Raw genomic sequence first — 57864 nt, forward strand, 5'->3', positions numbered from 1 at the left:
ATCTTGATATTTCAGAATTTCTTTATTTAGATATCATGTCACAGAGACTCTCTCCAAAGCATAAAGACTCTCGTTGTTAACTTTCCAAGTCTGCTGCTGTAATTGATCCTGTATGTTTGGCATTTATAGATGTATTCTTTCCAAAAGTAATGAGGACTCATGCTTCACTTATCTATTCTTTACCACCTCAACGTGATCTTTGGAATGTTTTGATTGCTTTACAGTGGTACCTCGGGTTAAGTACTTAATTCGTTCCAGAGGGCCATTCTTAACCTGAAACTGTTCTTAACCTGAAGCACCACTTTAGCTAATGGGGCCTCCCGCTGCTGCCGTGCCGCCGGAGCACGATTTCTGTTCTCATCCTGAAGCAAAGTTCTTAACCTGAAGCATTATTTCTGGGTTAGCGGAGTCTGTAACCTGAAGCGTATGTAACCCAAGGTACCACTGTATATTGGTTTGCTTGTTTCAATCATTTGTCTTTAATAAAAATGGTGTGGTTGGGGAGGGGGTTTAATAAAAAAGAACCCTGTTAACTTTCACTACCTTAATAAGCAGAAGGTCCTTCCTTAGACTAGAAGATTGTTGATGCCTTCTGGTTTTAAGGGTATTTCAGACATGACGAGAACAGTGAAAGAGAGGAAGCACAGGACTTGCACTTCCTCTCCCATCAGAAATTGATCCTGCATGTTTTTCTCAACATGGCCTCTACATTCTTCCAAAGGGAGAAGTTTGCATATGTCAGGAGTGAGGATTCTTATCTGTCTTCAGGTGTTGCTGGACTACAACTCCCTAAGTTTTGGAGATGCTATCTAAGACTGATGGGACTTGGAGTACAACAGCCACAACCACTACCAGCAGGGCAGAGGTTCGCCATCATAGATGTACACAATTCTCCTTTCATTTTCCCACGTCTGAGATGTTTCCTAGTCCAAATTCACTCTTCAGATTAATGCTTCGGTCCTCCTCCTAAGCAAAGTGGCTTAAACCTTGTCTTGCCCAGGCATCCACAAAAATCTATTTGCCAGGGCCAAGTGCCTCAGACCAAAAGGTGAGAAGGCTGGCCAGTGGTGGCCATTCCCTCTCCCAAGCTCTCCCTTCCACACACTTTGCAGAAGATAAGAGGCAGCTTGAGCATAGGTGATAGACTCATGCTGTTCCCTACCTTGTACAAATCTCAAAGGAAGTGAGAGAAATCTTTGGCGTTCCCTCAATCCTCCTATCCATGCTAGAGGGCTTGAAACAGAAGCCAGATCTCATCTCACTTTCACAGGGGTCTGGATAAAATAAAGTAACAGCAGGAATCTCTCAAGAAATCTCTGCATTTTCCCCTGAGCCCTCTGCACATGCCCAGAAAAGTTGGAAGAGAGCCGGTGACGAGCACAGAGGCTAACTAGATAAATTTGATTTGATTCACATTTAAAGGCAAATTTGCCTAATTTGCACTTTCAGGAACAACAGGCAAACTGAAACCCAGCTATCCTTTGAAATGCACACTTCTTAAAAATCTGTAGTGCAGTTATGCAGCCAAATAATGTGTACAGAAATGCATACACCAGGGTAAAGTGTGCTTGTAAATGTATGTATTAGTGAAAATAACAGATAATAATGCATTATATTAGGGAACATTCCTTTGCATGTGATGTATATTCACAAAGTTGCATACCAAAAAATATTGTACATCAGGATAAATTCATACTAAAATGCTGATGGATATTCAGGTGGACTTTAAAAACTCCCAAATTGATGTCGAGAACATATCTACTAGCATCTAAGCAAATATTTATCAATTCTCAAAACCACCAGAAACTGGGATCCAAGAAACTGCCCTCCAGCTCTGAGTGGACCTAAACTGATTCAGAAATGTGACTAAGGGACCTTAAACCAAGAAAAATGAGACACTGAAATTGATAGATTTGTCCATCCCTATTTTGGACTGGGCTACAAAAAAACAGTCAAACAATAACCAAGCCACATTCTTTCCAAATAGGCTGCAGATATCTCTAGCTGAAAGTGTCACAAGTCCGTCTTCTCAAATATATGACACTTCTCATTTTGGAAGAGGACAGAGAGTTCTTGAAGCCGGTGTTTGTCCTCAGAAAGCCTTCAGGGCCTGCTCTCCGTGTCGGACACAATGTCTCAAATGCAGATGATGCAACACTCGGGCACCCAAAATAGGAACGAGTCCCTGCGACCAGATGCTATTCTTCGGGAAGCTGAAAGGATTTCCAAAACAGAGCGCTTGTGGCAAATTTGTACTCCAGAGCATCCTTTGACCTCTGCTGAATTGGGATGAAGGCAGCCATGTATAACAATTAAACCTAATTAGGCCGGAGCACATTAGCTGTGTGAAATGTAAAATGCTTTATGTTGCTGAGTGCGGGCATCATCCGCCGGTCACTGCTGGTATCAAAGACCCGTGGAAACAAACGGGAAAATTGCACAAAAGGCATCGTTTGGAGGGTAGGCAGTGAAAGCTTCCATTGAAGTTATTCCAATCTGTCCCAGCTAGCGACTGCCAGTGAAGGCTTGTATAATTAATAAAAGGATTAAAATTACCATAAGTTCAGGAAAGGATGTCACACGAAAGCTGTGATTTTCAGCATGCCACCCCAACCTCACTGTCTGTTCCATTCTAGGTTGTGAAGGGATACAGGGTGCCCCCTTTTATTTCCCCCCATATGAATGAATGGCTATTGGGGAACCTGTAGCTGGGGAACAATACTGCACTAGGAACAAAATATGTCTACCACTCCAATGCCAAAAGGGACCACATGGACTACCATGCCTCTCCTACACACACACACATGCTTGGCTTTGATTTGTCTCCCTTTTTGAAATTTTGAATTAATTCTGACTTTACTAATCCATGAAATGGAGAGAAATGACCTTAAAATGTTTATCCCAAAGCTGAGAGGATGAAAACGAAAACAAGCCCTCAGCTATCTGTTCTACATCCCTTGTCAGACCACCTCAGAGGTCCAGTGAGGCCCAGTCCACCTCCAGCTTCTGAGGCTCCTAAGACCAAGTAAAAGTTAAAATGACCACACCTCTGAAACAAACGGAAGCACTAAAAATAGAGTGAGGCATAATTTGAATTTTGTGTTTCTTTAACAAATGCTTTCCTGGACTTTCCTGAGAGCCTGTGACACATTTTGGTGAGGTGCCTAAAGCTGCAAGACTTTATCAACTGCAGATTTCTTGCACACACACACACACACACACACACACACACACACACAATGTAGTGCAGGACAAGAGGGAGTCCTCCTTTATTGAGAGGACTTGCAGCTCCTTCTGCCTCTCAGCTGCGAGTCCAGGTGTAGCTGGACTGCTGTGGCCACAGGTACGTGTTCTGAGTTGGATGGTGCTGAGTGTTTCTAAAGTATGAGAAACAAAAGCGGGTTTTGTGCGTTTTTAGCCCACTCATAAGTTTTATACATTGTATGTACTGGCTTCTTGAGTTTTGTATGTGTGTGAGAGTGAGTGTTCAGGGTGCTGAATATATCTGCATGTACTGCAGTTTGCGATCTTAAGCAAAGCAGAGCAGCATGGGATAGGAACCGGTTCTCTTCCTCCTGAGGCTGCAGAGCAGGCCCTTGGATTCGTTCTGCAGCAGGTGGGTCTGGGCCTAAGAGTGAAGCAAGATGCCCAGTCCCTGTAGCCCTTCAATAGCAGAGCTCAGCTGGGTTAACCCAAGCGTTTGAACTGATTGTCACATGCATCCGAGCCTCCTTTTGAGCTTGAGGCCCTTCTGAGCCCTCTCTGACAGGCCCTGCACCTTACTCCCTGGATTCAAGAGGAAAGAGACGATATACAGGGTTGCAGCTTTACCTACTGTTATCCTGAACAGGCAGTTGAAAACTGCAAGTGGGATCCGCAACAAAATGTTGCAGTACAGAGCGTTTCTGTTCAGTGCCATCCTCCAAGCTATTCCATTCCCCCATTCACCTGCTTTCGTATCTATCCCTCTCAAACAACAGTCAGTGTCCACCTATTCGTTTTTCAGATTCCCCTACGGCAAGCCTGCTGATATCCAATTCTTGTGTAATAATAATAATTAATTATAATTGTCTTATTATTTCAGCCTGACCATCTGGATGGCTGCAGCTGCTTTAGAGGAAATGATCCCTTGCCCTGTCAAACCTTCTCTCAGGGAACTGAAGCAAGACCAAATGTGGAAAAAACAGGCATAGCTGAATTTCTTCCTCTGCCTTTGGCAATACATTTAATGATGAATGAGAGGAGTGAGAGGAGACAGGGCTGAATTTCTGACTAGTTGGGACTCTCATATTTGCAGGCAGGGCTCCAAAGAAATGAATGGGAAAATCAGTGTACAGTACAGCCTTTCCATTGTACTTGATTGTCTTTACAGTAATATATTTTTTAAAGCAGTTTTGATTCTTTTACTACTTTTTCATCTGATTACTGCAAGCTTGTTTGAAATGAATAATAGAAAAAAAAATATAATATATATATGCATTCTAAAATATAAAATAACCTGAAATACTCTCTTGAAAAAAAAATCAAGTTTCCATTCTTTAACAGGAAACTGTCGTGCCGCAAGATTTAAAATAGTTAGGTGTGGCACTGTACTCATTCAGAAAGCCTCCTATGACAACTAAACTGGCTGCAATCCTATGTACACTTATTTGTGTTCCTTTTTCTTTTTGGTTGTTGTTTAGTCGTTTAGTCATGTCCGCCTCTTCGTGACCCCATGGACCAGAGCACGCCAGGCACTCCTGTCTTCCACTGCCTCCCGCAGTTTGATCAGACTCATGCTGGTAGCTTCGAGAACACTGTCCAACCATCTTGTCTTCTGTCGTCCCCTTCCCCTTGTGCCCTCCATCTTTCCCAGCATCAGGGTCTTTTCTAGGTAGTCTTCTCTTCTCATGAGGTGGCCAAAGTATTGGAGCCTCAGCTTCACGATCTGTCCTTCCAGTGAACACTCAGGGCTGATTTCCTTAAGAACGGATACATTTGTTGAAAATAAAACCCCACGGTGGTTGTCACCAATGGAAGCGAAGGCTCAGAAAAAGCTCAATATGGAGGCCAATTGGAACAATTTTGGAACAAGAGGGAGACAGATTAAAACTGCAGAGTTTTGAAAAGCTAAAAAATAGAGTGCGAGACTGGCTCCATTATTATCAGATAATGGAGGCATATAATTTGGACAAAAAAATTGGCTTCCAGGTGGAAAAATCAAAATTGGAAACAGAACTGCTAGATCCTAAAATTAAGAATTTGTCAAGAATGTATAACTTGCTGTTGAAATGGAACACTCAGGATGAAACGGTGAAATCAGCTATGATTAAATGGGCACAAGATGTTGGACATAATCTTATGATGGCTGACTGGGAACAGTTATGGACCACAGGTATGAAGTTCACCGCATGTAATGCCTTAAGAGAGAATATAATGAAAATGATCTACAGGTGGTACATGACACCAGTCAAGCTTGCAAGAATTTATCATTTGCCCGAAAATAAATGTTGGAAATGCAAAGAGACCGAAAGTACATTCTTTCACCTTTGGTGGACATGCCCAAGGATTAAGACTTTCTGGGAGATGATCTATAATGAAATGAAAAAGGTATTTAAATATACCTTTCTGAAGAAACCAGAGGCCTTTCTCCTGGGCATGGTTGGCCAGTTGGTGTCAAAGAAGGATAGAACTTTCTTTATGTATGCTACAACAGCAGCAAGAATACTTATTGCAAAGTACTGGAAGACACAAGATCTACCCACCCGGGAAGAATGGCAGATGAAGGTGATGGACTACATGGAACTGGCGGAAATGACTGGCAGAATCCGAGACCAGGGAGAAGAGTCGGTGGAGGAAGATGGGAAGAAATTTAAAGACTATTTACAGAAACATTGTAAAATTAATGAATGTTAGAAGGATGTTGGAATGAAGTTATGTGGTTTTAGCAGAAATGTTATAAGGGTTTAGGAAAAAATAGACTGTTAATTGGTGAAAGGAGGGAAAGTAAAGTTACATCATATTGAGATAAATTACAGAACAAAAATTGGAAAAGATGGAAAGGATTTGCTGAAATAGTTAACCGAATTAGAATACAAAAAAGGGAGGTGTGAGGAGGTCAAGGAAACAAGCAAATGAAAGATAAGTTATGGGAAGATTAGTTGTGGTTTTTTTTTTCTTTTCTTCTTTTTTCCTTATTGTGATGTGTTGTTTTGTTTTTGTTTAATATGGTGTTATTACTTTTACTTTTGCTTTTTGTAACCCTTAAAATTTTTAATAAGTATTATTTAAAAAGAAAGAAAGAATGGATACGTTTGATCTTCTTGCAGTCCATGGGACTCTCAAGAGTCTCCTCCAGCACCATAGTTCAAAAGCATCAATTCTTCGGCGATCAGCCTTCTTTATGGTCCAGCTCTCACTTCCATACATCACTACTGGGAAAACCATGGCTTTAACTATACGGACTTTTGTTGGTAAGGTGATGTCTCTACTTTTTAAGATGCTGTCTAGGTTTGCCATTGCCTTTTTCCCAAGGAGCAGGCGTCTTTTAATTTCGTGACTGCTGTCACCATCTTCAGTGATCATGGAGCCCAAGAAAGTAAAATCTCTCACTGCCTCCATTTCCCCCCCTTCTATTTGCCAGGAGGTGATGGGACCAGTGGCCATGATCTTCGTTTTTTTGATGTTGAGCTTCAAACCATATTTTGCACTCTCCTCTTTCACCCTCATTAAAAGATTCTTTAATTCCTCCTCACTTTCGGCCATCAATGTTGTGTCATCTGCATATCTGAGGTTGTTGATATTTCTTCCGGCAATCTTAATTCCGTCTTGTGATTCATCCAGCCCAGCCTTTCGCATGATGAATTCTGCATATAAGTTAAATAAGCAGGGGGACAATATACAGCCTTGCCGTACTCCTTTCCCAATTTTGAACCAATCAGTTGTTCCATATCCAGTTCTAACTGTAGCTTCTTGTCCCACATAGAGATTTCTCAAGAGACAGATGAGGTGATCAGGCACTCCCATTTCTTTAAGAACTTGCCATAGTTTGCTGTGGTCGACACAGTCAAAGGATTTTGCATAGTCAATGAAGCAGAAGTAGATGTCTTTCTGGAACTCTCTAGCTTTCTCCATAATCCAGTGCATGTTTGCAATTTGGTCTCTGGTTCCTCTGCCTCTTCTAAATCCAGCTTGCACTTCTGGAAGTTCTCAGTCCACGTACTGCTTAAGCCTGCCTTGTAGAATTTTAAGCATAACCTTGCTAGTGTGTGAAATGAGTGCAATTGTGCGGTAGTTGGAGCATTCTTTGGCACTGCCCTTCTTTGGGATTGGGATGTAGACTGATCTTCTCCAATCCTCTGGCCACTGCTGAGTTTTCCAAATTTGCTGGCATATTGAGTGTAGCACCTTAACAGCATCATCTTTTAAAATTTTAAATAGTTCAGCTGGAATATCATCACTTCCACTGGCCTTGTTATTAGCAATGCTTTCTAAGGCCCATTTGACTTCACTCTCCAGGATGTCTGGCTCAAGGTCAGCAACCACACTACCTGGGGTATACGAGACATCCATTTCTTTCTGGTATAGTTCCTTTGTGTATTCTTGCCATCTCTTCTTGATGTCTTCAGCTTCTGTTAGGTCCTTTCCACTTTTGTCTTTTATTATGGAAATCTTTGTACGAAATGTTTCTTTCATATCTCCAATTTTCTTGAACAGATCTCTGGTTTTCCCCATTCTATTGTTTTCCTCTATTTCTTTGCATTGCTCATTTAAGAAGGCCTTCTTGTCTCTCCTTGCTATTTTTTGGAAATCTGCATTCAATTTCCTGTATCTTTCACTATCACCCTCGCATTTTGCTTGCCTTCTCTCCCCCGCTATTTGTAAGGCCTCGTTGGACAGCCACTTTGCTTTCTTGCATTTCCTTTTCATTGGGATGGTTTTAGTTGCTGCCTCTTGTATAATGTTACGAGCCTCCATCCATAGTTCTTCAGGCACTCTGTCCACCAAATCTAGATCCTTAAACCTGTTCCTCACTTCCACTGTGTATTCATAAGGGATTTGACTTAGATTGTATCTTACCGGCCCAGTGGTTTTTCCTACTTTCTTCAGTCTAAGCTTGAATTTTGCTATAAGAAGCTGATGATCTGAGCCACAGTCAGCTCCAGGTCTTGGTTTTGCTGACTGTATAGAGCTTCTCCATCTTTGGCTGCAGAGAATATAATCAATCTGATTCCGATGCTGCCCATCTGGTGATGTCCATGTGTAGAGTCGTCTCTTGTGTTGTTGGAAAAGAGTGTTTGTGATGACCAGCTTGTTCTCTTGGCAGAACTCTATTAGCCTCTGCCCTGCTTCGTTTTGAACTCCAAGGCCAAACTTGCCAGTTGTTCCTTTTATCTCTTGACTCCCTACCTTAGCATTCCAATCCCCTATAATGAGTAGAACATCCTTCTTTGGTGTCATATCTATAAGGTGTTGTAAGTCTTCATAGAATTGGTCAATTTCAGTTTCTTCAGCACCAGTGGTTGGTGCATAAACTTGGATTACTGTGATGTTGAAAGGTCTGCCTTGGATTCGTATCGAGATCATTCTATCATTTTTGAGATTCCATCCCAGTACAGCTTTTGCCACTCTTTTGTTGACTATGAGGGCCACTCCATTTCTTTTACGGGTTTCTTGCCCACAGTAGTAGATATGATGGTCGTCCGAACTGAATTCGCCCATTCCCGTCCATTTTAGTTCACTGATGCCAATATTTATTCTTGCCATCTCATTTTTGACCACATCCAACTTACCAAGGTTCATGGTTCTTACATTCCAGGTTCCTATGCAATATTTTTCTTTACAGCATTGGACTTTCCTTTCGCTTCCAGGCATATCCGCAACTGAGCGTCCTTTCGGCTTTGGCCCAGCCGCTTAATCAGCTCTGAATCTACTTGTACTTGTCATCCGCTCTTCCTCAGTATCATGTTAGACGCCTTCCGACCTGAGGGGCTCATCTTCCAGCGTCATAACTTTTATATGCCTGTTGTCTTTGTCCATGGAGTTTTCTTGGCAGGGATACTTGAGTGGCTTGCCGGTTCCTGCTCCAGGTGGATCATGTTTGGTCAAAACTCTCCACTATGACCTGTCCATCTTGGGTGGCCCTGCACGGTATAGCTCATAGCTTCTCTGAGTTATTCAAGCCCCTTCGCCACGGCAAGGCAGTGATCTATGAAGGGGCCTTTTCCTTTAAAGCAATTTTAAAAACCCTATTACAGTGGTACCTCGGGTTAAGTACTTAATTCATTCCGGAGGTCCGTTCTTAACCTGAAACTGTTCTTAACCTGAAGCACAACTTTAGCTAATGGGGCCTCCTGCTGCCGCCACACCGCCGGAGCCCGATTTCTGTTCTTATCCTGAAGCAAAGTTCTTAACCTGAAGCACTATTTCTGGGTTAGCAGAGTGTGTAACCTGAAGCATATGTATCCTGAAGAGTACGTAACCCGAGGTAACACTGTATATTGCTCATTAGTCTCCTATATGTTGCTGATCTGCAACTCCCATCAGCCCTAACAAGCATGGCCAATGGCCAGGAATGATGGGAATTGTAGTTCAGCAGTATCTGGTGAGACAAACGTTTCCCATGCCTGATATAGCATGTACTTTGGTCAGAGATTTTTCAAACAGAGAAACAGAAGAACTGAGATTGCAATGCATCAGTCTATTAGACAATATATTCAATTTGCTAATTAGTGTAAGTTTAGATTATTAAATTATTATCTGGCAACAGTTTATATGGCAGTACAATGTTATATTAGGACTCAATTGTCCACCTCTTTTCTTTTTATCACTTAGTACCAACATTTTCATTCTAGTTCTGTCTCCTGCCCCCAATTCCTGATCAATTTCAGAAAGAGTTGCTGCCATCTGTTAAGCTACTGGACCAAAAATTTAATAGTGAGAAAGTGAAATGGAAGTTTGTCTTAGGCATCAGTGTAATTTAAACTAGAGTAATTCTCTGTCAAAGAGTGATGGATATACCTGTAATTTTCCTACTACTTAATTAATAACACGCATTATTTAACTAATGAATCATAATTATTCCTATATATTTCTGTATAGATCATTCAGCTTCCTTGTTGGATTTATCCCTAAATGTCTTGTTGGTTTGTCTTCCAAGGATATTTAAGTTTTTCATTATTAAAAATAGATTCTTTGTTGTATTGATTCCTATAGTAATTTATGGGGTTTTTTTTCTTTAATTCATTTGAATCATAAAATTCACAGAATTGTAGAGTTGGAAGGGATCCTGGGAAGAGGTTCCCAAACCTATTTGGCCTTTTCCCCCCTTTTCAGAAAAAAAGAAAACTCAGCGCTCCCCTGGAAATCCACCTTCTTTAAGAGAACAAGTCTGCTGGCTCAGTCAGATCTTCCCCAGGGGCGGGCCCAGTGCTGCAGCCCACCTGCCATTGGCCATATAGGCAGGCAAGTTGCGATCCACTTCCCAATCCCAGTTGAAGGCAAAAAGGGTCGACCCAAGCTTGGAGAAAACCCCTCACCTTCAGCACAACTGCCAGATCCAGGGAAGGCATTGTCACCATCTCGCCATGGTGCCTTACATGGCGGTAAGCATCATTACACAACAGATGAGACATGTACAAACATGTGTCCCCCCCCATTCTCTTCTTTCTTAATGCTTCCACCACCCTCTTATTTTTTATTCAATTGCACTCAAGGCTACTACCTCCCCCCCCCCAGATCATTCCAGCACCGTCCAGGGGGCAGTATCACCCACTTTGGGAAACGCTGATCTTCTGCAACTCCCTGCAATGAAGAAAGCTTCACTAGATCACACATGACAGGTGGCCATTCAGCTTCTGCTTTGTTAAAACCAGGAATACGGAGGCAGGTAAGTGACTTCCAAAATCCCAAGTCCCCATCACAGCCTCTAACTAAGGCCAGGACAACGACCATTGACACAGGCACCATGCATACACAACAGCAAAGAGGCTCAGAAAAACAGTCTATAAAATTGTAGCAATAAGCGGATACCATGTATCCTACTGTTTCCTTTGAATACCAATACAGTGGTACCTCAGGTTAAGAACTTAATTCGTCTTGGAGGTCTGTTCTTAACCTGAAACTGTTCTTAACCTGAAGCACCACTGTAGCTAATGGGGGCCTCCTGCTGCCGCTGCGCTACCGCCATGCGATTTCTGTTCTCATCCTGAAGCAAAGTTCTTAAGCCGAGGTACTATTTCTGGGTTAGCGGAGTCTGTAACCTGAAGCGTATGTAACCTGAAGCGTATGTAACCCAAGGTACCACTGTATACAGTAATGCCTCATGTTACGTTTGCTTCATGTTACGTTTTTTCAGCTTGCGTCCCATGGCGACCCGGAAGTACCAGAAAGGGTTACTTCTGGGTTTCACCACTTGCGCATGTGCAGAAGCACTAAATCGCACTTCGTGCATGTGCACAAGTGCCAAATCACACTGCGCATCTGCACAGTTACGGCGTTTCAGGTTGTGGGCTTTTCAGGTTGCAAACAGGCCTCCAGAACGGATCCCGTTCGCAACCAGAATCACTGTAGAATCAAATAACCACCAACATTCAACGGTTTGACGGATTTCCTTGGTTCCAACGGCTAATGACTCCTCTGGAAGAGGGGAATAAAGGGCTCCCCATGTCTCCATAATCCCTTAAGCATAAGGTCACATACTCCTTCCCCCTCCACAAGGTGTGAACTTAGCCAAACAAATAGAGGCGGAGCTAGCCTCTCCAGCACCTGGGGGCGGGGCAGGGTGAGCTGCCCACGGGGGCAGGCCAGAGAGCATCCCACGGGGTGGTGGGGTGAGTGTTGAGCATCCCAGGGGGGCACTGCAGCAAGCAGTGAGCGTCCTAGTGGGGCGCCGCTCACGGCAATGTCACCACCCTCAGGGATGACACCCAGGGTGAGCCACATCCCCTGCACCCCCCTTCCTCTGCCAGTGCACACAATAGGAGGCAGGAGGCAATCAAGGGCAGCACATATCCCAGACAGAAACCCATCAGGATGGTGGATTGAATCCTGATACTTTCAAAGGAGAAGCACAGGAAAGCCTTGCAGCTAGAGGGATGTGTAAATACTCTTACTGTTTTGGAAGGAAGTGGGTAGTTAAAAGGTATCGTGAACTGGGGTTACTGACAGGGGTGAGTGATGGACTCATGTTTCTACATGCCAAACACTCCTACTTTGTGACATATTTGTGATGTATCAATGATACTGTTGAAAAATGTATTATGGAAAATGGGGAGAGGTCTTAAAAGTTCACGCAACCCCATGCTCAGGGTTCCTACTCTTTGTGCATTTGAACCTTGTTGCAACAAACAAAGATCAGGTCTACTGACCGCTGTTTGCTTCTTTAACTTGGCTGGAGACTCCTCCTTTTGCTGACCGGAGAGAACCACAGGGAGTGGCACCCCGACGAGCTGGGCAGTGAAGTAAATCCACACCCCAGGATTTTTCCTTATCATCTTAAAAACCAGATTATTGTTGACTTGCAAGGGACTTTGTAACTGTTAAAGTTAAACCCCCTCCCCGCCATTATATTGTCATTTCCCCATTAATCCAAATATGCAGTATTGTTTTTCATGTTAATATGTAACACTCAGTATTCAACATAAATCCTCACTTGACTGCACTGGCTACCACTTAGTTTCCAGCTTCCATTAAAATCGATGGTTTTGTACCTCAAGGACCACCTCTCCCCGTGGATACTGTGTGCTCTAACCACTACATTATTTTACACTGGCTTGTATTTCATCTGCTGCTGTTTCAGAAGCAATTAAGATTCTTGCCTATCCCGTTGCCACATCCCATTTTAGATTTAGGAGTGAATTTTAAACGGATGCGATAGAATGCTGTCCCAACAATAGAGAAGAAATGTTTGCGTACCTGTGATGCCTTAGGAATCACAGTGTATCTCCACAATGAATAGACACTATCCAGCCAAAAGTCGCATTGATGGGAGAGTTGATGACATGCTTTAGGGAACAATCCTAAAACTGGCTGAAACTGGCATAATTGCCACTTTGCCAATGAAGAGGAAGGTCAACCTGAGGGATGGCACTTATAGCACCAGAGTACACACAACACCAGTATGCCCAGAGAGAGCTTTGCAGCCATAGAAGTCCCACCAGCAGTGGGGGCCAGAATTGTGTCCCCTGCCATCTCCCAAAAAGGGATTCCCTTCTGTCTACAGTAAGCCAGAAGGGCTTTGGTTATGGCAATTGCTCCATTATGGAATCTCACCAACTATATGGACTCATCTCATGGTCTTTCACAATTACATCAATGGGACTTCCAAGTACTTTACTTTTCCTGGATGCTGCAATGTGATAATGTACTAGTTAGCTGATAGGTATCTACTTCAAATGGTGAGTCAGTCTCATAAGCCAGTTCCTGGTGGAATTCATCCTACTGCCATAATTATTCAAATTTCTTATAAAGATTCACAATTAATAAATAAAAAGGAAGAACAGGGGCAAACAGAATGCTTGCTGGTTTCCTCAAACCATTTTGCATGAATTAACATGTTCTCTTGGCAAAATATAAGAGCAAATGGTGTGTCCGGCCTGCCATGGAATGTGTCGCCATTGGTTACTTTGCTGTGATGTCACAAAGACCATAATAAGTGCTAAGGCGGCAGAGAGATAAGCAAAGTTGGGAATTCAAGAGAGGGAACAAGAACTGAAAGCTGTTCCAGATTCACTGGAAGGCATTTTTGAATTCATGCATTGTGTATTTTATTTTGAAAAACTCATTTGTGTATTGCATTTTAGATGCCTCACAGTATTTTTATTCCATACTTGATATACTTTAATGTAGCTTTTCTGCATGTTTATGAGAATGACTCAAACATATGCATTAAATAAATAAAAAAAACAGCTAGAAAATTAAAGGAAGTTCTTGGACCTAGCATCTGAGAGATCTTTCTCACATGTAATATTTGAGATCATTGGGAATCTGTTTTCATGCGACCAAGAACAAATATTAGCAGCCTTCTTTCTGATAAACTTTCTTGTTCCTTTCATCATGAATACTTCTCATATTTGCTCAGTTGCAGAGTAACAGTAACAGAAGACTACTACTCCATACACACTCAGAAGACATATTAACTGTGTTGTTGCCTGGCCTTCGGGACTGGGTCCCATAACAACAATCTCCTTTCGCCAAAATGGATTTGCATGTGTGAATTATATTTAATTTCTCCAGCACAGGCACCCTTGACCTAAAGGAAATAGGTGCTATCAAATCCAATGGAACCAGTAGCATCTTATACAGCAGAAAGTCCTGTTGTACTTTCATTTCTTTGGACAAGTCCATTATCTCTTCAAAATGTCTGATGGAGCTGGAATCTAGAAATGAGAGTGGGAAACATAATGTTAGGAAATGCTGGCCAAGCATTTGAATATCAGTTGCTGGGGGACGACAGTGGAACCCATGAGCATCTGTAGAGGCACTGTAAGAAACAGAAAGCTAGAATAGGTGGGCCTTTGATCTGATCGAGAAGGGCTCTTCTTGTGATTTCCATAAATGCATTGACCATTAATTAAGCTGCTTGGCTTTGGTTTGGTTATAAAAGCTCACAAAAACTTCATAGAGGATTTGTTTTTTTAGCGATTTAATACAGAATATTTTAATCAGTTAAAATATTCAGATAAGAACTTTTATCTAATATTCAGTTTAGCTCTAAACTCTGTGTGTGTGTGTGTGTGTGTGTATTAATCTCTTTTAATAAAGAATTAATCAAATATGTAGATTTCAAATCATACAGACTTTGTTTTTCATTCTGTTTGTTAGAAATTTATGTTAATAAAACCTTTTTAAAACTTTTAATTAGTCAAATGAAGTAAGCGTGTATGCATATTTGAAAGGCTTGGAAAATTAGCGTAGCGTTTCTTTTTCCTGGATATAGAAAATTAAAGGATATAAACTTTCTTTCAAATGTTATCCATCTGCCTCTCCCAGTACAGAGGGATTCGTTCATTCATACAATTTCATTTCATTTTTTTAATTATTTTTTTAAATCTTAATAAATCTTCTCTTGCCAACTTCTTTAACTGAAACTTATTAACATATTAGAAGATAATTTATCAGCCGTGTCACATATATTGTTCCTCATATATCAATTTGTCATTCTTCTGCTCCCGTTCCCTTTTTAGAATATTAGGAATTATTTCAAATACGTATTAATGAGTATCTCCATGTGAATGTTAACTGTTGAGATTCATTCAAGTCCTTAAGATTAACTAAGGGGCAATTCTGCTTCTTTATCCTTAGGGGGGGGGGGATAAGGCAATCAATGGTAACTACTATGTTGATGATTATGCTCTACTCTATCTCAATGGGACATGGGTGGCGCTGTCGGTTAAACCACAGAGCCTAGGACTTGCTGGTCAGAAGGTCGGCGGTTCGAATCCCCACAACGGGGTGAGCTCCCGTTGCTCGGTCCCTGCTGCTGCAAACCTTGCAGTTTGAAAGCACATCAAAGTGCAAGTAGATAAATAGGTACCGCTCCGGCGGGAAGCTAAACGGCGTTTCCATGTGCTGCTCTGGTTTGCCAGAAGCAGCTTAGTCATACTGGCCACATGACCCGGAAGCTGTACGCCAGCTCCCTCAGCCAAGAAAGCGAGATGAGCGCCACAACCTCAGAATCAGCCATGGCTGGACCTAATGGTCAGGGGTCCCCTTTACCCTTTATCTCAATAGTCAGAAGCAGAAATGCTTCTGAATACCAGTTGCCAGAAACTGCAGGAGGGAAGAGTGCTCTTGTGCTCAGGTCCTAAAGGTAAAGGACCCCTGGAAGGTTAAGTCCAGTCAAAGGCGACTATGGGGTTGTGGCGCTCATCTCGCTTTCAGGCTGAGGGAACTGGCATTTGTCCACAGACAGCTTTTCAGGTCATGTGGCCAGCATGAAAAAACCACTTCTGATGCAACAGGACACTGTGACGGAAGCCAGAGCACATGGAAACGCCGTTTACCTTGCCACTGCAACAGTACCTATTTATCTACTTGCACTGGTATGCTTTCAAACTGCTAGGTTGGCAGGAGCTGTGACAGAGCTCGCCCCATTGCATGGATTCGAACCACCAACCTTCTGATCAGCAAGCCCAAGAGGCTCAGTGGTTTAGACCATAGCGCCACCCGCTCCCATGCTCAGGTCCTGCTTGTGAGTTTCCCACTAGTATCTGGCTGGCCACTGTGAAACAGGGTGCTGGACTAGATGGGCCATTGGCCGGCTCCAGCAGGCTCTTCTTATGTTCTTACCATCTGGTGCTCAGCAGATGCCATTGTGCTGGTACCAGCAATGGACCCCAAACTCAACACACTAGCAAAGTAGTCTCTCGAAGCTGAACTACTGTAGTGCAGTGGAAGGGAAAGGCAGGGGAGCACAGCTCTGGGACTTCTTTTTTCAGAGCAGCAGCAATGATAGCTGCTGGAACACCAAGGTAATTGATGGATCTTCCTTACTCTGGCAAGAGAATGATGAGATAAAGAGTCATTCAGGGTCTGCTAAATTTTGGGGGGCTAAGAGATTAGCATAGAGGAAGCCAGACAATGAGGGAATCAACTAAGCAGAGACTGGATATTTCTTTTCTTTGATAGGGTTCTTCATACTAGCAGTTTAAAATGGCAACATTTCTTTGCAATATTGTTTGTATTTTTAGCATAGGATTGCATCCACTCTGATACAGTGGTACCTTGGTTCTCAAATTTACGGTAATCTGTTCCGGATGTCCATTCCAAAACCAAAGCGTTCCAAAACCAAGGTGCACTTTCCCATAGAAAGTAATGCGGAATGGATTAATCTGTTCCAGACTTTTAAAAACAACCCCTAAAACAGCAATTTAACATGAATTTTACTATCTAATGAGACCACTGATCCATAAAATGAAATAAACAATGTACTGCAGTCACACAATCAATCAGTAGCTGAACTGGGTTCCACACATTTACAAAAACAAGACAAAAAAGAGCTGCAAAAACGCAAAATGAATAGCAAAAACAGACAGACCTCAGTGTAACACGCAAAACGAAAATGTGGCACTCAAAACGGAGCATGTTCAGCTTCCGAAAAAAGTTTGCAAACCGGAGGACTTACATCCCGGTTTGCAGTGTTTGGGTTCCAAGTTGTTTGAGTACTAAGGCGTTTGAGAACCAAGGTACCACTGTACTAATAAAGTGGAAATTATGTAATATAATGCTGTTATTGGGGAGGCCAAACAGACTCTCCCTGAGGGTGCTGCTACTGGAGATGCCATAGGTATCCTCTTACTAATAGCAGTCTAAGGCACAGGGGTGGGAAGAGAACATAATCCCCTTGCATGTGTTCATCATGTGAAGGAGGAAGGTGCTCAGATGCCAGCACTTTTAACGGAATATAGTTTCCAAGATGCTTTGGGGGAAATCATGGCTCTTTAAAGTGGTATGTTTAAAGTGGGACGCAGGTGGTGCTGTGGTTTAAACCACTGAGCCTCTTGCGCTTGCTGATTGGAAGGTTGGCGGTTTGAATCCCCGCAATGGAGTGAGCTCCCGTTGCTCTGTCCCAGCTCCTGCCAACATAGCAGTTTGAAAGCATGCCAGTGCAAGTAGATAAATAGGTACCACTGCAGGGGGAAGGTAAACGGCGTTTCTGTGCACTCTGGCACTTGTTACAGCCCTCCGTGCACCAGTAACGGTTTAGTCATGAAGGCCACATGACCCAGAAAACTGTCTGTGGACAAATGCCGGCTCCCTCGGCCTGAAAGCGAGATGAGCGCCGCACCCCAAAGTCACTTTTGACTGGACTGAACCGTCCAGAGGTCCTTTTACCTTATTACCTAAAGTGGTATGATACTACTTTATTAAATGAATAATGCAAATGAGGCCCAACATCTTGGTTCACAGCTCTGTGCTTCAGCTCAATCCTAGGCCTGTTTCCTCAGAGGTAAGGCTCATAGGCCCAGGAATGCATGCACAGGAAAACTACAGCAGCCATCACAATGCTGTTCTCCCTCCCTCTCCCTTCACTTCCTCATGCACTGAGGCATAATGTGAAAAGGTAAATCAGCTCTTCCTAAGCGCTTCACAACCTTCTTCACCTCAATCAATCCCTACTTCCCCCCCTTTACACTCAATTATCCTGGGCTTGTGTCTCTTAGTTTTTCTTATGGTAATACAGTCACATTTCTCCTTTCCGTTCTCCCCCCACCCCCACCCCCATTCCTGGAGGCTTTCACTGTTTTCTCTATCTGTCTTCCGCAGCTGTTAAAAACTCATTGGAATCATATATGCTTGACAAAATTGCTCATAAAGACAGCAATGTGAGTGACAGCCGCTCGCTGTGGGCTCCCAGCCACACATGTGAGATGGCGCACTCAGTCATGCCGTAAACCATTTCAACAAAAGCCAGTATGTTCTTGTATTAACGTAGATGCTCATGGAGCGCTCAGCCAGTCACAGATTTTCATGCAAGCCTGAGTCTGTGAAAGTTTCAAATGACAAAGCAACCGGGCCTTGCCATCTTTTTAGAAACGCAGAGCAATTCGAGGATAAAGGTCTACAAGTACAGGAGGGTTAATATTATCCATAGAAAATGCTTTTCCTCTTCATAGAGGTGCTGTGCATGTAGCAAGGCAGAGCCTAGCAGGAGCAGGTGTAATAGGTCAGATGGAGCTGTGGGTTGAATCCAGAAAGTCATTGCATAAGTGGAATAACAACGGCTCGCTCCCATTCCTTATTCTCCCAGCATGCACTTCTTGCCCCCAAATCTGCTCTTGGGGGCAGGTTGGGAAAACCTTCAGAGAATATTGCGGGGGGCTAGGGGCGTGCAGGGAGAGGAGATGAATTTGACTGTCCAAGCTGAAATTAAACCTGTTAGAGGCAACTTTCTGTTTTGGGACAGCCAGGCCAAAAGTCTGAAATCAATATAGACTGGATGTGCTCCAAAGGCCAAATTTAAAAGAGCATGAGACTGTGGAAATTTAAAAAAAAAATAGTTGAAAATAGTTGAAACTATTTTATTCCATGGCATCACATGACATTTATCAGGTTTTTTCTTGAGCTGCTAGTCAACAATAACTTGAGGAAACTCAAGTTATACATTTGTGGAATCAGTCCATGGGCTGCCACCATATCTAATTTCAGATACCATGAGGAGTGTCCACCTTGTTTGCTCCAGCCCAGTCCAGCCCCTGTGGTCAGCTGGAGAGTCTTACTACGGTCTGAGGGACAGGAATCTATTCGGCAGCACCCAGATTAAGGAAACCCAAGAGTGTTGGCTAGGATAGCCATGGGTTTTGTTTTTCCTCTGTTTAAGGGGCTGTCCACTCCAAAACCAGTTTAAAATTAAAGTAAGAAGGGAGAGAAGGAGCCCCTCACTCGCTTGCACCTGGAAAGCTGGCTGAGCAGACACCAGGTTACCTGTTCAGTATTCCCCACTATGGTGAGAAGTACTGTATTTCTACTGATATTTTTAAAATAATTATTTCTAAATTTACATATTTTAATTTGCAATTTTTATGCAACTCTGAATCCTCTTGACCTTTTGGGGTGTGTGAGGCATCTCTTCCTTTCTTGTGATACATAAGTACCACCTGAAACATGATCCTTTACTTTCATTAGTAGTCGTAGGAGTAGGAGTAGGAGTAGTAGTAGTAGTAGTAGTAGAAATTGAAGCTAGAAACAGAATTGTTAGAACCAAAGACTAAGGTACTTTCAAGAATGTATAACCTGCTGTTAAAATGGAATACACAAGACGAAATGGTTAAATCAGCTATGATAAAATGGGCACAGGACATTGGGTATAATATTAAGTTCGAGGACTGGGAAAGGTTGTGGACCACTGGGTTGAACTTCACTGCATGTAATGCTTTGAAGGAAAATGTAATGGAAATGATATATAGATGGTACATGACCCCAGTTAAACTTGCAAAGATATACCATTTGTCTGATAATAAATGTTGGAAGTGTAAAGAAGCTGAAGGAACATTCTTTCACCTCTGGTGGACCTGCCCTAGAGTGAAGGCTTTCTGGGAAATGATATATAATGAGCTGAAAAAGGTATTTAAGTATACCTTCCCTAAGAAACCAGAGGCCTTCCTTCTGGGCATTGTCGGCCAGAAGGTGTTAAAGAAGGACCGAACATTTTTCATGTATGCAACAACGGCAGCAAGGATACTCATCGCTAAGAACTGGAAGACTCAAGAACTACCCACACTGGAAGAGTGGCAGATGCAACTGATGGACTATATGGAACTAGCTGAGATGACTGGCAGAATCCGAGACCTGGGAGAGGAGAGGGTTGAAGAAGATTGGAAGAAATTCAAGATTTATTTTAAAAAATACTGTAATTTGGTTGAATGCTAAGAAAGGATGCTAGATCATAAATAATTGTGCACCACTAAATTAGTGAGAATTAAGATGATAAGTAAATTTGAGAAAAAAACTATAAACCTTTTGGAGAACTTATAGATTATATTTAAATGAATTCGACATAAGAGTGTAAACAAGATGATAAATTGCTGGCAAGAATTGGCAATGATGTAAATGGGAGCGGGAGGCACAAGGGAGTCCAAAGATGTTATGAAAAGATGTTATGATATATGTTACACTGTTTTTTTTATTTTTGCATTTATGTTTGAAAAATCCAAATAAAATATTATATAAAAAAGTAGTAGTAGTATTTAGTCACTTTGCCCATTTTTTTCCCCAATTATTGCAATTTTCAGCATCAGATGAATACATTTCTTGTTGCTGTTTCTTAGGTAACTATTTGGGCTTTATTCCCCCTCTCCCCTTCTCCCTTTTCAGACAGTTTTTTATGCTTTTGGCTGAATTTTCTCTGTTCTGTCCTAATTTATTTCATTGATTGTTTCAGTCTGAGTGTGTTGCTTTGGAATATTGCAAGTCATCGCAATCATACCTCTGGGAGAAGAAAAGCAGGGTTAAAACCCCATAAATAAAAATAAAGATAGTTTGGCCCTTAAATGTGAGGTTCATTCCACAGGTATTATTAGAATTCACTCAAACAACCATTAAAAATAGTCTTCCCTCCCTCTGAAGGAAATTGTAAGATTTAGGACACAGCGAACAGATAATGCACTCAGAAGTATTTCCCCCCACCCCCTTACTGTGGCTTTATAAAGTCAGTTTCTGGATTGAAAGGTCAGAATGTTGGTGACTCTGTCTCTCACACCTTGGAGAGAGTTTAAGGAACCTCAATCCGAGTCTCTTGAGGTCTGATTCAAATACAGATTGCACCCTGTTAGGTATTTGACCATTCCAGGGATTGAAGTTTAAAAAAGCTCTTTTCCTTTAACATGGTGTTAGCCCTGACTTAACCCGAACCAGTGCTTCAATTCTAAATATAGTTAGAAGTTAATTGGTGCCAGAGTTCAGGCCAGATTGGATGCTGAACTGTCTCTCGACAAGGTGCTTACCTCTTCAGTCACAAATGTGGATTGAGCAGGCAAGGGCTATTCAACTGTAAAGTGAAAACATTCTGCACATGGTCAGGGGCCACCTGTTCACTGTGATTCCTTCATGGGGCCCAGGGTTCTATTCTGAAACTGAAAGAGATTTTCAGACTAAAAACTGGTAAAGATTTAGAGCTGTGTCACAGAAGAGTTTCTACACAGAAATCAAAAACTTTGAACCTATTTGCATTTAATGCTAGGCCAAACCATTGTTTAGTGCAAATGAATGAGTTGCTGGAGAGCAGCTTGCTCTTTCCCCAATCCTGCTGCTGCTGTAAACTAAGCTATGGTTTGTCTTAGCATGCCATTCAAACCTGGGCTTGTGGATTATCCCACTTTGCTCTGGCTTCACAGCTCATGGTGCACCATGAGACCAGGTTGGGATGACACACAGAGCCAAACTATGGGTTTAAATCTCAGCAGCAAAACCACCAGATGACCAGAGGAGCAAAGTGACCACAATCTCCTATCTGGAGCTACACACCTACACATTTGTGCTATGCCATATTTCATTTTAGCATTACAGATGGACTGTGCCAGCGTGTATGTAGATAGATCGATCACAATAGGATTAGAATTTGGAGAGGGCAAAAAGCAAAAAATGTCAGCCCCTGTTGTATAAATGGGTGCAGGATGTATGGTCATTCCCCATGGAGAAATACACTTATGTGCACACAAGATATAGAGAACAGCTTATTGGTTTATTATTGTGCTCTTGAGATATTGGTGCTGATACTGTTTCTTGACTTATATTGATTGAAATAGTTACAGGTAGGTAGTCGTGTTGGTCTGCCGTAGTCAAAACAAAATAAAAAAAAATCCTTCCAGTAGCACCTTAGAGACCAACTAAGTTTGTTATTGGTATGAGCTTTCGTATGCATGCACACGTCTTCAGATACTGATATGCTACTGGAAGGAATTTTTTTATTTGGTATTGATTGAAATGTTATTTATATGCTGTTAGAACTACAGACCCTCCAAATGCCCCTATTTTCCAGGGATGTCACTGATTTAGATAAGCTGTCCCTGTTTCTGATTTGATCCTGGAATGTACCTCTTTTCTTTAGGATGTCCCTATTTTCATTGGAGAAATGTTGGAGGGTATGGAGTTATCTGACCCTCAAGCCATCTGAAAGCAATACTGTATAGGGAAGGGTTTTTTAAAAAATGTTTAATGTTTTATTATGTTTTTATATGTGTTGAAAGCTGCCCAGAGTGGCTGGGGCAAGATGGGCAGAGTCTAAATAGTAAAATAGTAAATAGTAAAATTATCATTATGGAATGTGACGTCTCTATTTTCATCAGAAAAATGTTGGAGGTTATGCAACTACAGCTTTGAAGCACAACCTGACTGTGGAAAAAATGGAATGCAAATATGAAATGAAATCTAAGGATACAGGCACTCAATTTAAAATAATTCAGATTGGCTTGTTCTTGATACGGCATGAATGCTTTGTACATTTGGCATCTTGTGACCATGGGGATTGTATAGATACTTTGATTTAAAGTAATCCTGGCTCCTTCAGCGAAGAGTGATTAAAGCCCATCTTTTGCCTTTATCGCTGTGGTAGCTGAAAATAACAAAGTGTCATTTGATGAAGTGTGATGAAAACCGTTACTAAAAGATATCAACAGGAGAAAGTGAAATCTCTTCAGTTTTCAGTAACCACGGTAATGATGATGCATGGATTGTAGCAGCTGGAAAGAATGGTGAGCTTTTGAGATGCAAAAAGTTATAGCCCTGGACACATTATTTCCTGTTCCTGTTATTCTCTGGACAGAATGTGAAGTACAGCTGATTCCATCCCCCATCACAACTTTCATCTGGCTTCCCAGTTGAATTCCCAACCCCCTGTTCCTTCCCCCCACTACAAGCTTACTTTAACTCCTTCCAATGCAATCCCTTTGCAGCCATACCCAACCTGGAGCCCCCCCCAATGTTTTGAATTATTATGTATTATCAATATTTGTTAAATTTGTATATTGCCCTTCACCTGAAGATCAGAGAGCAGTTCACAACGTACAAATACAAAATGAGAACACAACATGCATAATAAAAAGAAGAAAAAGAACAAAAACAAACTAATAACTCCCTTCTCACAAAGGATAGAATGTTAACCAGCCAAAGGCCTAGTTAAAGAGAAGCATTTACACCCAGCATCCTCTTCTGACAGTGGCCAACTAGATGCATATGAGAGTACTAGTCACGCCCTCTGGGGTAACAGGGAAGGAATCTGTTCCATCTTTGACAATGTGAAATCTACATGACAGCTTTCAGAGGTTTGAAGCCAGCTATTATGTCGCCCTGATTGTCTCTTCTCCAGGCTAAACATGCCCAGCTATTTCATCAGCTCTGCATTCCAGACCCCTCACCATCTTGGAAGTCCTCCTATGAAGGCATTCTGGTTTGCCATTGTCCATAAAATATGGTGCCTGTGACTAGGTATAGCACTTCAGATGCCATCTGATCAGGACAAAATAGAGTGGAACTTTTTTCCTGATCTCGACACTGTGCTTCTGTTCATGCATATTCCATTAGCTTTCTCAGCAGGTTCAACACGCTCTTACTAGCTCACGTTCAGCTTGTGATAAATTAAGACACTAAGATTCTTTTCACATATATTTCTGCCAAGCCAGGCCTCCCCCACCATATTTTTGTGCCTTTGCAGGGGGGGATGTTAATGCAGGATTTTGTATGTATTTTTTGTTGAATTTCATTTTGCAGCTTTTGTCATGGTGTTCAAGCATGCCAAGACTATTTGAATCTTGACCATGAATCTTACCATGAAGTGAGGCCATCCCCCTGATTCGTTTATGTCTATTAATTTTTTAAAAAATAAACTCTTGTGGGTTGAAATAGATGCCGCTAGGAAAATGGGCATAGGATATAGGAAAGTTAGCACCAGCATGGCCAGCATTACTGTGCATTGTGTTACTACATCAACAACTGGGTGTCCATTGAACCAGTTGTGCATCATTGCAAAATTGGTAAACAGATCTAATATGCAAAAGTATGAACAAAAGTGTCCCTTATTTTGATCATCTAGTATTTTTCCAGGTCACTGAGTGCAGGCATGGATGGACTGCAATATGATGAAAATGCTTCCCAAATTTAAAGGGTTGCATCTAATATTAATCATGCTCTGAGCAGATTCAATGAAAATCATTTCGGTGGGTCTGTTCTGAGTGAAATTGGGTTGGATACAACCCAAAATAGACAATACTTGGGAATTCCAAAGGTTTGGAATTTGGAATTGAAGCTTTGGATTTCATATTTAGCATTGAATATATTTTTTTATTAAAAAGAAACCTGAACACTCATGACACTCAATAATTTTAAAAGCAATACCTACCCACCCAGTCTTTAAATTTAACAACATTCACAACTGGAAAGGTTCAAATGAAAACCTATTTGATTTTTTGCAAATATATTTGAACTAGAACTAGCTAGAGAATTTCCCTCTATCACCACCCAGATTTCTTTTAGTTCTACCATTCACCAAAAATAGTAACTGCCCAAAGAAAGAGAATTATAGTCAAATCAATAATGCCTGACCAAAAGGGGGGGGGGCATGAAAACTTGCTTGGGTATCTATGCTTTGATTGTGAGGTTGAGGTTGAGGTTGCCAGTATGGCTGAGGCAGTTTCCAGTTACAAATGGATTGTTAGTGCCATGGAATTCAGAAGCACCTTAATCTTTTGCTACCATATTTTCTGAAGTATCTCACACTTCCTACCTTTCTCTGCAGACTAATGCCAAAGTTCTGCAAATACTTAGAGCTGACTTTAAGCCAAAGGAAGAATCTCTCAGCAGAATGCTATCTTCACCCACATTATATTCTTTCAGACGAGGGAAAGCCTTGAGTATTTCTCCACCGTCTGAATCTGTGCCTGAAAAATAGACTTGCTTTCCCATTAAGCTGTCTTCAGTAAAGTTTTGAGACTGACAGCAAAGTTCCTCTGAGAGCTAAAGAAAAAACCCTTAAGACAAGAAATATGCCAAGCTGCCTGCAACAGCCATGCCCAGCATGTTTTCTGCACAAGTCAGGGTTTGGCAAATGCCTTTCAGCTGCTTTCTGTAGCGCCAGGATGACATCAAGTGGTAACTCGAGCCAATTACTCTACTTCACAATAACATCCTTCATTGTTTTCAGTCATGTTTCTCCCCCGCTCCCCCAAGAGGAAAAACCAATAATGCACATGGTACCCTTCAGTTTGAAATGTAGCTTTTCATCTTTCTTTCCCGATTTTGAATGCCAGCCTTAGATATTACTTACTTTATCAAACCTTTATTAGGCATTATGGAAATAAAACCTTAAAAGAGAAAATAACATATAAAAGCCTTATGTCTACGGCCATACTACCCTGAACACGCCCGATCTCGTCAGCCTTAGATATATAGGAAGCTGGTTTACACAGAGTCAGACCAATAGTCCAAGCAGCTCAGTATTGCCAACAATGATTAGCAGAAGCTCTTTCAGAGCTCAGACTGGAAACCATCCCAGCCCAACCTGGGGATGCTGGGAATTGAACCTGAGACCTTCTACATGCAAACCATGTCACCTAGCTGTGTTCTACAGCCCTTGCCCTGTTGTCCTCTGCTTCCCCTTGCTGCAGAGATATGCTACAGACACAGTTCTCCTTAGCTTCTTCTCTCTTCCACCTCCCAAAATGGTGAGAACTACATTTTTGCTTATAGAGCAGGGATCTCTAACAGGGAATCTTCCAGAAACATTAAACTAACACCTGCACAATCTCTTTGAAGACAAGGCAGTGCCGGTTAAAAAGCAAATTGAAACTTGCTATAGTTTAGTATATTTTTATCTTATCCTTTCCATCCTCCAAGATGCTCACATTCCCTGTTCTTCCAAGGAAAGCCCGCAAGGCAAGGCAGCAGGGCAACAAGGAAGCAAAGTCTTGGGCTACATCCACACAATACTTTAAGAACATGTGAGGGTGATCTGGCTGTCACCCCATTGATCCCCAGGGTTGATTCAGCTGATCTGGCTGGCTAGGCGGGTGTCCCCTTCCTCCCTCACCGCTCCATGTGTGTCCCTCCTGAAGCTGCGCTCTCGGTGGAAGAGGATGACCATCCCAGATAGAAAGAGTGTACCATTCTTTGGTCAAGGATATACAATAGCTGCACTCCCCTGCTAGAACCTCCAAACAAGCTCAAGGGAACTGTCATTTTCTAAGGGTATCATAACCATTCTGAGTTCTCTTAAGAAACTACAGTTCCCAGCATTCTTTGGAAGGAGCTGAGGGGTATAAGAGTGCCTTAAACATATACTGCGGCATGGCAGCTCCCTAGGAGCTCTCCATGGTACTTCCTTCCTGCACATCCAGGTGTATAAGCACAAGTGTCTTGTAGGGAGGAGGCATTTTGTTGTCCAGTGGTATTTCACTTTCCATTCTTAAGTTTGGAAATGAGTAGTTGCTTTGGAAAACAATAATCAGATGTCCAAACAACATGGCTAGTCCAACGAAGCTGATGTTGAAGAATCATTGTTTTGACACTGGTGATCTTTGCTTCTTCCAGTACACTGACATTAGTTTGCCTGCCTTCCCAAGTGATATGTACAATTTTTCAGAGACACCGTTGACTGAACCTTTCGAGGAGTTGGAGATGGTGTTTATAAGTGGTCCATGTTTCACAAGCGTACAGTAAAGTTGGTAGTACGATAGCTTTGTAAACAAGCATTTTGGTCTTCCTGTGAATATCCTGGTCCTCAAACACTCTGCACTTCAATTAGGAGAAAGCCACACTCACAGAGCTCAGACAATGCTGGATTTCAGCATCGATGTCTGCCCTTGTGGAAAGATAACTGCCCAGGCAGGAGAAGTGATTGACATTTTTCAACGTTATACCATTAAGTTAGATTTGTGGCACAGCAGAAGGGTTGATTTGTGCTTGTTGGTGCAGCACTTTGGTTTACAAAAGCCCACATGTGCAAACATTGGGTATGCAACATCAGGTGGGGTTGATAGAAGTTGAAGTCCAAGAACACCTGGAGGGCCACAAGTTTTCTGTTTCTTCCCTGCTCATTTGTAATCACATTGACCTTCAAATAATTTTGCTTCCCCTCATTTTGCAGACTTACATGTTGCATCCCTGCCTTGGTGACACGGAGGCTCCAGTCCTGAACGCAGCTGCTTGTTGAGACAAATATGACCTACTTGCATGTGATTCTGGCAGTATGAGAGGAGTTGAAAGTTTAAATTAACCTAGTGAAGGTTAACCAGCCAAGAGGTGCTTCATAAAATCTACTTGCACGCTCTTCCCTGGTAGCAGATTCTATCCTGTGTAATTGTCAGATAACATCTTCTGTAGATACACGCTTGACACAAAGCTGTCTATGTCTGACAGGAATTCCACCAAGATAGCCTGTCATGTTTTTATTTAAAGCTCAGATCAACTTTGGGAAGCATGTTTACATCTGCTGCAATCCTCGCAACAACACATCAACATTAATTCCAAGAGATACTTGGAAAAGCCTACTGCCCCTGAGCTTGACACTCCCTCAAAATTTTGAAATAACTAGCTTACCCTTCAAAGGCTGATAATCATCGCAGCTCCTTCAGGGATCTTTCTAACAAGGCAGTCACCTTGGTTCATTTGAGCTCTGGGGTTTTTCCAATGACTTTGATTAGAAATGACAAGTCCTAGTCAAGCAATGGATCTAGAATAAATCAAATTCTTCTGTGCAATAAGCATGAAACTACACTTCATTTTAAGGCTTTCTAGGGTGCAAACACCAGAGGAATGATCCAGCCATAGTGAAGCATTCCCCCACCCCCAAGTCCTGTTAATTTCAATTAGGGGTGGCAACAAATTTCAGAATTGGGAAGTGGAGCTGGAAACCTCAGTTCTGAAAACAATAGACAAACTCTCCTACGTTAGCTCATCTCAGCACCAGCCTTCCCTAACATTCCCTCCTCTCAGTTTCTCTCTAAACCATCCTTTCCCAAATGTATTTGTGGAGAGGAGAAGGCAAATATGGGGCAGGAAAGGCTGAGGCCCTGTCTTTAAGTGACACAATGGAGGCTTCCAATCATGCTCTGAGATCTCGATTGTGTCACCCTGGAATGCTGAAGTGCTTCACCCCTCTTGGGTGAATGGGTTGAGCCAAGAAAAAAATCCACACTACAAACCAGGAACAATCTATCCTGCCCACAAGTTTCAATATTGATATCAGACTTGTGCTGATATAAATTCTTGCACAGTGGCCAAAATGTCTTCAAATGCCATAAATTTCCCTTGGTCACGCACGTCCTCTGACACATGATATGTATTATTTCAGGCACATGTATGCTAGTTTTTTTACAAAAGCATTGCAACTGTTAGCAATAGTTGCTGTCTCTGGTATATAATGCCGACAAGACTTGTACCAGCATACCATGCCTGGTTAGTTCACACAATCACCAGGACATTGCAGTGATTTTGTCATCCAATCCCAGCTGCTGCTTTCTGGTACAAAGCTTCAGTGACTGACAGAACAACTTTATACGTGTGCACTCAGAAGTAAGTCTTGTGGCGTTCAGTGGAACTTATGGCTAGGTAAGTGGGAATAGGCATGCAAGCTCATTTACTCTCTCCTAGACCCAGTGCTCTCTCACACAGGGGTGGGTCTCCTGCCGTTGACGTAATTTTGAAAGCCCCCTGCAAGCAAGCAATTCAGACCTCTGGCAAGAGTGACTTGTCACTCCCCTGGCAGCCGGACCTCCGGATTGGGTAGTGAGGAGTGGTGTCCCACCCACACTTGGCTCTGGCCCCACCCACTGCTGGATTCAGCCCCACCCACTGCCGGCATGAGGTTCTTGAAAGATTACCGCTGAGGAACCACGGCCCTCAACAGAAAATAATTCCTCCCAAATTCCTCTTGTCTGTAAATTTTAAAACCTAACAGACCTCTTTGTCAACTGGAACAAGGCCCAAGCCTGGCTTGAAAGTTGATGTTCACCGCCTTTCACTCTTGTTTCTCCCTTTCTCAGATTGTGAGCTTTGTGGGGCACGGACCTGCTTTCTTTTTTTCCTACATTTATTTATTTATTTATTTATTTATTTATTTGCTTTTGCTCCTATGTGAAGTATGCACATTAGTGTTCATAAAGTGGTTTAGAACACTGTAAGATCAGGCTTTCTGTGGAATCCTCGTTCATAAAAATCCAATAATTTTGTCTGCTCTGAGCTGCCATGTATGGCGTCCCACCTCCCAATGTGACTGACTATAACACTTCAGGAAGAGGAGGGAATTTCTTAAGGAAATAGAATTCCTACTGGCTGGTTTAATGTATGGTTAGCGGACGTCCCCATTTCCTGGGGACAGTTCCTGGATTTACAAATCTGTCCCCGAACAAAATCCGTCCCCAGAATGTCCCCGGATTTCATTTAATGTCCCCAGATTTATATTTTAAGTGTTGTAGATTTATTAGTAGGCAATTAATGTTGCGTGATTGGTTCAACGGCACAAGGCACATCATATGGGGACTTCTGGTGAGGCAAAATGGTGAGCGCCACAGCAGCAAGCAGCTCCTGAAGGCAGCCAGAGCCAACTGCGCTACCAGGCTGGCTCCGGGCTGCTGAGACTGCTGCTGCCTCCGCCACTGCCACGGGGGAACTGGGGATACCTGGTGCATCAACAGGGGGAACCACTAACACACACACCCTCGTGATCCAAATTGAGCTGGGAGTGAGAGCGCCCAACCGACTGCCCAGTGGCACTCTGGGGCCAGTAAAAACCCTGGAGCCGACGCAGGGAGAAGGAGAAGGGAGAGAGAGAAAGAAGAAGGAGAAAAAAGAGGGGAGCCCTGACCTTGCTGCACTGCTGCTGCTGCCGCCGCTGAGGAGGAGAGGTAGGAGAGCACCAGGAAGGCAAGGACACGTGGCCGAGCTCAGGCCCAACCCAAGCCTACTCCACGGTGGCTAACGCTCCAAGAGAGCAGGCCTGGGCCACGCAACAGAGCAGACCACAGAAGAGAAGATATTACTTCTTTTTTAAAAAAATAAATAACTTTTTAAAATAACTTTTTCTCTCTCTTTTTTTTTAAAAAAAAGGTGTCCCCGGATTCTTTGAAAAAAAGTCTGGTAACCTTAGTTTAATGAAAGGGGAATTCTTCCACTAGGCATTGAAACCTTGTCCAATGTTAAACTTCTTCCCAGTAACCATCTCTTTGTCAGCATCATTTTAGGAATGGTGGTGGCAACTCCATGCCAAGTCATAAGTGGGTGGGATCATGTTCATTTTAATAAGATGTCTTAGGGTGCCGAAGGAAGTGTGATGTTAAATGTGTCTTTGCATTTAATGTGCATATTAAATTAACTGCTGGCAAGTAGGGAGCCTAATAATGATCAGAATTGCAACAGGTGGCAAAGACCAGTTTAACTCTTTCCTCCCCTGCTATACTCACTTGAATAGGCTATTTGCATTGGCAAAAATGGGGGATTTCCTCTCAATGCAAGTAGCAGCTTCAGAAAGGGGATTTTCCTCAGGAGTGCATCAGGGAGGAAAGGGTTAAACTTATCATTCCCCACTATGTTCCTGGCAATTATCAGCTTCCACCCTACCCTACTCCTGTCCCCAGCTGATGCTCTACGCACTTTTTTAAAACAACAACAACAAAGACCCTGCACATTAAATGCAAAGACAGTAAATATGATTGGTTTGGTCCTACATTAATGGGATATTGCAATCTAAAAAAGTGTATCAGAAAATTTGAAGAATTTTTTTGTTAAGCGTAAGGAGAAGTCCCACAGTTCTTTTCACAAAAAGAAAAATGTAGGGATAAAATGAATCTCTTTATTTTAATCAAGGAGAATTTGGTGGAAGGAGAATTCAAATATAATGTGATAATGGAAACCAATAAGCAATTTTACATGACACCGTTTCCATTACTGATGAATTTAGCTTTGAACAGTTTCCTGGTTTTTACAAATGGCTGCTGGAATTACAAACCAAAAGGGAGGGGGGAATCATATTTCAGACATTGACATGTGCGTCAGACTAAGTTCACATATATTCCAGAATTAAAGCTAATTGGTTGAAAGCGGGGTGGAATTTTGTTTTCGTTTTTTGAATTTTGTCAGTCTGGCTCCAATATCCTGTCTCTTTGCTAGGGAATAAGATGCAATCTGTGAAAGAGAGCACGTTGCTCTTCACCCCCAGTTGGCCTTGTAGTTGCAATGCCCAAAGCGATTTTGCATATTGTCTACTTTTAATGGACTTTCCTAAGATCAGGGTGATTTATTCGTTCTTTCCTTCTTTCCATCCCTCTCTCTCTTTCTTAAGCAAACAAAAATGAGGGTTCGCTGAGTAGGCAGTTTATCTTGAGCTCTCACAGTTTTAATTTTAGCACTGAAAAGCTAATCAAGGTGCAGTTGGAAAAGCTGTGAGATGTTAACTTCCCTGCTGCTGGGTTCAACGGTGTAATTACTACCTCTGCTTTTCTTTAGGATGGGAGAACTGGAGGGAACAGTTGGGGGGAGGAGAGTATCTTGACAGCTTATAGCTGCCTTATCTAAACTTGGCAGAATGCTTTAAAGAAAAAACCCTATAGAACTGCCCTCTCAAAGGTTTGCTTTGCTGCACTTTCATTTTTCTTTAGGTCATTTAACTAGGGTCATACCACATTCGTTGTCTTAGCTCCCAGCCCGTTCTTGCTCTCTCTCTTTTAAAATTAGGTTGAGTTCAAGAGACATCCATAGGAGATGTTCACATGAAACTCTTTTAAATAAAACAAACAGATTGAATTCATTTCCTGGTGGCTTGTAGTTAAGAGCAGAACCTGGGTGAGTGTGGCATGAGCCTGAGGTGTAATAATTGTATGCAACAATGGGAGGGAGGGAGGGAGGGAGGGAGGGAGGGAGGAAGAGAGAGAGAGAGAGAGACCCATTTGCTGAAAGCTTCACTTCAGAGCCAAATTAAATGCAGGGCTATGGTGATGAGATATTTATACAGACAATTCCAATAAACGGATCCCTTGGCTGGCATAATGTGAATGACTCCAGCAAGAGAGGGATTTGCTCTTCTCCTGCTTTAATTTCTCAAACGCTTTGCAGGGTAGCTCGAATGCAAGCAAGCACAAGCCTTGCTGTGCTCCTCTGGAAATCCTTTCAAAAGAGGGGCTTTTGATGGTATTAGAAATCCACATTCCCTTCTGGGGGCCACATGCCAGTGCTGAGCAGGGCCAGAGGATGGAGGAATGAAAGTGGATTTTACCTGTATAGGGCAGGCAGTTTTGACACACACACCTCTCTGTCATCCATCGATCCAGGCAGTAATAATAAAAGTAATATTTTTTATTTATACCCCACCCTCCCCAGCCAAAACCGGGCTCAGAGTGGCTAACATCAAATGTATAACACATTAATATAAAAGCAGGCAATCAATTAAATTACCGGTACATCCTAAAATCAGATCAGAGTCAGAATAAAATCCAATCAGATGGCAATCCACAGATTAGGGTTGGAGACCTTAAATGCTCACCAGGCCCAACTGTTTGTGCTGAACTTATATGGGCCAGTGGTACCTCGGGTTAAGAACTTAATTCGTTCTGGAGGTCCGTTCTTAACCTGAAACTGTTCTTAACCTGAGGTACCACTTTAGCCAATGGGGCCTCCCACTGCCGCTGTGCCACCGCCACATGATTTCTGTTCTCATCCTGAAGCAAAGTTCTTAACCCAAGGTACTATTTCTGGGGTAGTGGAGTCTGTAATCTGAAGCATCTGTAACCTGAAGCGTCTGTAACCCGAGGTACCACTGTACCACTGCTGCTCCTTTAGTTGCAGCTTCCAAACCGTTCAGTCCCTGGCCTTTCCAAGTTGGAGGTTAACATTCTGCTGGCTGGAGGGAAGACCAGAAGGAGTGATACTTTCACTGTATCTAACACTCCTTCTCTGCCCTCCATTGCCCTGCCTCCCCCTACCTATCACAGCTGAGGTCGCAGCTCCCATGACTTTGCTCCCCCCCTCCTCCAGGGACGGGGCACCCCCCCTTGCCAAATCCACCAGCATAACAGCAATTAACAGACTGCATCCCTAACGGATATTTTATAGCAGCCAATTGCCGGTAAGCATTGAGTGCCTGGTTTCCAATACACTTGAGTATAGAGTGCCAGCTTTTCAGCACGGAACAATTAATAAGGATTAATTGTGCGAGCAGCATTAATTCTATTCCAGACTGACTAAAATCCAATAATTAGGGCCACTGGTAGTAAATAAGAGCCAATGGTCAAATGGATCCCACCCACTGCTCAGTCAGAAGATATTAGCTAATTAGTCGCATGCGTCTCCTTATCTCTCATTTCAGCGGATGCCACACATACCCAACTTCCCACAGAGAGTCACTTCTCCTAGGTCAGGGTCTCAGGCCTGTCCCTCTCTCAGAATCTGGCCAATATTCCAGTTCCCAATGGGTGGCATCGGGGGGGAGTGTGAGTCCCTGTTAGTCTCTGAAGTGATATCCCAGAGGGGCAAATATCTTCTGAGTTAGCTAAAGGTAAAAGGTAAAGGACTCATGGACGGTTAAGCCCAGTCAAAGGCAACCCTCACTTTCAGGCTGAGGGAGCCGGCGTTTGTCCACAGACAGCTTTCCAGGTCATGTGGCCAGCATGACAAAACCACTTCTGGTGCAAATGGACACCATGATGGAAACCAGAGCGCACGGAAACACAGTTTAACTTCCCACCACAGTGGTACCTATTTATCTACTTGCACTGGTGTGCTTTCGAACTGCTACATTGGCAGGAACTGGGAACTGCCAACCTTCTGATTGGCAAGCCCAAGAGGCTCAGTGGTTTAGACCACAGTGCCACCCACATCCCCACAACCCCACATGACTCACCCACAGAAGGGAGAGCTGTTATAAACTTTTACCAGAAGCTGTTCCACTCTCAAGATAAGGCTCAGTGTAGTCCATGGGTAGGCAAACTAAGGCCCGGGGGCTGGATCCAGCCCAATCACCTTCTAAATATGGCCCGCGGATGGTCTGGGAATCAGTGTGTTTTTACAAGAGTAGAATGTGTGCTTTTATTTAAAATGCATCTCTGGGTTATTTGTGGGGCATAGGACTTCATTCATCCCCCCCCTTCAAAATATAGTCTGGCCCCACACAAGGTCTGAGGGACAGTGGACCTGCTGAAAAAGTTTGCTGACCCCTGGTGTAGTCCATCTCCAGCCACTCCTCTCTCCCCAGCTGCAAATAGTCAACCAGCACACCTGATGGTACACAGCAACAACATTGTGCCAACTGCTTTATAAGAAAAGTGGGAAGAGAGGAAACGGTTAAAAGAAAACCATCAAAGTCCCAGGATATGTCAGAAGGCACATGGGTCCACCACCTTGATGAAACTAAGGAGGTCTATAGTAAATGCCTGGATTAGTAACCACCAGGGTACATTATTATTATTATTATTATTATTATTATTATTATTATTATTATTAAAAATTTGGATACTGTCCTATACCCACAGGTCTCAGGGCAGTTCACAACATACCACATACATGTTGCCTTTTTTCCATGAGAGGAGAAAGGTGGGGGTTGACATGTAAGAATAAGGAAAATAAATAAGATGGTCTGCCCTTGTTGCAATGAGGAGGCATAGATCTGAAAACATGTAGCCAGCGCTGAATCTTGGGCACTGAGGTGAAACTGAGAACGATTTCCCATTGTCAGGGCCAATGTTCACGCTCCCAGATAAGTCCAGAAAGGTACTATGATCAATGGCATCAAAAGCCACCAAGAGGTCTAATAGAATCAACTCTCTCTCCTTCAGGATGATCAAGACTATTTCTGTGCCAAAACCAAGCCTGAAACTGGATCGGAATGGGTCCAGACAAATCATGTCATCCAAAATCATCTAGAGTTGTACCATGGCTAGTGCTACCTCAAATACCAAGGAGGACAGATTTGTGACTGGCCAATAATTATGATCCAAAAAATTCTTTCTGAACAACTGCCTCTTTCATAGTGGCTGGAACTCTTCCCTCTCTCATAAGAAGGCATTTATTATGTCCTGGACTTCTCCTGAGCTATAATTTATACTCTGACAGGCGGGTCTTTTACTCATAGGGAGAATAACTGATTAAAAATGTAGCATCCACGGTAATCTCCAATGCAACTGAAGTTAAGACAGAGGGGGTTTTTATATATATAAAATACATTAAAGATTTAAGTTGAAGAGGAGAGATCATTAGTGGTAGCAAGACATAATGCAACCCTGAGTAGTTAATAGCCAGAGGTATTTGCTTGGCCATTTTTCACTGATAAGGAGCATTTTATATTGCAGCTGAGGGCAGGAGCTGACCTTCCTTTTTGCCTTTCCAAATGTTATTAGTTCAGTCAGACAAGAAAAAGAAAAAGAAAGGAAGAAAATTCTCCGAGATGCCCCTAAGGGTTTGAGACAGTAACTAATGGTCTCCTGTCTTCTTCTGGTATTATACTACGAGTTTGCTGAGCAAAATTGCTTCGAATTGCCTTTCTGCTCCCCAATGAATAAGTATAGCAGCCCATGATCGCAGCACACCCATATCCCTGCAGTTCTTTGGGTGTCCAACATAATCTGTGATAGTGCAGAAACAGCTGCTGTGTCCAGGAAAAAGGTGGAGTATAAAAAATGTACTATTAATAATAATTCGGTGTGAGGGGGAGAAGCCATCCTTAGGAACAAAATGTGCCCTACCTCCCTTGGTCACAGCTACATAAACACTCTACAGATCAGCATGGATTACTGCCCGAAGATCCCAGCAGAGTCTATACCTTTATTTGTTTAAAAGATGTGCAACTTGCTTTTCAGGGTGCAACGTCCTAATACAGTGGTACCTCGGTTTACGAACTTAATCCGTTCCTGAAGTCCATTCTTAAACCAAATCAGTTCTTAAACTGAGGCGCGCTTTCCCTAATGAGGCCTCCCGCCGCCAGTGCCCTTCCACCGTTCGGCTTCTGTTCGTAGACGGAGGTAAAGTTCTCAAACCAAGACACTATTTCCGGTTTTGCAGAGCTTGTAAACCAAATCGCTCTTAAACCGAGGTGACACTGTACTTACAAGTCTCTAAAGCACATCATATTAAAAATGCAGTCATTCATGTCAGCATGACAGCTAATTTACTTATTCTTTAAGTACAGCCCAATTTAGCAAAACACAGGAATAAAAAAGTATATATATATGCTATATATACAGTGCTTTTTTCTGGGGGAGCACAGAGGTGTGCATACCCTGAAACATTTTGTGAATCTTTGTACTTTTTCTATTTACTGTATTTATTTTTGAACTATAAAATTGTGATTTTCTTGAGTCAAAATGAGAGTACATTTTTTTTTTTTAGAAAAAAGCACTGTACACACACAGAGAGAGAGAGAGAGAGAGAGAGAGAGAGAGATCAGCACTGATCAGACCATACTGTACATATTTCCCTACAGAGGGAGTTCAAATGTGTGGGGCCATCACTGAGAAAGACTCAAATAGGTGTAGGTGGTCCTTTGTATAAGCTAGTCCCAAACTGTTCAGGGCAAAAGTAAAAAACCAGCACCTTCAACTTTCAGCCAATCAATAGTTGCAAGTTAATGACTAGGCAGCCGAAATAACCAATACAGAATAGGTAGAATACAGCGTTCACCATAATGGTACCCTTCCAATGTTTTGGACTACTGACTGGGGCTGGTGGGAATTGTAGTCCAAAACATCAGGAAGGCACCAGGTTGGTGAAGATTGGTAGAATGAGTGTACAACTCACAAACGTGTTTGAGCTACCGCATTCTGTACCAGCTACAATTTTCAAACCATCTTCAAGGGTGCATTTCTTATCTGACTTGGACATAACCAAGGCAGACATCACTGTGGCTAGATCTGACTACTCATCATAGTGATTATTAGTATCTAAAGAAGGAAATGGGCTGTTGGAAAGATTTATTAATATTCATATTTTATCGAAAATTTTAGTGGACAAATAAAATGAAAGAAATGGAAAGAAAACAAAAACGAAAAGGGAAGATGCTGTTCCTTGATCATTTAAGCTGAGGTGGTGGTGATGGTGAGATGAACAACAATGACCCTGGCAGGAACAGATATTGATTGACAAGTCTATATACTTCCACTGTGCATCTGGATGCTTCTAAAGCTTCATTTATAATATGTTACCTGGAACAGCATGAGGATTCTATCTTCAAATGTCAAAGTTCAACATTTTACAGTAAAACTAGGAAGAAGTTATTATGGACAAAGGAGTATCAGAAAATGGGCTGCTAGTATGGTAGGTCCACTGGAGGCAAGCTCATTCCAAGTCCATGCATTCTAAATAAATTCTGCCCTTGCCCTGGAAATAACCTCCCAATAGACCATGTCTGATCCTAATATTCCCACCAATTCCACTTCCTTTTCAGGTAGTCTCTAGAAGAAAGGTATGGATAGGATCTACCTGACAGGGGATGAGCAAATCTTCAGCTCTTTCGACCTGATAGATTAAGCTTGTTCCAGGCCAGCCATGTGGTGGGATATCTGGAGATGGAAGCTGTGAGAACCCTTATCATCAACCAGCAAGCTCACAGATCTTAAACTACCTGTTCTCATAGCCTGACTCAAGCAAGACATAAGGAAATTGACCATTGTCTACACCTGAGAATGGTAGGCCTGAGAGACACCTGAGAGACAGACCTTCTCCCATAAAGAGTTGCCTAGACAGTGAGATCATCTGAAGAGGTCATGCAAAACATTCTCCTTGGATGATTTCATGTTTCCAGCATATGCTAAAGACCTTTTTATTTACTCATGCATTATCAAAGTAATGATATAGGACAGGTAGATTGGTCACGGCAGAAAGTCTGAAACTGTGTATTATATTATTTTTAAACTGGTTATATTATTCATGGTCTGTTTTTGCTTCTTTGTATACCACTTTGGAACTTAAAAATATTAAAGCAGTCTAGGAGTATTTCAGAATAAATAAAATACCAGGTCAGACCATTGGTCCATCTCGTTCAGTAACATTGACTGGCAATGACTTTCCAGGGTTTCAGACACAGAGCCTCTCCCAATCTTGCTTGCAGATGCTGGGGACTGAACCTGGGACCTTCTGCATGCAAAGCAGATCCTCTATCAGGGTTGCTACCTGGTTCCCCTGTCCTGACCTGGCACACAGAAATCCAGCCTTTTTTCATGACTTATCTCCACTCTGGGCAAGCTTCTCCTGCAAAGTTTATACTGCATCCAAAAAGGCACAGGAACAGTACCAGGCAAAATGAGGTAGTGGCACCCATTATCTTTACTGAGCTACAAACATCTTGTTGGCAAGAGTGCTATCGACAGGAGGAAAGCTAGACTTTTGGGTTTTTTTGGCAGCTTGATCTACTTGTTAAAAAACAAACTCTAAGTGTGTTATTTTTGTTGTCTCCATTTTGGCTTCATTATTCACCGACGGAGTGATGAGAAACACCTTATTATTGATAGCAACAAGTGCTTTTTGTTTTGATGTATTACTTGTACGTAAGTAATCAATGCACATGGCAAGTACCTGTCTATAACTTATCCTATACTGTCCCCATTCAACTACATCTAATATCTCATGTTGCATTCAATTTAAACTTACAGAGAAAGTAATGTTTCCCCCACCCCACCCCAACTGCTCAGTTTTCAGACGTCTTGCTAAAGTTAATGAGGCAGTTCGATCAAGGCTGAATTCTCAGGATGTGGTCAGTAACGTTCCCAGACTTCAGGGCAAAGTGATTCAACGAATTCCTTGTTTCTGTCGTCTTGTTAAATAATGGTTGAAAGACAGTAAATTATGATAAGGTTCCATCTTTGACAATAAACTCTAAGGGAAAGTATCTGTTTTAGTTAGTTACAGATAGGTAGCCGTGTTGGTCTGCCATAGTCAAAACAAAACAAATTCCTTCCAGTAGCACCTTAAAGACCAACTAAGTCAGTTCTTGGTATGAGCTTTCGTGTGCATGCACACTTCTTCAGATACAGAATCTGAAGAAGTGTGCATGCACACGAAAGCTCATACCAAGAACTGACTTAGTTGGTCTTTAAGGTGCTACTGGAAGGAATTTGTTTTGTTTTGTTTTAGTTAGGTAATACTGCCATCTAGTGCTGTAGGACATGTTCAAGAAATGCTTCATATAACAGTCGTAATATGAAACAGTGGTCTCAATTTTGCAAGCGCCAATTATCTATTATTACCTATCCGTTCTTAAGGAAATCAGCCCTGAGTGCTCACTGGAAGGACAGATCCTGAAGCTGAGGCTCCAATACTTTGGCCACCTCATGAGAAGAGAAGACTCCCTGGAAAAGACCCTGATGTTGGGAAAGATGGAGGGCACAAGGAGAAAGGGGCGACAGAGGATGAGATGGTTGGACAGTGTTCTCAAAGCTACCAGCATGAGTTTGAGCAAACTGCGGGAGGCAGTGGAAGACAGGAGTGCCTGGCGTGCTCTGGTCCATGGGGTCACGAAGAGTCGGACACGACTAAACAAGTAAACAACAACAGAAGTAGTAGTATTTCAAGTATTTATATAATGCTTTTCACCAGAAAAGGTCTAAAAAGAAGATCAAACAAAAATTAAACTCAATAAAAGTTAAATACAGTATATAAAATAAAACCTCTGCATCCATAAAATAAAATATGATTGCACTCACCCAATACACTTCCACACACTCAAGATGCATACAAATTCCTCACCCCCATACATTCACTCCCCCCCTGCCACAAACTCCCTCACTCTCATGACCCTACCCCTATCTGTGTGGTTTCTATATTGTTAAGTTACCAAACGCCACGAGCTGCAGACAAACAGGAACCAATCTGGACCTATGATGTGAGAAACAGGCTTCAGTCGCATTGATGTCAGTGGGGCTTACGTAGGCATTTAACTGGACACTTCTGTCTCACTGATTTCAACAAACCTGCTGCAACTTCCAAGTACCTCTTGCCGAATAGTTCCCTGTGTTTACTGACCTTGTTTATGAGATGATCTGTGGAATAGAATCGAATTGAATAATGGAGCATTCCTACTAACTTTAACAGGATTGAAACAGCCACCTCCTTACTGATTGCCAGTAGTAAGTAGGGAATGGTTATTCCACCAAGTAAGAGGGAAGCTTTTGTAATCAAAAGGCAGTTGGCTCTTTCCTTTCAAGGCAACAGTTTGCTATAATATATATTGAGGGTATTTTTAATATTACCCTGACTGGAACCAATTTTGAGCCCATTTTTATGCTGTCCTTCTTTCAAGGAACCCAGAGCTAGATATTTGTGGCCCCCCGCCATTATCATAAAAACAGTCCACTCAGGTAGATTAAGCTGAGATGGGTCCAGTTATCTCATTAACCAAGCTGAGCCCTATGTCTCAGGTGGTAGATCGGAAGGGGGTGGCAGACTGGCACCTCCTCAGCCAATCTGCTGTTGCTTCCACAGTGTCAATGCCACCATTTTGTTTACTGCCCTCCATTGCTTAGTCCAGTCCTCCAGCTAGGTCCCATGTCAGCATCACAGGGCCATTGTGATGATAGAGTGGAGGAGCCATGAATGCTATCCTGAGATCTTTGGAGAAAAGGTGAAGTTGACAAACCACCACAAAGAAATTATGTGCAAGCATTTACAATGTAGGCAAATATGCCACAGTTGTTTCAGAAGTAATGACTTGTGTTGCTTTGCCAAGCTACCTTTTATATTGTTTGGTAAAGAAGAAATGTATCAGCTGCCAAAAAATAATTTCAGCCTTGACCTTTCTTGTCGTCAGGCCATTGTCTCGTGAGATGCCCACCAGTCCATCACAACTGATTGATTTCTTAGTGTCAGCTGGAGAACTTTAGAGGGGGAAAAACCCCATATCCAAGATAATAACAAAACAGGACCCTAAAGCCAAGTTCTCACCTCCAATACTATGTAATTAAATTCCTTATCTCAGTGTGTGTGTGTGTGTGTGTGTGTGTGTGAGAGAGAGAGAGAGAGAGAGAGAGAGAGAGAGAGAATCATGCCACGAACCCATTATTTCACTAATTTCTCATTTGTTATAAGTATTTCAGCAGAATGCAAAAAATGAAACCCCCATTCTAAATACCCTTTTCAGCACAAATTCATTTCGAAACCATTCATTTGGAAAGCATTTTTTTTAAAAAAACAAGAACCAGAAAACCCCCAAGCATTACAATTCCAGGGACGGATGGGTCAAGGATCAGCCAGCTAAATTTCTGTGTGACTCATCAGTGACAGAAGTCATGCCCACCTAAGTGTTAATGTGTTGCTGATTAGCAGAAACCTTTAAAAAAATGCAAATGTTTTTGGAAGCTTGTGTCACAGCATCTGACCCAACACCACTGTTTCCGCTTGAAATTACATAAGCAGAAGCTTGTGTTACTGCAGCGAGAGGATCAGCCTGTGCTTAGGAAGAGGGCAGGGAGCCACATTTGCTTTTTAAAGCTTGTGCAGAGCGCTTTGCCTTCACATCAAGGATGGGAAACCGTTTTCAACCGGAAGGCCACATTCCCTTTTGGGGGCCACAATCCAGTGGTCTCCAGGGCCAGATGCAAAGGGGGCAGAGCAGTGAATGTTAATTTTACCCAAGCTGTTTTTTTAAAACACATTCGTTCACTCCTCTCTGTTCTCCAGGCAACCAAGAGGCATTATCAGGGCTCAAGGACACCATCTGGGCAGGAAAAAAACAACCAAGAAGAGTGCAACACACAGTCAGTGAGAGCTACAGCCTGGAGGGATGGGGGTTGGCTGGGGAGTGGGTGTAGAAAGGCAGGATATAATGGCAAGATAAATTAACAAATGGACATTGTATTGGTGTCAGGAAAGCAGACCTGACCATTTTCAGAGCACCACAAGAGCAGCTCCATCCCACTGATGGCTATTGATCCACCTGTGTAGGGTCTAAGGATGATTCTCAGGGCAAGATGGAGAGGATCCGTACTTCAGCCCAGACTATCTGCAGGAAATGGATGTGGCAAATAAACCCTGATGATCTTCCAGTGAAATTGAGATTTGCTGGTGGGCCACCCACTCTTTTGTGTGCACAGAGATTGCCTGCAGCAAAGACAATGGCTTGGGCCTTATTTCTCATGAATGGAACCCCACTAACTAAACAGGGTTTTCCTCTCTCTTCCTTTCTACCATACTCCCCCTGCACCTCCAAACCTTAGGGTAGAGGGGACCTTCTGGAATGGCTTGGGGTGCCACACAGAGGTGAAGCAAGGGAGCTGGCAAAGGCCAGACGGATGCAAGACCTCAGAAAAGTCTGGTTTTCCCCTGCTTCGTCCCACACGGACCAAGTACCTCCAAGGCCACAGACTGCAATTCTCACTTAACTTGCTTCTGTTTTGAGCAGGACTTAAATTATGCCACATGTGACCCACCTGCAAAATATTTGAGTCTGGTCTTCTGAGCCTTCAAAGCTCATATTGTGTGTGTGTGTGTGTGTGTGTGTGTACACATACACACACACAAATAATGTTTTGAACATTGCAGTGGCGTGGGCTGTTCTATGGCAAGTGAGCAGTCGATTTCTGTGTCATCCTTCCTTTTTCCCTGCTTTTCATTCCTCTCAAGAGATGCACAATTGTGCACCTGCATATAGTCAATTTAGCTGCTCTTAGTGTGGAATTGGGTTTTATCTTGCACAGAACAGGGACTTCATTCTGTCTGGAGTCTAAAAAGCACATTAAAGATTAAGCCCCAAACATTAAGGGGTAGCTTGAAGCTCAGAAGGAGAAGAAGTAGGTGAAAGCCTCAAGGGAGATTGCTGTCTTATCTGTCCCTTCCCAGCTATATTTTAAGTCCACTCGAATTTCAAACCTTTCTTAATCTTGTGCTTATGAAAAAGTGGATAATGGGGCCTCCATCTCTTGCGACGCATGTGTCAGATTTGTCATCGAGGTCAGTGTTTTTCATCATAACCCGCAGTCTTGCAACATATCTGGTGTTAACATTTCAGAAATGGGTAACAAATCATTTAACAGCTGGAGGGAAATGCTTCGGAATGATTGGAACTGTATCGACATCAGAGTCTTTCCCCTGGGGAGTCAAGGGCATCGGCACTGATGCTCACAGGAGAGATCATTATGGCTCAGCATGCATCGTAGCTCCCAGATGTTTGGAGATTGTATTGTAGAGACTTAATCCCTGCAGCGCACACATGTGGCCTGCTCTGATTGCTGGTCACACCCATTTTTCAAGGTGTTGCAACATTTCGAGCTGAAGTCTCTGACATTAGTTCCTAGAAGCATATCTAAAATATGCATGTGCATTTGGGCGTGACAATAGCCCGTGTATGTCTGTTGAATCATTCTTTTTGGTGGACGAGAGAGTGGGGGGAGGGTCAGAAAAAGTTTTGTAGTTGCTTTTGAAAATATTGTTCGTCCCCAATACAGTGGTACCTCGGGTTAAGTACTTAATTCATTCTTGAGGTCTGTACTTAACCTGAAACTGTTCTTAACCTGAAGCACCACTTTAGCTAATGGGGCCTCCTGCTGCTGCCACGCTGCCGGAGCACAATTTCTGTTCTCATCCTGAAGCAAAGTTCTTAACCTGAGGTACTATTTCTGGGTTAGTGGAGTCTGTAACCTGAAGCGTCTGTAACCTGAAGTGTATGTAACCCACAGTACCACTGTATATGGATGGTGGGTTTCTGGCTTGGCATCAGCACCCAGCATGATGGGGCAAACCATCTTTTTGTCTTCTCTTTTCTTCCCCTCAACCTTTTTACTAGATAGGCACTCAGCTACTGTCCTCATGTCCTGCATTTGGGCTCCTCATAGGCTTCTGCTTTGTCACTGTGGAAAACAGGATGCTGGACTATATAATCATGGGTTGGATCCAGCAGGGAAGATATGCAAACAATCTGCACCTTGAAATCACACAAAGAATTTTGCAGTCGTATGGGAACTCTCAAACTGGATTGTCTGGGAGTTCCCTTATGATGAATTCTGTAGTCACTCATACCTCCTGAGAGCTACCAGACCCAATTCAAGATGTTCGTACTGGTGTACAAAACTCTGATTTACTTGGGACCCAAGTACTTATAGGAGAGTTTTCCTCAGTACCCACAGGGCTTTTGCAGTGGTGGCACCCTGGTTACTGAATTCCTTCAGTATGGAGATCCAACTGTCTCCTACACTGCTGTCATTTGGGTAACAACTTGAAACATATTTGTTCGTTCAGGTCTTTGGAGAAGAGTTCAGTAATGTCTGCTGCATTGTATTTTGCTGTTGATAATGATTTTAATTGTTGTTTCAGATTGATAATATGTTATGGTTGCTGTGAGCCTAGATCCTAGGATCCTAAAGGAGGATGGGATACAGAACCAATAAATCAATAAAAATTAGTGTCAAGCAAGCTTTTTGCAGTTCTAGCCTTCAACTGCACTCTTAAAGGCAGCCTCATACAAGGAGGAATTTTAATTGCCCTGTCTCTTTTCTACAGAAATCGCTGGGAAACTGATAATGCAAGCAGGCTAACACAGATAGCGCCAGGGACAAAAAGTTGAGAAAAATATATACAAGCTTGCCAGTTTAGACTGCAACATTCCCAATCTGCTTCAAAGAAAGAAAAATAGTTAGTTGTTATGAGAACAGCTTCTCAAACCACATGTTACTGAATAAGAATCAAGGCTATACTCGCCACTTGGACATTTAGACTCAGTTTATGAGACATTTAGATTCAGTGTATGATTCATGGATGAGTCTCCATGAATCATGAACTGAATTTATTGGGTTTTAGCAGTTTTAGAATCTGCTCCCATGGCCTGCGGATCTTCCCTCAAACTATGCCATGATGTTTTTGCAATCTAAGTCAACCCATTTACCCGGGATTAAATGGCATTAACTTTGAACTCAGAGTAGTTTACCTCTGAGTGGACATGCCTAGGGTTATGTTGCAACTGAACCAATTAGCATTGGACCAAACCTTCACATTATATAATTGCTGATTTGTGCATTGGTTATTTGTGGTGCCAGTCTTCACACACTAGGCCTATCAGGGCTGGCCCAATACATTTCACTGTCTGAGGCAGAGCAGCAAATAGTGCCATCAGCACCACAAGTCAAGGTGTACAGTAGAGAAGACCCTTCAAGCTATTTTGTGACAGAAAATCCACAAGCACTTCTCTCCCAACCTGGCAATAAAAACTCAGTAACAAGAAGTTGAGGAACAAACCATTTGCTGCCTTTTCATGACACCAAGTTCAGCTGCCTGAGGGAGCCACCTCACTCACTTTAATGATAGGGCCAGCCCTGCAATATGCCCATTTTTCTTTTGCTATGGTGTGCACATATCATCTGAAAACCACTCACACATACAGAGAAAGAGAGGAAAATTAGTGGTGTAGATCTGTGCACAGAAAAGGCTGTTGGGCATTGTTTACTGAGGGCATCAAAATTATGGGCATGCGTCTGTGTATTAAAATTTGGTACATACACACACAAACAGAGGTCATCCTGTTCACCAGAAACAAGTCTGAAAACAGGACAGTTTGCCACCTCCCTTTTGAAATGATCTGAACTCTATGTCATAATTATGTATTAGTCTGCACTAGATAAGCCACAGGTGTGACAGATCACAGGGGTTGGGAAGACCAGCACCCTTATTTTCAATCTTGAAGTAGCTTCGTATTGGGGGAAGGAGAATTTTCACTGGCAGCTTCAGATGTATCTGTATTGCAGAATGCAAACTAGTGTAGGAGGTACTTTAGGGAAAGGAAAGACATTTCAGGAAGATTAGCATTTCTTCATTAGTTTGCTTTTATTTTCATTTATTTTCATTTTAAATATTCATGGCCCTAACAGGCCTTCAAAGCAGCTATCAGTAAATGAAAATTAATACATAATAAGCATAAGATTATTTTTTTAAAATAAATAAATAAATGGCATTGGTGAAAGCCCTAGAGGAAAATGATGGGACACAACCACTACCCAGAGTTTAGATGTTGGTAACTTCTAATGAGATGCTGACTTTCACACAAAGAAACCTGAAACTTTCAGCTATTATCCAGTATGTGCAATGCAGTCCTGGGCATTTTTACTCAGAAGTCCTATTCTGCTCAATTGGTCTTACTCCCAGATAAGCAGAAGTGTAAAAAAAAAGAAAAGAAGGGGGAGGAGTACAGCCTTTGTCTGAGAAGTCACATAACTGACTGTGTACTCAAACCCTTTAGCCCAAGTTGAGTTGACCTGACTGCAGGGTGACATCAGCACCTGGCAGGTCAATCACAGAGATCAGCTCTATAATCCACCTTTAAACTAACCTCCAACCTCCTAACTAAACTAAACCTCCTAACCTCCAAGTTTAAACTAACCTCCTAATCTCTAAGCAGACCATGTTGCTGGATCTAGCTGCCATTTTTATTTCCCACAGTGCCCCTGGATGCTCTATGTGAGCCATTGTAGGAAATTAAAATGGGGAAATTAAAATGGCAAGTAAGCCCAGTCACCTAGCACAGCTGCTACCCACAGGGGCGGACTTCCATCTTTCAAATTTCAGCCGCGCCCTATGCGAGCTCAAAACTCAGCACCCCCCACCTCTTTGCCTTCCGTTCTGCTCAGTTCACTATGACAAAGAAAGCTTCAACTGCATTTATGTATGCAACCACAGCGGCAAGGAATCTCTATGCACAGAAGTGGAAGGATGAGAGAATACCCTCAAAGGAAGAATAGCTGATGAAAACCTTGGAGTGCGCAGAGATGGCAAAACCTACGACACTGATAAGAGACACAAATTTAGATTCCTTTAAGGAGGACTGGAAACCTTTCCATATGTGAAGTCCACAGCAGGGTTTGAAGTTTAAGGGGGGAAATAGCAGAACATATTAAGAAATCTGTTAAAGAGGATGAAAATGGATTTGGTGGGATATAATAATAATAATAATAATAATAATAATAATAATAATAATAATTTATTATTTATACCCCGCACCATCTGGCTGAGTTTCCCCAGCCACTCTAGGCAGCTCCCAATCAAGTGTTAAAAACAGTACAGCATTAAATATTAAAAACTTCCCTTCAGATGTCTTTTAAAGATAGGATAGCTGCTTATTTCCTTCACATCTGAAGGGAGGGTGTTCCACAGGGCGGGCGCCACTACCGAGAAGGCCCTCTGTCTGGTTCCCTGTAACCTCACTTCTCACAATGAGGGAACCGCCATAAAATGCAATTGTCTGAAATTTTGATTACAAACATCAATGGTGGGTGAGTGGGAAGTTATTAGTAATGCTGCCTTAAATCTGTCTCTGCTACCCATAATTGCAAAGTACGGCCAACAGGGCCCTGCAGGGGAGGAAGGTGAAATCAAAGGGTGCTTTGCCCAGAGACTCCTCAAAGCTGGAACTAGCTCTGCCCATCCTAAGTCAGGAATGGGGAATCTGTGGTGCTCCAGCTGTTGTTGGACTTCAACACCCATCAGCCCCAGCCAGCATGGTAAATAGCTAGGGATGATGGGAGTTGAAGTCCAGCATTGTCTGGAGAGCCACAGGTTCCCCACCCCTGCACAAGCTTCTTATGACACAGAAAAGCAAGAGACCATGTTGCAGCTCCTCCTCGCAACAGCCTTAACCCACATTTTGGAGAGGAAATAGTACTGCAAGGGGGAGACTGAGCATCCTCACTACTGAGCCTTGCTGTTTGTCTGTGCTAAATAATCCCCAAGCTGCTTTTCTGTAAGTGGCCACTGGCTTCCAGTGACTAAAAACATCCAGTTTTTGCCCTGGATCTCAGCAACGCTTTTGGGAGAGAAGGCCTATTTCGTCTCTGGGAACAGAACGTCCATTCACCTATCTGAGGGTAGCCATATTCTGCCTATACCATATTTGTTATTAAGAATGTAAGAAGGGCCTATTGGATCAGGCCAGTAGCCCATCAATCCAGCTTCCTGTTCTTACTGTGGACAACCAGAAAGCGCTGGGAAACCCGCAAGCGGGACCTGAGGACAAAAGCACTGTCCCCTCCAATGGTTTCCAGTAACTGGTATTCGGAAGCATTGCTGCATTTATGGATCAGAAAGGCTCAAAGGGAAGTGCTTTTGTTATTTGGACCAGCTGCGTTTCATTTTTAACTTTTAAAATCTCACATCCAGTCCAGGAAACATCAGAGGGGCTGAGGACATTTTCAAATTACCATCCTGAGACACAGGATCAAGCAAGATAAAGCGAATAGATTGTCATGTGGGAATTGCAGTTGAGTATTAAATTGTTTCCAGAGTACGCCCGTTGCTAAAAAGCAATTTAATTCTCATCACATTTTCCTAATGACACTTCCCCTTCATTATCTGCTTGATCCTATTCTTCAGAAGTTTTGGCCATTCTAATCATTATTTTAAATGCACTCGTCGCATCCAGCTAAACTGACTCGTTCCTTCCCACTCGCCTGTTTTTCTTCCATTTTACACCTAATTTGCAGCATGACCCAATAGGTTGAATCTTGTCATTAATAAGACCTTGGCAACAGTTACAAGAACAAAAACAAAAACGTATCTTCTTTCACAGCACTTTTGGTTTCCCTATTTACTAGGGCCACAACTGGACACCTGGCGTTTATGGATAGTAGAGTGGTGGCAAATTCAGAAGTGTGGGACCCCCAAATTCAGAAGTGCGGGACTCCGCCTGGGGCAGAGCTTTGATGGAGAGCTGTTGAGCTTTTTAGGGAAATATCGTCAAAACTTCCTTTGCTGGACTTTTGAGGCTCCTCCCTCCTGCAACGCCTGGGACTCCCAGTAACTCCCAGCCCTGCAGCTTCCCCTGCCTCCCTACAATCCCCGCCCCCAGCTTCCGGTGTACCCTGGCCCTCTGGCCCTGCCTTCCTTTGCTACTGTAGTGGCAGCCAAGCCCCCTCACACCAACATCCCTTTTGTGATTAGGCAGTCTTCCATTCTACCTTATTATTGTACAAAAATAATAATCAGGGGTATACAACAATGTAGACCTTCATGGGTTGCCTTTCAAGTAGACCTACTTTGGTGCGTGCACATGAGCAAACAATTTGGGGTGCTCCAATACCTTCTTTTGGGGTGACTCCAGTTTTTCCACAGCTCCTGCACGCTGAGTCCCTACGTGCATCTACGTAACGATCCACCACAACGCCAAGATCCCTTTCCTGGTCATTCACCACCAACACAGACCCCATCAGAGTACAGTATATGTGGAGCTGGGATGTGCATGTGCATGTGTGCATCTCTATTTACTGCAATGTGCTTCATGCATTGAATCACATTTGCCGTTTTGTTGTCATTCCCAGAAAAAGCAGCAGTACAGCAGTGGTGGTGTGTGTGCGCCTGTGTGCTGAGGAAGAACAAGTGCCTGGGTGCTCCTAGCAAAGGTACAGAAGAGCATGGCATCATACATGTAAAAAGTACATGGGCATTGGCATGGTAAATGGATATCCAACTTAAGACACCCCGAGTTGATCTCATTGCTGCTTGTCCCTGGTGTTCATGGGGAAGGGGAGATTTTACCCAGGAACATCCTGGTTCATGGCTATCTATTTTTAGCCCGGGGTGGCTAATCTGCAGCCCCCAGATGCTGTTGAACTACAACTCCCATCATCCCTGAGCTTTGACCATTCTGATTGGGGCTGATGGGAGTCCAAGAACATCTGAAGGGGCACAGTTTCCCCAACCCCATTTGAGCCGCTAGACCCTACACAAGCTCTGCTCTTTTTCCCACTGCCTTTGCATGTTCAGCAATCGCTTACGAAAACACAGCTTGCGAAGCAAGTGACCTTCATCAATTACAGGCCTTTGGCTTTGCTGTATCCATAACTCTGCAGCTGTGTCACTGTGTTTTCGCTCAGATGCTTTCCCTTCTCCAAGGTTCATTTTCCTGATACTCCCACATCAAGAGCTAAAAGATAATTCTCCCTCCGCCTGCGTGTCTTCCGCCCTCCTCCACCTGTTTGATATCTGTAGCTTGCATCAAGGCTATGTGAACTCTTCCTCTCTCATCAAGGTCCCCGGTTTAGATTTCTCTCTTGAAGGCTAAATCGCCTCTGTACAGAACTCCCCTTCAAATTAAGGTTAAAAGGAAAAAAACAATCTCCTTATTTGAGCTTCTATGGATTAAAATTGCAGCTTCCATGAAGGTTACTTTGTATTTTCCCTCAAATAATTTTTTTCCAAAAATAAATGTTGCATATGTCATTAGTTAACAGATGCATCATTGGTTCTATAACTATAAAATTGTAGAATCTAAGAAAGATAGAATTGGAAGGGACCCCAAGTGTCATGAAGTTCAACCCCTTGTAGGAATCACAGCTGGCTTTAAAGCACCTGGCTTCTTCCAAAAAATCTTGGGAAATGTAGTGTGGTAAGGGTGCCGGGAAGTGTAGCTTGGTGAGGAGCAAACTACAGTAAGTTAAAGGTAGTCTCTGCTGGATGGTACTTATGATCTTATGTGTCTTAATGGTTCTGAGAAACATCCATCTAGTCCAGAAATCCATTTCTGACAGATTAGCCATCACCTGGCAAGATGGAAGCCAAATGGAAGCCTTGTGGTTGCCTGTTTTGGACAATGTTCTACTACAGCCACCCCAAATGGAGCAAGTGCACAGGTTAGGAGTGCTCTCTTGGGCTTGCTGATCAGTGGTTCAAAACCCTGCAACAGGGTGAGCTCCTGTTGCTCTGTCCCAGCTTCTGCCAACCTAGCAGTTCAAAAGCATGCCAGTGCAAGTAGATAACGAGGTACTGCTGTGGTGGGAAGGTAGATGGCGTTTCTGTGCGCTCTGGTTTCCATCACGGTGTCCCATTGATTTTGTCATGCTGGCCAAATGACACAGAAAGCTGTCTGTGGACAAATGCCGGCTCCCTCGACCTGAAAGCGAGATGAGCACCGCAACCCCATAGTCACCTCTGACTGGACTTAACTTTCCAGGGGTTTGAAATATACTCAGAGTCGAGAGTGGATTTCATGCTCTTTATTCAGCTCATAGTGGTGAGGAGGGAATGGAAGTCCCCTCAGAGTATCTGCTTTATATACATTATTTACACAATGGGCTGCACGTGATTGGCTAATTCCGGAATTCTCCTGTAGGCCAATCAGGTTGTGGATTCACTTCTATCTGGAGCTGGATTGAGTGGCTCCTGCCAACCAATCATACTGCTGCATTGTTCTAGGACCAATCAGACTGCTGCATTCTGAATCCTATTGTTCTAGGACCAATCAGACTGCTGCATTTTGGATCCTATTGTTCTAGGACCAATCAGACTGCTGCAGTTTGGATCCTATTCAACTCAGCACATAACAGGGTCCTTTATCTTTACCTTTTAACTTTTTGCCATCAGCCCTCCTCAAGTGGCTGCAGTGGAAAGTAGTTCATTTTCTTAGCTTCTGCTGGTGTGCAGTCAACAACTGGTCTTTGACACAGATGGCCTAGCCACAGTGACCTATGAACCTCAAGACCGGATTATCATAGTTCACCCTGTGTGGGGTTGCCTTTAAGGTTAGCCCAGAAGCTGCTGGATGGCACTTCCTTCCCCAAACACATAACACCTCTCTGGAAGTGGAAGAAGGCTCTCTCTACTTCAGAACAGTGGGGCATGGTGGCTGGGTCAATTTCTGTGCTGGCAGCGGATGGGATGAGATGGCACAGACCTTTTTTAGAATAGGAACACAGAAACATAGGAAGCTGTCTTCTACTGAGTCAGACCACTGGTCCATCTAGTTTAGTGCTGTCTACCCTGACTGGCAGCAGCTCTCCAGGGTTTCAAGCACGTGTCTCTCCCAGTCCTACCTAGAGATGTCGAGCAGAGCACTAGCACCTCCTGGCCCATCTGCCTGATGGATAGTCTTGCCAGGCTACACACTTGTTACCTAGAAGTAACAAAAGGCTCTTGCTTAAGCTCAGACAACAGGGTGCAGTTGTCACTGTAAGGAGCTGTGAAAGCTGTTTGAAGCCTTAATTGTAATATTCAGGCAGAGGGCCTCCTCGGTAGTGGTGCCCACCCTGTGGAATGCCCTCCCATCAGATGTCAAGGAGATGAGTAATTCTATAACCTTTAAGAGGCATCTGAAGGCAGCCCTGTATAGGAAAGCATTTAAAGGTTTAATGTTTTACTATTTTTTTTAATATGCTGGAAGCCACCCATATTATTATTATTATTATTATGGCCGATGCAATGCAGTGCACAATGCAGTACTGATCTTGCATAGCGGACCATGCCCCCAATGAGACAAGGTGTAAAAAACCCTAGTGCCAGGGATACCTTAGGTTCTGTGTGTCCTTTACAGTTGTGTAAAGGAGCCAAGGTAAGATTGTGCCATTTTTGCCAGTGCTGCAGGACCAGCCAAAGTTGTTGAAATGCCTTCTTCCATAGATGAGGATTTAAAAGAATAGAAGAAGCTCACCATTGCATCCATTTGATCATCCCAGCCCAGTGGTTCCCAATTAACTAAGTACTGCAGAACCCTTGTTTTTTAAAAGCCAAGCCATGGACCCCCTACTTTTGAAAATGTTGATATCTCTATTGTAGTTTTTGCTATGTGATTGGTGCCATGGACACACCTTGGGAACTACTGTGAGTCACATACATCCTATAGTTAATAGGAACTTGTCGTTGTCACAGGGAGCATTTAATATGTTTCTGATTCTTTCAAAGCACGGTTCAGCTGAGTTTCCCCTTTTCTTTTGTCTGCACCTTTCTTGTACAGGCTTTCTCTGGGCCAAGTGGAGAAATCGCAGATGGAAGAGAATACAGATTATATTTTTGCATTCTTCTAGCTGTTACACTTCAGATTCACAATACCTTGCTTGTTTTGTTTTCTCCCCCCAGCGCTTCTGGGCCATCTGCATTTGTGCTACCTACAAAGAGATCTGGGCATCACTTGTTTATGCATTCCATGCCTCCACAGCTTTAGATGATCTAACAGAAAACCCGAGTGAGAAAGCAATGTTCTGATAAGCATGTAACAAAGAACAGTTTCAAGCTGGTAAACTCCTCACATTTCACACTGTATGTACACAAAGATATGAAGCCTTTTCTAAACACACACACATCCCCCCCCCCCTTTGGCTAGGCTTCCATTTCTCATAAACAAAATAAAGGTATTGTTTTCTCCAGGGTTTCTGTTAAAGATCATGTGCTATACAGGTGAGATTCACCCCTTCAACTATGAATTAATGAACTAAGAATAATTACCATAGTCTAGTTACAGATAGGTAGCCGTGTTGGTCTGCCATAGTCAAAACAAAAAAAATTCCTTCCAGTAGCACCTTAAAGACCAACTAAGTCAGTTCTTGGTATGAGCTTTCGTGTGCATGCACACTTCTTCAGATACACCATAGTCTAGGTTTGCACTCCTATTCACTTACCTGGCTTTAAGAGAAAGAGCTGTAGCTCCATGTTAGAGCACTTGCTTCTCATGCAGAAAGTCCCTGGTTCTATCCCTGGAGTCTTCAGATAGGGCTGGAAAAGTCCTGCCTGAAACCCTGTAGAGATTTTACCAGGCAGTGTGGACAGTACTGAGCTTGATGGACCAAGGGTCTAACTCAGTTTAAGACCTTGTATGCTGGCAGTGTGGGCACAACCTGTTTGCTGCTCATGACCTCAATAGTTTTCTGGTGTAGGGGTGGAGATACACCACCTCACCCCTATGCAACAGTCGGCCGCTTCACCTGTGTTGAGGGACAGCCCTAGCCAATCAGCTTGCAGGGTGGGTGTGGCTGTGAGCCATTTAATCTTGGTGCAGCCAGCCACCTCCCTCTTCCTTGCCTCTTCATCGGGTCTTCCTGCCCACCCACCCTCTTTTCATGCTTTGCTCTGAGATGACCTTGCTATGGCAATTGTTAGTCTCCATATTGTTGTGGCCGGGTAGGAAATTTTTCCACTTGGCAAATTGGCACCAGCCATTTGGTTTCCACCTACCTAGTAGCAATCATCACAACGTTTGTGAGGTTAGGCACTGGGTAAACCTTCATTTGGTTGGAGGGGAGGTTGTTGCCTTCGCCTGCCCCTCCTCAGTAAGGGTACCCTGTTAAAGGGATCCAGGGTGTGAGTACTGTCTGAAGCCTGGGCGTGGGCTAGGGCCATGTCACAGCCCCTACGGGGAACCCTCAAAGTGGTGCCACTATCTGATGTAAGTTATATCAGTGGTTTACACTTCTGTGGACTCCCTGAAGATGGGCAGGAGTCAGGATATAGCCTGGCTTCACCCCAATGCCTAAGCCAAGCCATGCACATCTGTAAAAGTTGTGACCTATTTGAACCCATAAACCAAAATATTCCGTTTCAGTGTGATTATTGTTCTCCTGGGAACTTTGTGACTTGGGTGTCTTGGTGCACAAATGCAGGAGTGCTGAAAGTCTTTGGCCCGCCTTTAACTCCCTTGTCATCATTATGCAGCACAAAATAATGTATACTTTGATAGGGCATGCTTTTTTAAAAAATCAATTAGTGGTTCGTTGCAGGCAGAAATCAAAAGGTTAAAACACTGGGGCACCTGGAAGTGCTAAGAAAAGTGCCAGCTTTCCCCAAATAATAGCAGATGGGGTATTGGTTAAAGCACAGAGCCTAGGACTTGCCGAGCAGAAGGTTGGTGGTTCGAATCCCCACAACCGGGTGAGCTCCCGTTGCTCGGTCCCTGCTCCTGCCAACCTAGCAGTTTGAAAACATGTCAAAGTGCAAGTAGATAAATAGTTACTGCTCCAGCGGGAAGGTAAGCGGCGTTTCCATGCACTGCTCTGGTTTGCCGGAAGCGGCTTAGTCATGCTGGCCACATGACCAGGAAGCTGTACGACGGCTCCCTTGGCCAATAAAGCCACAACCCCAGAGTCGGTCACGAATGGACCTAATGGTCAGGGGTCCCTTTACCTTTATCTATGGTTATAATAGTTCGAGTGGCGGTCTAAGATATTCCCAGTCATCCATAAAGCAAGCCCAACCAATCTCACAGGATTATATAAAAGTGACTTGAAGAACTATATGTGGCATATAGTATATGCCTTTCTGAGCTCCTTGGAGGAAGGGCAGAATAAAACAACTTAAAATATCTGAGCTTTCTTTAGGTCAGGGTTTGAAAACTTGTGGCGCTCCAGATGTTGTACTCCAGTTCCCATCATCCCTGACCATTTTGGCCATGCTGGTTGGGGGTGATGAACCCTTTTGTGAGGTTAGGCACTGGGTAAGCCTTCGTTTGGTTGGAGGGGAGGTTGTTGCCTTTTCCTGCCCTCCTCAGTAAGGGCAGGGATCTTGGGTGTGAGTACTGTCTGAAGCCTGCCTGAAGGGTTAACAATGTCTGAAGGGACCCAGTTTCCCCAACTTGGTTAAGAGGCTTAAGGCCTTTTCCTGAATTGTCCCACAAAAGTGAAGGAATCACATCTTCTCCTGCACCTCAGGACAGCATGCTAGTTTATGGGGCACAGGACAGCATGTCTGGCACACCCAGGTCTCTCCTCTAAGAGAAGGAAGAGATCAGGAGGAACAGCCTGGCCCCAGCACCCTCTGCCCCCCAGCACCTGCCCCACAAGGTGGCCACCTCAATCTGCCTAACAGTAGGGCCGCTTTTATGGGGTAATTTTTAAAAGGGTACTAAAAGAAACCTCTGTCTTCCCTATAGGTGTCTGTGGAGGATATTGGCTGAATAATACCCCCAGCATTCCAAGGGACACAATTTTAATATGTCTAAAGTCGCCACCAACAAGTAAACAAACCCTGCAATGCACACAAGACAGCATGAAGGGACGGTTGCAGAGCTAAGTTCTGAAAATCATCTTTCATGAGAACTGAACTTGATCATTTTGGGCCCTATATGATTCTCAACTTCATGTGTTACAGAGGGTCCCTACATGTTTCCACTTTAGAGCTTGAAATCCCAGGCAGTCTTCTCTGCCTATGTGGTCTTTGTATATGCAGCCATCATATATTAACGTTTTGACCTCGCAGTTCTGACTGCTTAAAAATCTCTCCAGGCCAATTCTGTGCATATCTTGTCCAGAAGAAAGTTCTCCTAAGTTCAGCAGGTCTTTCTTTCAGATAGAGTTTGCAGCTAACACTGCCAAGTTGGAGAAAAGCCCACCTGGCCTTTAGCAGCTGCATGAAACTTTCCACAGCAGGCTGATAAACAGTATCATCTACCCTATCAAGATGTGATTAAAAGCACTTCAATACTATCTGGATAAAAAGTTACTGACCTTCGCCTTTCTTACAGGGCTGCTGTGATGACAAAATAGGGGCCAAAGAGCCATGGACACTACCCTGAGCTCAATGAAAGAAAGGTGCAATCCTGTGCATGTCCACCTAGAAGAAAAACCCACAGAGTTCAATACGTTTTAGTTCCAGCCAGATAAGTGGGTATATAATTGCAGGAATAATGACAATGCCATTTACAGTATTGTTTGCTCTATAGGACACACCCGACCATAGGACGCACCTAGTTTTAGAAGGGGAGAACAAGAAAAAAAATATATCTCCCTCTCTGCACAGCTCCCCTTCAGCAAAGCGGAAGGAGAAACAGAGCCCCTTCCATTTCTCCTCCCACTTCGCTGAAGGGGCGCTGCGCAGAGAGGGAAAGCTGCACAGCGCTTCTCCAGTGAAGTGAAGCCAGGAGAGTCTTGCTCTCCTGGCTTCAGTGAAAGAAACATGAAGCCTCCAGAGCACAGCGGGAGCTCCCGCTGTGCTCCGGAGGCTTCAGGCGGCTATCCGTGAAGCCTGGAGAGCGAGAGGGGTCAGTGCGCACCAACCCTCTCACTCTCCAAGCTTCAGCGAATGCAACGGGAAGCCTCCAAAGCGCGGTGGGAGCGCTCTCGCTGTGCTTTGGAGGCTTCGCGTTGCTTTTGCTGAAGCCATGGAGCCTGCATTTGCTCCATAAGACGCACATACATTTCCCCTTAATTTTTGGAGGGGGGAAAGTGCATCTTATAGAGCGAAAAATATGGTAATATATCTTGTTCTTCCGCAATAAATACCCATAACAGCTTACCAAAAAAATTAGAAAGGTATGTTATACATACCCTCCAACATTTCTCCAGTGAAAATAGGGATGTCCTATTTCATAATAATAATGATGATGATGATACTCTGGGTGGCTTCCAACACATATACAGTGGTACCTCGGGTTACATACGCTTCAGGTTACAGACTCCGCTAACCCAGAAATAGTACCTCGGGTTAAGAACTTTGCTTCAGGATGAGAAAATTGTGCTCCGGTGGCGCAGCGGTAGCAGGAGGCTCCATTAGCTAAAGTGGTGCTTCAGGTTAAGAACAGACCTCTGGAACGAATTAAGTACTTAACCCGAGTTACCACTTTAAAAGCATAATAAAACTATATAGGGCTGCCTTCAGATATCTTCTAAAGGTTGTATAGTTACTTATCTCCTTGGCTCTGGGGTCACATAACTCCATACCCTCCAACATTTCCCCAATGAAAATAAGGACGTCCTAAGGAAAAGTAGGACCTTATGAGATCAAATCAAAAACTGTGATGGCTTCTGTAAATTTGGG

General features: G+C 43.1%; 1 long non-coding RNA gene across 1 annotated transcript; it reads right to left on the reverse strand.

The window, feature by feature from the left end:
• Positions 1 to 13973: 13973 nt before the first annotated feature.
• Positions 13974 to 53993, reverse strand: LOC309342637. Its single transcript, XR_014156943.1, has 3 exons — positions 53739 to 53993; positions 53173 to 53289; positions 13974 to 14357 (listed from the first exon to the last, which is right to left on the reverse strand). It is a non-coding gene; the product is annotated as an uncharacterized lncRNA (long non-coding RNA).
• Positions 53994 to 57864: the final 3871 nt, after the last annotated feature.

Source organism: Podarcis erhardii (genome assembly GCF_964252035.2).
Source record: "Podarcis erhardii genome assembly, chromosome: 5".
NCBI classification, from domain to species: Eukaryota; Metazoa; Chordata; class Lepidosauria; order Squamata; family Lacertidae; genus Podarcis; species Podarcis erhardii.